Source organism: Dendrobates tinctorius, unplaced genomic scaffold (assembly GCF_039654945.1).
Source record: "Dendrobates tinctorius isolate UK_male_01 unplaced genomic scaffold, ASM3965494v1 ptg000028l, whole genome shotgun sequence".
In the NCBI taxonomy this organism is placed as follows: Eukaryota; Metazoa; Chordata; class Amphibia; order Anura; family Dendrobatidae; genus Dendrobates; species Dendrobates tinctorius.
In genome coordinates this window covers 60770555-60842643 of record NW_027361696.1, presented here as the reverse complement: position 1 = coordinate 60842643, position 72089 = coordinate 60770555, and the positions used below count along the sequence as shown (strand labels likewise).

Sequence of the window (72089 nt, the reverse complement as noted above, 5' to 3'; positions counted from 1 at the left end):
CTACAGAAAGTGGGGGAGGATCTTTGTCACTCTGCAGAAAGTGGGGGTGGATCTTTGTCACTGCAGAAAGTGGGGGGTGGATCATTGTCACTCTGCATAAAGTGAGGGTGGATATTTCTCACTCTACAGAAAGTGGGGGTGGACATTTGTCACTTTACAGAAAGTTGGGTGGATCTTTGTCACTCTGCAGAAAGTGGGGGTGGATCTTTGTCACTCTGCAGAAAGTGGGGGTGAATCTTTGTCACTGCAGAAAGTGGGGGTGGATCTTTGTCACTACCGAAAGTGGGGGTGGATCTTTGTCACTACAGAAAGTGGGGGGTGGATCTTTGTCACTCTGCAGAAAGTGAGGGTGGATCTTTGTCAATCTACAGAAAGTGGGGGTGGATCTTTGTCACTTTACAGAAAGTGGGGGTGGATCTTTGTCACTGCAGAAAGTGGGGGTGGATCTTTGTCACTCTGCAGAAAGTTGGGGAGGATCTTTGTCACTGCAGAAAGTGGGGGTGGATCTTTGTCACTCTACAGAAAGTGGGGCCAGATCTTTGTCACTTTGCAGAAAGTGGGGGTGGATCTTTGCCACTACAGAAAGTGGGGGAGGATCTTTGTCACTCTGCAGAAAGTGGGGGTGGATCTTTGTCATTACAGAAAGTGGGGGTGGATCTTAGTCACTACAGAAAGTGGGGGAGGATCTTTGTCACTCTGCAGAAAGTGGGGGTGGATCTTTGTCACTGCAGAAAGTGGGGGGTGGATCATTGTCACTCTGCATAAAGTGAGGGTGGATATTTCTCACTCTACAGAAAGTGGGGGTGGACATTTGTCACTTTACAGAAAGTGGGGTGGATCTTTGTCACTCTGCAGAAAGTGGGGGTGGATCTTTGTCACTCTGCAGAAAGTGGGGGTGAATCTTTGTCACTGCAGAAAGTGGGGGTGGATCTTTGTCACTACCGAAAGTGGGGGTGGATCTTTGTCACTACAGAAAGTGGGGGGTGGATCTTTGTCACTCTGCAGAAAGTGAGGGTGGATCTTTGTCAATCTACAGAAAGTGGGGGTGGATCTTTGTCACTTTACAGAAAGTGGGGGTGGATCTTTGTCACTGCAGAAAGTGGGGGTGGATTTTTGTCACTCTGCAGAAAGTTGGGGAGGATCTTTGTCACTGCAGAAAGTGGGGGTGGATCTTTGTCACTCTACAGAAAGTGGGGCCAGATCTTTGTCACTTTACAGAAAGTGGGGGTGGATCTTTGTCACTCTACAGAAAGTGGGGGTGAATCTTTGTCACTTTGCAGAAAGTTGGGGCAGATCTTTGTCACTCTGCAGAAAGTGCGGGTGGACCTTTGTCACTCTGCAGAAAGTGGAGGTGGACCTTTGTAACTTTACAGAAAGTGGGGGTGGATCTTTGTCACTTTACAGAAAGTGGGGGGTGGATCTTTGTCACTCTGCAGAAAGTGGGGGTGGATCTTTGTCTCTGCAGAAAGTAGGGGTGGATCTTTGTCACTATACAGAAATTGGGGGTGGATTTTTATCACTCTGCAGAATGTGGGAGGGATCTTTGTCACTCTACAGAAAATGGAGGTGGATCTTTGTCACTTTACAGAAAGTGGGCTCAGGTCTTTGTCTCTCTGCGGGATGTGGGGATGGGAATTGTTCTATCTACAGAAAGTGGGGGTGGATATTTGTCACTCTGCAGAACATGGGGGATCTTTGTCACTCTGCAGAAAGTGGGGGTGGATCTTTGTCACTTTACAGAAAGTGGGGGGTGTATCTTTGCCTCTCTGCAGAAAGTGGGGGTGGATCTTTGTCTCTGCAGAAAGTAGGGGTGGATCTTTGTCACTATACAGAAAGTGGGGGTCTTTATCACTCTACAGAAAGTGGAGGTGGATCTTTGTCACTGCAGAAAGTGGGGGATCTTTGTCATTCTGCAGAAAGTGTGGGTGGATCTTTATCACTCTGCAGAATGTAGGGGGGATCTTTGTCACTCTACAGAAAGTGGGGGTGGATCTTTGTCACTCTTAAGAAAGTGGGCTCAGGTCTTTGTCTCCATGCAGGAAGTGTGGATAGGTGTTCTGTCTACAGAAAATGGAGGCGGATCTTTGTCTCTCTACAGAAAATGCGGGTGGATCTTTGCCACTCTGCAGAAAGTGGGGGTGGATCTTTGTCACTCTGCAGAAAGTGGGGGTGGATCTTTGTCACTCTTCAGAAAGTGGGCTCAGGTCTTTATCACCGTGCAGAAAGTGTGGATGGGTGTTCTGTCTACAGAAAATGGAGGCGGATCTTTGTCTCTCTACAGAAAATGCGGGTGGATCTTTGCCACTGCAGAAAGTGGGGGTGGATCTTTGTCTCTCTACAGAAAGTCCGGGTGGATCTTTGCCACTGCAGAAAGTGGGGGTGGATCTTTGTCTCTTTACAGAAAGTGCGGGTGGATCTTTGCCACTCTGCAGAAAGTGGGGGTGGATTTTTGTCACTCTACAGAAAGTGAGGGTGGATCTTTGTCACATTACAGAAAGTGGGGGTTAGATCTGGATCTTTGTCACTCTGCAGAAACTGGGGGTGGATCTTTGTCTCTGCAGAAAGTAGGGGTGGATCTTTGTCACTCTGCAAATTGTGGGGGTGGATCTTTGTCACTATACAGAATGTGGGGGTGGATCTTTGTCACTGCAGAAAGTGGGGGTGGATCTTTGTCACTCTGCAAATTGTGGGGGTGGATCTTTGTCACTCTGCAGAAAGTGGGGGTGGATTTTTATCACTCTGCAGAATGTGGGCGGATCTTTGTCACTGCAGAAAGTGGGGGTGGATCTTTGTCACTCTGCAAATTGTGGGGGGATCTTTGTCACTCTGCAGAAAGTGGGGTGGATTTTTATCACTCTGCAGAATGTGGGAGGGATCTTTGTCACTCTGCAGAAAATGGAGGTGGATCTTTGTCACTTTACAGAAAGTGGGCTCAGGTCTTTGTCTCTCTGCGGGAAGTGGGGCTGGGAATTGTTCTATCTACAGAAAGTGGGGGTGGATCTTTGTCACTCTGCAGAAAGTGGGGGTGGATTTTTATCACTCTGCAGAATGTGGGGGGATCTTTGTCACTACAGAAAGTGGGGGTGGATCTTTGTCACTCTGCAAATTGTGGGGGGGGATCTTTGTCACTGCAGAAAGTGGGGGTGGATTTTTATCACTCTGCAGAATGTGGGGGGGATCTTTGTCACTCTGCAGAATATGGAGGTGGATCTTTGTCACTTTACAGAAAGTGGGCTCAGGTCTTTGTCTCTCTGCGGGAAGTGGGGGTGGGCATTGTTCTATCTACAGAAAGTGGGGGTGGATCTTTGACACTCTACAGAAAGTGGGGATGGATCTTTGTCACTCTGCAGAAAGTGGGGGCGGATCTTTGTCACTCTGCAGAACGTGGGGGATCTTTGTCACTCTGCAGAAAGTGGGGGTGGATCTTTATCACTCTGCAGAATGTGGGGGATCTTTGTCACTCTACAGAAAGTGGGGGCAGATCTTTATCACTCTGCAGAAAGTGGGTGTGGATCTTTGTCACTCATCAGAAAGTGGGCTCAGGTCTTTGTCTCTGCAGAATGAATGGGCGTTCTATCTACAGAAAATGGAGGCGGATCTTTATCTCTCTACAGAAAGTGCGGGTGGATCTTTGCCACTCTGCAGGAAGTGCGGGTGGATCTTTGTCTCTATACAGAAAGTGCAGGTGGATCTTTGCCACTCTGCAGAAAGTGGGGGTGGATTTTTGTCACTCTTCAGAAAGTGGGGGTGGATCTTTGTCACTCTGCAGAATGTGGGGGTGGATCTTTGTCACTTTACAGAAAGTGGGCTCAAGTCTTTTTGTCTCTGTGGGAAGTGGAGATGGATGTTGTTCTGTCTACAGAAAGTGTAGGTGGATCTTTGTCACTCTTCAGAAAGTGGGGGTGGATCTTTGTCACTCTGCAGAACATTGGGGATCTTTGTCACTCTGCAGAAAGTGGGGGTGGTTCTTTATCACTCTGCAGAATGTGGGGGGATCATTGTCACTCTACAGAAAGTGGGGCCAGATCTTTGTCACTTTACAGAAAGTGGGGGTGGATCTTTGTCACTCTACAGAAAGTGGGGGTGAATCTTTGTCACTTTGCAGAAAGTTGGGGCAGATCTTTGTCACTCTGCAGAAAGTGCGGGTGGACCTTTGTCACTCTGCAGAAAGTGGAGGTGGACCTTTGTAACTTTACAGAAAGTGGGGGTGGATCTTTGTCACTTTACAGAAAGTGGGGGGTGGATCTTTGTCACTCTGCAGAAAGTGGGGGTGGATCTTTGTCTCTGCAGAAAGTAGGGGTGGATCTTTGTCACTATACAGAAATTGGGGGTGGATTTTTATCACTCTGCAGAATGTGGGAGGGATCTTTGTCACTCTACAGAAAATGGAGGTGGATCTTTGTCACTTTACAGAAAGTGGGCTCAGGTCTTTGTCTCTCTGCGGGATGTGGGGATGGGAATTGTTCTATCTACAGAAAGTGGGGGTGGATATTTGTCACTCTGCAGAACATGGGGGATCTTTGTCACTCTGCAGAAAGTGGGGGTGGATCTTTGTCACTTTACAGAAAGTGGGGGGTGTATCTTTGCCTCTCTGCAGAAAGTGGGGGTGGATCTTTGTCTCTGCAGAAAGTAGGGGTGGATCTTTGTCACTATACAGAAAGTGGGGGTCTTTATCACTCTACAGAAAGTGGAGGTGGATCTTTGTCACTGCAGAAAGTGGGGGATCTTTGTCATTCTGCAGAAAGTGTGGGTGGATCTTTATCACTCTGCAGAATGTAGGGGGGATCTTTGTCACTCTACAGAAAGTGGGGGTGGATCTTTGTCACTCTTAAGAAAGTGGGCTCAGGTCTTTGTCTCCATGCAGGAAGTGTGGATAGGTGTTCTGTCTACAGAAAATGGAGGCGGATCTTTGTCTCTCTACAGAAAATGCGGGTGGATCTTTGCCACTCTGCAGAAAGTGGGGGTGGATCTTTGTCACTCTGCAGAAAGTGGGGGTGGATCTTTGTCACTCTTCAGAAAGTGGGCTCAGGTCTTTATCACCGTGCAGAAAGTGTGGATGGGTGTTCTGTCTACAGAAAATGGAGGCGGATCTTTGTCTCTCTACAGAAAATGCGGGTGGATCTTTGCCACTGCAGAAAGTGGGGGTGGATCTTTGTCTCTCTACAGAAAGTCCGGGTGGATCTTTGCCACTGCAGAAAGTGGGGGTGGATCTTTGTCTCTTTACAGAAAGTGCGGGTGGATCTTTGCCACTCTGCAGAAAGTGGGGGTGGATTTTTGTCACTCTACAGAAAGTGAGGGTGGATCTTTGTCACATTACAGAAAGTGGGGGTTAGATCTGGATCTTTGTCACTCTGCAGAAACTGGGGGTGGATCTTTGTCTCTGCAGAAAGTAGGGGTGGATCTTTGTCACTCTGCAAATTGTGGGGGTGGATCTTTGTCACTATACAGAATGTGGGGGTGGATCTTTGTCACTGCAGAAAGTGGGGGTGGATCTTTGTCACTCTGCAAATTGTGGGGGTGGATCTTTGTCACTCTGCAGAAAGTGGGGGTGGATTTTTATCACTCTGCAGAATGTGGGCGGATCTTTGTCACTGCAGAAAGTGGGGGTGGATCTTTGTCACTCTGCAAATTGTGGGGGGGATCTTTGTCACTCTGCAGAAAGTGGGGTGGATTTTTATCACTCTGCAGAATGTGGGAGGGATCTTTGTCACTCTGCAGAAAATGGAGGTGGATCTTTGTCACTTTACAGAAAGTGGGCTCAGGTCTTTGTCTCTCTGCGGGAAGTGGGGCTGGGAATTGTTCTATCTACAGAAAGTGGGGGTGGATCTTTGTCACTCTGCAGAAAGTGGGGGTGGATTTTTATCACTCTGCAGAATGTGGGGGGATCTTTGTCACTACAGAAAGTGGGGGTGGATCTTTGTCACTCTGCAAATTGTGGGGGGGGATCTTTGTCACTGCAGAAAGTGGGGGTGGATTTTTATCACTCTGCAGAATGTGGGGGGGATCTTTGTCACTCTGCAGAATATGGAGGTGGATCTTTGTCACTTTACAGAAAGTGGGCTCAGGTCTTTGTCTCTCTGCGGGAAGTGGGGGTGGGCATTGTTCTATCTACAGAAAGTGGGGGTGGATCTTTGACACTCTACAGAAAGTGGGGATGGATCTTTGTCACTCTGCAGAAAGTGGGGGCGGATCTTTGTCACTCTGCAGAACGTGGGGGATCTTTGTCACTCTGCAGAAAGTGGGGGTGGATCTTTATCACTCTGCAGAATGTGGGGGATCTTTGTCACTCTACAGAAAGTGGGGGCAGATCTTTATCACTCTGCAGAAAGTGGGTGTGGATCTTTGTCACTCATCAGAAAGTGGGCTCAGGTCTTTGTCTCTGCAGAATGAATGGGCGTTCTATCTACAGAAAATGGAGGCGGATCTTTATCTCTCTACAGAAAGTGCGGGTGGATCTTTGCCACTCTGCAGGAAGTGCGGGTGGATCTTTGTCTCTATACAGAAAGTGCAGGTGGATCTTTGCCACTCTGCAGAAAGTGGGGGTGGATTTTTGTCACTCTTCAGAAAGTGGGGGTGGATCTTTGTCACTCTGCAGAATGTGGGGGTGGATCTTTGTCACTTTACAGAAAGTGGGCTCAAGTCTTTTTGTCTCTGTGGGAAGTGGAGATGGATGTTGTTCTGTCTACAGAAAGCGTAGGTGGATCTTTGTCACTCTTCAGAAAGTGGGGGTGGATCTTTGTCACTCTGCAGAACATTGGGGATCTTTGTCACTCTGCAGAAAGTGGGGGTGGTTCTTTATCACTCTGCAGAATGTGGGGGGATCATTGTCACTCTACAGAAAGTGGGGGCAGATATTTGTCACTTTAAAGAAAGTGGGGCTGGATCTTTTTCACTCTACAGAAAGTGGGGGTGGATCTTTTTCACTCTACAGAAAGTGGGGGTGGATATTTGTCACTCTGCAGAAAGAGGGGGTAGATCTTTGTCACTATCCAGAAAGTGGGCTCAGGTCTTTTTCTCTGTGCAGGAAGTGTGGATGGGCGTTGTTCTGTCTACAGAAAATGGGGTTGGATCTTTGTCTATCTACAGAAAGTGGGGGCAGATCTTTGTCTCTTCAGGAAGTAGGGGTGGGCATTCGTCTCTCTACAGAAAAAAGGAGTAGGTCTTCGTCATTCTACAGAAAGTGGGGGCTGATCTTTGTCACTCTGCAGAAAGTAGACTCAGGTCTTTGTCTGTCTGCAGGAAGTGGAGATGGGTGTTGTTCTGTCTACAGAAAGTGCGGGGTGGATCTTTGTCACTCTGCAGCAAGTGGGGGTGGATCTTTGTCACTCTGCAGCAAGTGGGGGTGGATCTTTGTCACTCTGCAGCAAGTGGGGGTGGATCTTTGTCACTCTGCAGAAAGTGGGGGTGGATTTTTGTCACTGCAGAAAGTGGGCTCAGGTCTTTGTCTCTGTATAGGAAGGGGAGGCAGATCTTTGACTCTATATGGGAATTAAGGCAGGTTTTTGTCTCTGTATAGGGCAGGTCTTTGTCTCTTTATGGAAAGTGGGGACCGGTCTATGTTTCTTTGGGAGTGGTGGAAGGAGAGGGGTTTTAATTCTCTTCTTCATTGATATCTTGGCTGTCCATTATCAAATAGTCTGAGCAGCTCATGGATCGGCCTATGATAGTTCAGGACAGACATGCCCTTCTTTCTCAAAAACATTCAGTTCCCGGAAAACCATATAGCATTTTTAAGTCAATTCACAAGCCGCCAAGTCTCCTTGTTGTTGGCCCTAACAGTATGATCCCCAGGAATAGTCCATAAATGGAATTATATGTTGTTCCTAGGTACACGGTCTTTGACTTCAAATTCCAGAGCATCCAACCACTTCTGTACAAGACAGCAATCCCACAGTGCAGATGTTTCCCATACCTATCATGGAGAGGCACACCAGCCTTGCTCAATTTCTGAGGTCTGATCCCTTTGGAAACAAACTGGAGGTAAAAAGAGGAGTGCAAGTATTTTATGTACTTCATTTTTACCTATCTTCTTTATTACCGCTTTTTTGCTTGATTGGATAATGGTTTGAACTCAGAAGGGAACAATTAGCTCCTTTAGGAGAGACTGGATACTGCATTATGGTTAAATATATGCCCTTTCCTATTTATTTTCCCATTCTTTGGTTGAACTTGATGGACATGTGCCTGTTTTTCAAATGTATTAATTATGTAACTATGTGAGCAAAAAGCATGAAAAACAAATTGAGAACCTCACTAACCACTGAAGTGAAAAAAGCAGCACTTTATTGTGGTCATCACATAAGGAAAGGAGCCGTAAGGTGGTAAATAATCGACGGCTGTTTCGCCTAAACTACGCTGCTTCTGGCGCTCTTCTTCAAGCAGTTTGGGGCAATAGCCAATGGCCTTGACACAGGTTGGGAGAAACTAGATCTTCATACAGAGACAACCTCTGTAGGGAATTTTATGGCAATGCGCCATGGGAAAAGTATGCAAATTAGCTTTCTCACAGAAAGAAAGAAAACTGTTGCTGGTGACACCTATTGGAGCTAAATAACTTATCAGTGTTGAAAGAGGTCAGAAAATAATCTTGTGTTTGCTATTACTGTAATATTATAAATACCAATGAATACCAATATCTGGATAAAGGGGTTGTCCTAAATTAAAAAAAGGCACATTTTTCTTCTAGAAATAGTTTTGTCCAGAGACTATTATTAACTTTAATGGTTCTGGACTGCAATACCAAACACAGCCAAGGACGAGAGGTGGCGCTGTTTCTCTTTTAAAAAAAAGTTGCTTTTACCCATTAATAATAAGCAGATTAATTTATTTAAATGTCCTCCATTATGATAAATGAGGTCATTTCAGAAGTGGCTGATCGTCTGATATACAATCGGAGCAATATTGCCGGAAGCCGACAGTTTTTTTTTTTGCAACTCAGCGAGAATAGTCAGACAGTACAGTTATTTCATCCAGAGCAGTGTTCTCTTTTTTAATTAACTTTGATTGATTTACTCTCTAATTGAATGAGGGAATTACAAGATCAGAGTGTGTACTCAGGCCCGGGAGAGGAAGGGGGACTGTTCCTATTAACCGTGATTGATGTTTCTCCTAATTGAATTAAGCAGCTGAGATGTTTGATCTCAGTCACTTCTATGGAGAAGAACACATCTACTTGTTTTACTTTTATTTTCAGTAACGGATTGAGGAAAAGTTTGACCTCGTTCTTCGCTTTTAATAAGCGCTGTGAATAGAGAATGTACACTGTAAGGCTAGGGCCTCAATGAGACATGCCACAAGGATAAAATGATGGGACTGCCAGCACAGTATTTACAGTCCTATGTAAAAAAAAAACGGAGAAATCCAACAGATAGGAAAATGGTAAGTTTTAAGTAGGCAGTGTGATATAAAGAAGGAGAAGCTGAGCAGAATGATATATAGGTTTATGGGATAAGATTCAGTATAACTTGTATTTTATTTTTTTAAATCCCTTGTTTTTTTCATAAATGAGTCCATTTGGAAATTGTTTTCAGGTGAATCCAGTGGGCGGCCTATTGAGCAATTGACAGTCTTACCTGTATGGCTGTGCATGCAGAAGTAGCTGACAATCATTGAGTACGACCACCCACTGGACTCATATAAACAGGACTGCTCTCTGGATTCATATAAGTCAGACTGCCCACTGGACTCATATGAGAAGAACCACTCACATATGAGTCCTGTGGGCTGTTCTACTCATATGAGTCCACTGGGCGGGCCAACTTAATTGTTGACATCTGTCCCTGCTTGCACAGTCATACAAGAAAAACTGTCAATCGCTAAATAGGATCACCCACTGGAATCATATGAGTAGAACAGCCCACTGGACTCATGAGTAGAACCGTCCATTTTACTTATATGAGTAGAACAGCCCACTGAACTCATATGAGTAGAACCGTCCATTGGACCTATATGAGTAGAACGGCCCACTGGTCTCATATGAGTAGGACAATCCATTGGACTTATATAAGTAGGACAGCCCTCTGAACTCATATGAGTAGGACCGTCCATTGGACTTATGAGTAGGACAGTTCACTGGTCTCATATGAGTAGGACAATCCATTGGACTTATATAAGTAGGACAGCCCTCTGAACTCATATGAGTAGGACCGTCCATTGGACCTATATGAGTAGAACGGCCTACTGGTCTCATATGAGTAGGACAATCCATTGGACTTATATAAGTAGGACAGCCCTCTGAACTCATATGAGTAGGATCGTCCATTAGACTTATATTAGTAGGACTGCCAACTGGATTCATATGAGTAGAAGAAATCACATATGAGTCTAGTGGGCAGTCCTACTCAATGATTGACAGCTATCTCTTCATGCACAGTCATACCAGTAAGACTGTCAATCGCTGAATAGTCACTGGACTCATTTGAGTAGGACCTGCCCACTGGACTTATATGAGAAGAACCACCCACTGGACTCATATGAGTAGCAATGACTACTTGAGACATGTTTATCCACATACCAGAGATTTTAATAAATATAATGTACATGCTCACATGCCGTGCATGCACCATTGACTTGCTGGACACATTATGAAAATGCACTACTCAGACACTAGGCACTTGCCACAGATACAACACCCTGTCACACAACTATTAAGTCACTTTTGTGAATATTTACCAGACTCCTTTGACCAATGGTGAAACCCCAGCATTATAAATGAGTGCAGAAGAAACCCAGCATGAAGCTCCACCATTTACCAACATCACGGGCTAGTGAGCCGGAGTCTACTGAATGCGCTGTGCAGTTTGTCTTATATCGCCGGAAGAAATTTCCAAATCGGTTTACAAATAAATATTATACTTCACTCCTATTGATATTCTCATAAATGTGCAAAATATAAAGTCACTTTATTTGCTGTTATTATTTTTGTGGTTTTCTATGAACTGCTGACGCTCTGACTTCTCAGTGTTTGGATATTATCATTCAGATCTGCATGTTACAACCACAAAACTCTAACAACAGATATAGCATAAACAAATAAAATAATAAGCTACAAACAGGCACATAATAAAACAATGATTCTACTGTACAGACAGGATGACAATAGTCCACAAAAGTATAAGATTACTTAGTGGTAGATTTTCCCTCTTATAGTGGCATGCCTAACATAGGGGCAAGGACACCTAACTACTATGGGAACCATGGTAGGAAAAGGTACTAAACTGCTTGCAAGATGGTCAGGACACAGTCTTAGCAACTACATTATATGTAGAAAAGGACCTGGGACCCATGTCTTAACCATAGAATTCAGGTTTTTCTTTCAGTCTCTATGCAAGTGCAGACCCTGTGATGTTACAGAGTGGGGTCCTCGAGTGCTGTGGAGCAGAGGGCATAAAAGTCACTAACGCTCTGCTGACTCCATATCCGCAGAGTCCAGACCTCCTCTGGTAATAACATCAGCACAAACACTGTGCCCCCACCGGGAGCTTCATGGCCGCGCTGCTGCATGCAGCTGTACATCACCAAGCACAATGCTGAGCGTCGGATGGATTGATGTAATGCCACCACCACTGGACTCTGGAGGAAACGTGTTCTGTGCTGAGATGGATCACACTTTTCGATCTGGCATCTGATGGAGGAGTCTGGGTTTGGTGAAAGCCAGGAGATCAACACCCAACTGGCTGCATTGTGCCCAATGTACAGTTTAGTGGAGGAGGATAATACTATGAGCTGTTTTCAGGAATCAGTCTCAGCCTTAGTTCGAGAGAAAGTAAATCTTAATATTTCAACACAAGACATTGCGGACAACTGATGCTTAAAACTTTTTGGAACCAGTTTGTGGAAGGCTTATTTTGCTGCATCAGTGCAAAAAGCAAGTTCCATGTTTTGGGGGAACTTGGTATAGAAGAAGATGATCGGCAGCAAAGATCCCCAACCTCAACACCATCCAACATCTTCAGATGAACTACAATGGAGACTGTGAGCCCGGCTTCTCCTCAAAATCAAGGTCTGACCTTACAAATGATCTTCTGGATGAAGATGCAAAATTCCCACAGACACCTCCAAAATACTTTCCCAGGAGATTGGAAGATGTTATATCTGCAAATGACCATCTTCATATTAATGTCTACAGGTGTAGAACTGGATGTTCTAAAAGCTCTTGTAGGTGTGACGTGGAGGTGTCCCAATACCTTTAGCCAGACAGTCTACTTGCAACTGAGTAACTTTGCAAATTCATTTAGAAAATAGACAAACTGGGGCAGCACACGAGGTATCTTCTGACGTATAAATCAATTTTACTCACAGAGCTGGGAACAAGGCAGCTGTCAGGCACAGTCTCCTAAACACATTTCAGAAACCATCCATTAATTGGTCAAAATAATGTCATCTGCTCAGCGGATATCCTATGCATTATTCACTCAGGCTGTAGTTGGCTTCACTATCGTGGACAGGCTACCACCTCCACCTACCAATTTCCTCTGCACCCTTGCAGTACTATTTTCAGCTGTAACGGAAATCTGCTCCGTTTAGGACTTCAATCACAGTGTAAGCCATTGGCTCAATGTCGAATCTCTATATAGGCAGGCACTCACCAATTTTAATCGTCACAATCTCCTCCCATCAATGTCATGGCAAACTTAAAGCACCACATGGATCAAACAGGGTTGATTACTCACTGCCCTGTGGTCCACAGCTTCTAACAGCATGACACTAACAGTCACATTTCTCCACCACCAGGCTACATGTATTACCCATACCGGTGCCCACCAACTGATCAGGTAAAAACTAAACATACTTACATATTTGCAGCAATTTGAAAGCCCAGAAGTATAAGACCATTTTGAAAATAAAATTGAAGATACCGAGCATGTTAAGGGCTGAATTCACACATTATAACTTTCCAGAACATCTGCTAGGCTCTCCGAAAAGTGGAACACCTCACAGACTCCCAAGAGAATTGGCAAGTATGAACTGAGTCTGTACAATGTATTCAGAACCCTGTAACAGAAATTATGTAAATATCCTTTTTCCTAACGAATGGTTATTTCCTTGAGGCAGGATAGCACAAAGGGAGCAAAGCATGGAGCTGGAGCCATGACAGATGAGTAACAAATTTAGCCCAGGTGATAGGCGCCGGGATTTTTCCGATGCATGGGATAGATTCCAAGTCTTGTCTTGTGCTGTGGTCTCCCATTCAGGCTTGGCTGCTGGGATGACTGCTCAGCACAGACTCTGGTCCCAGTGCCTTGCCCAGGCTCGTGTTGCATGTGTAGTTGCTGCTGTCTCTCCAGTTAAGCCTATGGTGACTACTGGTATACACATGCAGCATTGTACTCTGGAGCCAGTCCAGATTTCACCCTACTGAGCATGTTCATAATGTGGCACCTTCTCACTGGTGCTCAGACGTCAACTACTCTGCTGATGTGGCAGCTTCGGATTGGTCCACAGGCAAGGTCCTGTCTGTCTGGACTTGAGCTTAAGGTATAAAAGGCTCTCAGTGGCGCACACCTATGTGCTAGTATCATTTGTGATTGTGAGTGGATACGTGGCCACTCTGTGATCACATGTGTGTGGGCCGCTCTTCTAGCGGTGAATGTGTGTCTAGGCAGGCAGTGTAGGGTGGGAACTCCCGTTTGGCTCAGCATCTGACTCCGGGTGTCCTAAGTCGCGTGTGCCATTAGCACAGCCAAGTGTCAGAGCGAGAACAGCCACCAGGATAATCTGGGGGTAGCTTTAGGGACCCTATCTAGCATCATATTTGCTGTATCCCTGTGACGGTTAACAGGGTATAGCACACAGTGTTCTGCTGTACGTTACCGCTCTGTGGAGTAACAGGACTTTGAACTTAGTTTTCTGTTCACACAGTGTGACGGTTAACACTGTGCGTTTTGATTGCTGCTTCGCTGCATTTAGTTTGCCATTGTTCACATTAACTGCAGTTTTACATCTCTGCATGGTGGACCCCGGGTTGTGAACGCACTTTATTATTATATTTTATTTAGTGCGTTTCGCCAACCCTAACACCAGGTCTGTGGAAACATTGGAAACAGTCACAAAGCTTCTTGTCAAATACAGTCTTAAGGCTGTATTCAAACATGCAGTTTTAGACACTGTTTTTTAGTTTTTTATAGAGTGGAAGTACGAGTATCTCCTTCACAGTTTTTCTGGGTTTTTTTTTACATATTTCTGGCTTTGGCTAAAAAAATTGCACCAAAAATTTGATTTCAACGTAACAGGCTATTTCCATTTACTTAAGGGATCAGTGGGGGTCCACTGAGGTTGAATGGGATGCAGAAAAAATGTAACCATACATCCTCTTTTTTATTTTCTCCTGCACACTGGTCTGGTTATCACTGTACACAGAAAAGTCAGAAGGGGATGCAATGCAACCCTCTTCATTCTCAGCATTAGTGGGAACCCAAAGACAGGACCCCCACCAATCCTAAAATTATCCTTTATTAGCTTAGGTTGGTTACTATATTACAATGAGTGGATACGATTTTGGTTCCTTTTTACATACTTTCTGCACTGTGCTCAGTCTATGCTTTTCACAACACAATACACGTGAATGATCTCTTGTGTCAACACTGGACTTGTTGGGAATTTCCAAAGCCTGCAGAATTATGAATGCGGCTCTGGAGCAAAATTCCTGCTGGATGGCAGTAAGTATTGTAATATATTTACAAAATAATGGAATGTGTTACCTACATTGTAAAGTGGTTAAACCCATTAAGCAATCCATACTGTGCTTGGACTTGAAAAAGCCTTATAACGCACAGAGACGACCAGATGTACGGTACAGATAAGTGAAATGCCATGTATGAAGTGTAAGAAGAAGAGAATGAACCACAAGATAATGGAGCGCAATTCCACAAAGAAATGTATCAACCATTTTCCTTCCTCATGAAAACATTCTTGTGCTATTTATGTAGCCCTGAAGAGCTGAGCAAAGTCATCTGCTTTGGTGGGAGTTTTTGGCTTCAAAATTTAAATACTTTTTCTTTATCTAATTAACCCTGTAACTTTGGCCGTAATTTTAACCCCAGTTACAGGGTAAATTCAGCAGAGCTATCTGAATCTCCTGGGTCTACTGTTCCCTCCCTAAACTCAGCAAACACATGACTCCTGGGTTCAAAGGAGGAAGTGCCATTAGCGCTTCTTATTACTGTATACACATCGCTTTTTCAAGTTTGTGTATACAGCAACAGAAAAGGCAGAGATGATATTAAAACATCTGTGCCTTCTCTATGGAGAGTCTGGATGTGTCTGAAAATCAATTTTCCACTGCAGGGATGTTTTAAATTGTCTCTGCAGACTGCCCAGAGTATAATCTGTAAAAGGCCCAGAAGTTGTTAAAATAATATCTACATGGTAGAAAGTGATCAAAATTGCTAACATTGCTCTGCTATACTATAGGACTCCGACAAAAAGTGTGGTATTTGTTCTCTGAAAAATATATACATTCTGTATGCGCTGACATTTCTAGACTGTTAATCTTTTTTTAATGTAGTCGGTTATCTTGTACCACCTATGTTTTTTAAAGCAAAGCAGTTCAGAGAATAATAAATATTCATTTACATGTTTTTATGAAATAGGGAAGTGGTAACTAACTACTATATATGAAACTTAAGATGAAAAGTCAAAGGGGAGGAAGATTTTGAGATGCATCCCATAGAGAAAAATATTGGGACCAACACATACTACACCTCCAGGAGCTTTTATGACCACCACCTATTATATATCCATAGACATTAATATGGAGTCGGTCCCTCTGCAGATAGAACAGCTCTTACTCTTTTGGAAAGGAATTCTACAAGATTTTGGAGGCATCTGTGGGAATTTTTGATCTTCAACCAAAGAGCATTTTTGAGGTCAGATCCTGATGTTGGGGAGAAGCTCTTAATAGATTATATGGATAAAAGTATTTGGGCACCACCACCTCAGACCTACAGGACCTTTTAGAACATCCAGTTCTACTCTCATAGATATTAATATGAAGTTGGTCCTTTTTATTTATTTCATTTATTTATTTTACTTATTTATATAGCGCCATTAATTCCACAGCGCTTTATTAACATTATTGGCATTGTCCCCGATGGGGCTCACAATCTAAATTCCTTATCAGTATGTCTTTGGAATGTGGGAGGAAACCGGAGTACCCGGAGGAAACCCAAGCAAACACGGGGAGAGCGTACAAACTCCTTGAAGATTTTGTTCTTGGTGGGATTTGAACCCAAGTCCTTTTGCAGATATAACAGCCTCCACTCGCCTGGGAAAATATTTTGAAGGTGTCTGTGGGAATTCTTGCCTCTTCATCCAGAAGACCATTTGTGAGATCAGACCCTGATGTTGGGGAGGAGCCGGGCTTACAATCTCCATTATAGTTCATCTAAAGATATTGGATGGTGTTTGCAGCTGGTCATGTTCTTCTACACCAAACTCCCCCAAAACATGGAACTTGCTTTTTGCACTGATGGAACACATTAAGCCTTCTCCAAACTGTTTCCATAAAGTTGGGGAGAGGCTGGGTTTACAATCTCCATTCGTAAATGGTCCGGGCTCTGTGCGGCCTGTCATGTTCCTCCACCCTAAAAGTCCACAACCATGACTGGGCACAGTCATGTGGAGCATAGAAGGGCTTTCCCCAAACTGTAACCACAAAGCTGGAAACTACGATTGTCCACAATGTCTTGTAAGATTTCCCATCACTAGAACTAAGAAGCCTTGGCTGACCCCTGATAACAGCCCATAGCACTATCCTCCATCAAATTGTGAAGTGGGCACAATGCAGTCAGGCAGGCAACATTCTCCTGGCATTTGAGATGATTGCACAAAGTATTTTATGAAAAACTTTTAGATAGCCCATCCGAGAATGGTGACTGTAATATAAAATGCATCCACTTAAAGGCAAAGTTTGTGTCCCAGGACAATTGACTGTGTAACTCCAATGAATTTCCTCACAGAAATGCACGTAGGAGGAGGCCCAACAAGTTTTTTGGAGCCAAGGTTGTTGAGCATATAAATAACTCCGCCCATCTCATGGGACGCCTCCCCTCTCTTATATATGTCTTCCTTCACGACCTGCATGTCACATGACCTTGTTCAAAAGGAGGCCCTTATACTATACAGAAATAGTGCTGATATGTTGTTGTCACGGGGTCCTTCTCCGATACCACACAATCAACAGAGTGAGGGAAATGTGAACAATCCCAAGCCCTTTATTATAGGCAAAGCTAAAAGGTCCATAAACAATCCACCACACTGAGGATACAATAGTCCAGAACACGAATGCAGTTCAATAACAGGATGAATGTCCAAGGAGATGAGAGCCCAATAATCCAGCAGACAGATGATAAAATGGGTCCACATGCTTCCCCTTCTCTCTGACGTGCTATTTTCACCCGATCATCACCACACCGGGTCTGATTTGTGCCGCTCCTGTCCTCCCCAGTCCCCTCCTTATGTCCAGGGTTAGTCAGACAGGTTGGGGCGGTTTTCAGGCCTCCCAGACCTGACAAAGGTGCCTTGGGGATTAAAGCATTGTTAGGGCTGGCAGAACGCAACAAATAATAAAAGATGATAATGAATTGCGTTCGCAGCCCAGGGTCCACCGTGCAGAGATGGTAGACTGCTGTTCGGTAATGGCAGATAGAAACTGGTGGTATAGCAAACACACACGGGTTAACTTAACTTCACAGGGCCGCAATACCGCAGAGTGAACGCTAGTCTTTTGGTCACAGGACTCTGCCCCAAGAACTCGAGGTTAGAGTCCCTCTAGACCCACTAGCGTTCAGCGCCGCAACTGCGACGCCAAGGAGAGACCCTTACCTGAATGCTGTGCCCTGTTAACAGTCACAGTGTGCAGCTGATAGATAAATACCGCACGAAGTACACACAGCGCAGCTCTGGCGGACGCCACCAACCAGCCTAAGCTTTGGTCTGGAAAGCACATTAATGGCGCACGGCGCCGCTCTGAGTGTAGTTGCTAAACATGCGGTACCGTAGTGCCTAATGTAGCGTGGGGCACACTGGCACTAACATGTGATAGGAGCGGCCGTGTGATCCTTTTATAGGCGCAGCCTTCTGGGACCTTCCTGATGGCCAAATCAGAGCTGCTTGAGGACCTGAGCATGTGACCCCCAACCTCCAATGAGAGGTCGTCCCACGGGCATGCTCTGAAGGGTGCAAAAAGGACTTAGCCCCTGGAGCTGCTCGCTGCTGGCTAGTGCGGATTGCCAAAGCTGACCCAGAGGTGGCAGCAGCAACCAACCTGACAGCACTAGCCTGAGCAAGATGCTGGGAACGACATCTTTGCTGAGCAGGTTCCTCTGTGGCTGGGACTGAATGGGAGACCGCAGAAGGCAAGGCTTTAGATTCCTCCTGTGCAGAGGCAGGAATCTGATGCCTAACAGGCACTACAGGGGGTTCATCAAGAGGCATAGATACAGTCAGGCTGCAGACTGTAAGTGAGCTAATTCAATTGTCAGACTTTTGGAAGGTAATTGAGACTCTAGATAATATGGGGAATACACAGAATGATACAGGGCAACAAGAGAACACTATGGAATTCCGTAAAATATAAATAGACACAAAATGATACCCACATAACATATCACACCATCACAACCTCTCTCCCCTCATAATAAGTGAGCATGCCATGAGGTCTACACAGACCTCTGGCCTGCTCACTTTAGTCCACATTGCTCAATCGTTTATAGTTCCTTGTACAGTGGCAGGGGTTGGTCAGCCCGGGGAGCCTATGGTTCTTCTTGTCGAGACAGTCCATCGGCGTTCTGGTGTTGGCTTCCTCGCTTGTATTGGATGGAGAAGCTCTAGGGTTGTAAGGACAATCTCCACCGCATCTTCCATTGTCCCCCGATACGCGGTTCAGCCATGTGAGGGGGTTGTAGTCTGTAACAATTATAAAGTCTCTGCCATACAAGTATGGCTGCAATTTGTTTAGCGCCTATATGATTGCAAGGCACTCCTTTTCAATAGTGGCGTAGGCAACTTCCCAATCCACTAGTTTCCGACTGGCAAAATCAACAGGATGTTCTTCTCCGGAGGCGTTCACTTGGCTAAGTACTGCCCCAGTCCCAAAGGTGGGTGCATCTGTCTGTACGAGGAACCTGCGCTTATAATCAGGAGCAGCCAAGAAAGGAGCAGTGATGAGGGAGGTCTTTAACGCTGAAAAGGCATCCTCTCATGCAGTCATCCACGTCACATTCCTAGGCATGTTCTTGCAGGTCAGGTCGCTTAGGGGCTAGGCCAAGGTGCTGAAATTAGAGACGAATTTTCAATAGCAACCACCAGTTCCTAAAAATGCAATAACATGCTTTTTAGTCTGGGGTCTACAACAGTTGCTAATGGCTTCCACCTTGGCAGGCTCTGGCCTTAAGGTCTCACCCCCTACTCTATGCCCGAGGTACTGCACCTCAGCCATCCCTATTTGGCACTTATGGTCAGTCCTGCAGTAAGAGTCTAGCACTGTGCCCAAGTGTTTAAGATGTTCCTCCCAGGTTGTGCTAAAAATGGCAATGTCATCCAAGTAAGCACAGGCAAAGTCATGACATTGTTCTAACAGTCGATCTACCAGTCTCTGAAAAGTAGCGGGGGCAGTTTTCATCCCAAAGGGCATTCCCAGGAACTCAAAAAGACCAAATGGAGTAATGAAGGCCGAGCGCTCCAGAGCGTCATCCGTTAGGGGTATCTGCCAGTACCCCTTGCTCAAGACTAACGTGGTCACAAATTGGGCACTGGCCAGATGATCCAATAGATCATCAATCCTGGGCATGGGGTAAGAATCACTCTGGGTGGCATCATTTAATCGTCTGTAATCAACGCAGAATCGTGTTGTACCATCCTTCTTAGGGACCAGGATGATAGGAGAGGCCCAAGATCTGTGAGATTGCTGAACAACTCCCAGTCGTTTCATCTCCTCCAGTTCGTCCTTTTTCATGCCTTGAACAGCCTCTAGAACCTGGTAGGCAGCCTACTGGATGGGGCGTTGTCCGGGGGTTTCCACATGGTGGCTGGTGAGTAGTATTCCCCGGCTTTGCGGAGAAAGCAACAGCCCTCGTCCTTAGTACGGCAAAAATATCGTCCTTTTGTATATCCGATAAATGGGAGCCCAGGGGCACTTGTTCCAGGGATCCTCCCGCTTGGGCGACCTGGAGAAGATCGGGGAGACACTCGTCGTCTGCGGTATCACTAGGGGGTTGGCAGACAGCTAGAACAGGCAGAGATCGGTCGTGGTATTCTTTCAGCATGTTAATGTGGATGGTTTTCTGTCGTCGACCACTAGAGTCCAGGGCAATAATGAAATTAGTGTCATTAATGTTCTTGACAACCTGTTAAGGGCCTTCCCACACTGCTTGATGCTTGTTGGCAGGGGAAGCAGTAATCATGAGCACTTGTTGTCATTTAATAAATTCCCGGGTCCTGGCATTACGGTCGTACCAGGTTTTTTGTCTGGACTGGGCCATTCGCTGATGTTCTTTAGCCAAGGTAGCTAGCTGGGCGAGACGGTCTCTGAACTCTAGAACATAGGGAACGATGGGCATTCCGGTATCTGAGATGTCTCCCTCCAAATGTTCTTTCAGAAGAGTGAGAGGCCCATGGACCTTCCGGCTAAACAGTAGTTCGAAGGAAGAGAACCCTGTGGACTCTTGGGGAACCTCCCGATAGGCGAAGAGGAAATGTGGCAGGTATTTTTCCCAGTCTTTTTCAATGTCAGCAAAAGCCCTCAGCATACTTTTTAAGGTTCCATTAAAGCGTCCACATAGTCCGTTGGTCTGCGGGTGGTATGGGGTGGTGCGAATGGCTCAAACACCACAGGTATGCCATAGGGACTGGACCAGATCTGACATGAACTGAGTGCCTTGATCCATTAATATTTCACTAGGAAACCCTACCCGGGTAAAGATGGTAACAAGGGCCTCAGCTACCTTTACTGCTGTAATAATGGATACAGTCCAATTTCTGTACTCACTCTGTGGGTGGTTCTCCATTGTGTTGCACTCTGTTTATCCCACCGCTGCCACCAGTTGTAATGGGGTCCTTCTCCGATACCATACAATCAACAGAGCGAGGGAAGTGTGAACAATGCCAAGACCTTTATTATAGGCAAAACTAAAAGGTCCATAAACAATCCACCACACTGAGGATACAATAGTCCAGAACACTAATGCAGTTCAGTAACAGGATGAATGTCCAAGGAGATGAGAGTACAATAATCCAGCAGACAGATGATAAAATGGGTCCATATGCTTCCCCTTCGCTCTGACGTGCTGTCTTCACCCGGTCATCACCACACCGGGTCTGACTTGTACCGCTCCTGTCAACCCCAGCCCCCTCCTTATGTCCAGGGGTAGTCAGACAGGTTGGGGCAGTTTTCAGGCCTCCCAGACCTGTCAAAGGTGCTTTGGGGATTAAGGCACTACAGGGGGTTCATCAAGAGGCATACATACAGCCAGGCTGCAGGCTGTAAGTGAGCTAATTCAATTATCAGACTTTTGGAAGGTAATTGAGACTCTAGACAATATGAGGAATACACGGAATGATACAGGGCAACAAGAGAACACTATGGTAATCTATAAAATATAAATAGACACAAAATGATACCCACATAACATATCACACCATCACAGTTGTGTGCAAACCAAACAGTTGCCTGCCCTGACTTCATGCTGCAATAAAGTCATCGTAGCAGTAGCTGCTCTCTGCTGGTTCCGTACCGCCCACATCACATATTACATTTCTGTACTGCGCCTCAATGTGGCCACTGAGTCAAAGTGCAGTTCAGTGTTGCAGAATCTGCTCCAGCCACACTACTGAATGCAGTAGGATCTAGTAGGCACGACTTGATCTGAGAGATGAGCATCCTCTACCCCATAACCCAACCCCGAACACATCCTTGGGCAGCAGGAACTGCTTGTAACAGGGACCGCTAAGCATGGACCCCCTTTTGCTTGCTAGTGCCCTCATGAAGCTGTATATTCCTGTCCAGGGTTTTCATGTGGGGCCTGAATGCAGCAGGAACTAAAGGCCAGTAAGCACCGACCCTCCCACAACCACCAGCTTGGCATACATTTTTTGTGAACCTTGATGTGGGCGCCGACTGTGAGAGCAGGAGACGCTGTCCGCTACAGTGGTAAATGGGTGGTGCGGCATTGTTTTCTCTCAAGCACCACATCCCCAGCTAGTGAGTGTCATCTATAAAATAGGCAATTATGTGTCAAGTCTTCCTCTATTGACCCAATTATATAAATGCCTTAGTGTGTCATCCAATCACATTTTGGTAGTATTTACAAACCGACACAGGAGACACTAAAGGCATACCACTTTGATTGTTCGCTGAGCTGTAGTTTGTACTGGTACCATTTTAGGGTACCTGCCACATTATGATAGCCTTCTTTCTTTCTTTGCTTTTTTTTGGGGTCAATGCAGTGAATTACTGACATGTAGGTCATGAAGGTGATTCAAATTTTTATTTTTACCATTTTTTTAATTTTTAAATTATTTTTTTGCCAGTCTCCTTACTTTAGTATTGAAGTATAGAGTGAAATTTGTGATCTCCAATGAGAGGGATGCATTTCATAGGAGTACACAATTGGGGCCTTTAGTGGGCCCCTGACTGCCATGATAGACCCTAGGCACTCTTGGGGGGGTCGATGGGAGTCAAAACAGATGCCACAACTGATATCACGTGTGTAGTCCTCAAGATTTAGATTACATTAGTAATTAACATTGCTTTACTATAAAAGAGATTAGTTTCAAAATCACTGCTATAACGCGTCATCTTAAGAGTTAAAGGTCACAAACCTTTTTCTTTTCCGTAAATTTTTCACCGACCCGAGTATTTTTATCAGCATGCTTGAAGTCAAATAAGGCTACAAAACATTGGTGGAGTATGTTGGTTTCTGTGGCTTTCTACCAGTCAACAGATGTGAAGAAAGATATAACAGGTATTATCTATAAACCATCGGGAAATCATTATTAGGAAAGACATGGGGGGTTGGGGTTGTATTGCATTAAAAAAAATTATATAGCTTCATTTTTTTGCAGAAATAGCATCACAATTCTCCATTTGTAATGCCTGGTATTGCAGCTCATCTACATGAAAGTAAGTTTGTTGGGCCAGACTGTCAGTAAAAGCAGAGCACAAAGGGGTAAAACACTTAAACAATTCAACCTGTAGTACTGCAAAATTTGGTGTTTCCTCCATTCATATTGCATGCCCCATCTCCCTCGCTGTTGATTGACAGTGCTTAGTTGCCTGTGCTTTCCCTACAGACAGTACTAGCAAGACGCAAAACCGAACAGTACAACCATTGTTGTAAAGAATTACAGAAGGTGTATTTGTCTAAGAACAGTGCCAGTTTTGTCAGTAGGCTGTGTCTGGTATTGCAGTTGTCAGTTTCAATTGAACTTGTAATACTAGTGTGAGCAGGTCGTAAGATGAAGTAATGGACAGGAGGCGGAGAAATGGTTAAAGTGTGATTTACTTTAACACGGAATACTCCACGCAGGGAGAGAATAGAGTAAAACAGGATTGCAAGAGATTATGCAAAATGGGTTAACACAAGAGCGAGGACTTTAAAGCAGAAGTTCAGTAACGATAAACTTATCAGTCCGGCGACATCAGAATGTGGAATTCTAGTTTCCAATAGTGGCGCCAAGGCAGTGACACGTAAGGGGTCCAGCGTGTTCCTGAAGAAGACACCACAGCAGCGGTGGTTCCTCGTTGTTCTGATGGAGTTCCTAGGTCCAGGAACTTTGGTGCAAGAACGTACACAGTCTTTATCACTGCCAGAGCTCAACGTAGCTCAGTAGTTGAATGTGGATACAGTTCACAGCGGGTCGCCTGTGTTCTCTGTCTTAGCACATGCACGTCTATTCTCTGGCTGGAGATTTTGTCGCTCCCGGCCAACAGGCACTTTACAAGTCTCTGTCTGTTGGAGTCAGCCTGAATTTGGAAGCGGTCAAGCCAGGGAGGTCAGTGAGAGAGTCCATGTGGAAGTGACGACCAGAGTGTGGGAGCTGATCAAGTAGTTAAGTGGGCCACAAGGGAGAGTACACGTATAGGATTACCATTACCGTAAAGGGGTGAACAACCTAGTAGACAAGTACCTCCGTGGGCTGAAGTCGGTTGCAGGAAGAGAGGTCAAAGTGCCGTATTCACCGGGTTCCTGGTTCCATTGTCATTGTGTGGTCCACCCATGTGTAACTGAAGAAGTTGTGTGTTGCTGTCTTCTAAGATGTATCGTTGGTACCATGTTGAGAGCCCAAAAGGCATCATGGATGTGCTGTGTCCTGAGGAAAATAAAGTTGAACTGTTTAAGTTTATTCTGGCCTCTGACTACAATTCTTTGAATACCGGAAGAGTGAGCATCGTACCAGGAATGACGCAGCCTCCAGCACAGTGAGTAGTGGAGCGGCTGAGGAGGCTACCCCTAGCTCCCGTGTTATTACACGGTGTACTCAGTTGTTTTATACCCACACCAGCTCTGCTACGAATTCTGGCCACCGCACCTTTCGGTCTTCCTCTAGTGTCCTTAACATCTGGATAAGAGTACGATTGAACTGTTCGCAAGCTCCATTCCTTTGAGGATGATAAGGTGTCGTCCGGGATTTCTCAATTTGGTATAAGCAATGCAGTTCCTCCATTACTCGTCCCAGGAAACAGGTGCCTTGGTCAGAGTGGATTCTCTTCAGACACCCATACACTTGGATGAACTTCTTACTGATGGCATGTGCTGCTGATTCAGCTGTTTGGTCCCATGTCGGAGTCACGACGGCAAATTTGGTGAAATGATCAATCATTACCAAGCAATATTCATATCCTTGATGAGCTGGACCCATCGTTAAGTAATCGATCATCAACACTTCTAGAAGTGCCGAGGTCACAATAGTTTGTGTGGGGGCTCTCTGTTCTGGAGGTTTGGCTAATTCGCAGCTCCCACAGAGCCAGCATATTTCCTCTAACATGGACTTTAGCAAAGGATGGTAAACTAGTCTTTGTAGCCACTGAAAGGTCTTTTCCAGTCCGACGTGAACTCCTCTCTCATGTGCCTCTGTGGCCACTTTATGCAGCAGCGTTTCAGGGATCACCACTTGCCAAGTAACAGTCAGGGCCCATTGCAATTGGATCTTTCAATACAACAATCCGTACCTCAATTGGAGTCTCTCCCATTGCCGAAGGATTTGTAGAGCCCCAGAAGACAGGGCCTCCCTCTCACTCTGGTGGGGTAGTTGTTTGAGGGCTTCCTACTGTCTTATTTGTGCCAGCTTTACATCTTCCTGCTGGACCCGTGCCCGCTCATCACGAGGCTGCCCTAATACATTTTCCCGGGACACTGCGTGTACCTGTTACTGCGTAGCTGCCAACATCCTGGCAGAACCAAGGAACTCGGGAACTTTGGCCTCCAATTCTTCATCTCGCTTGGAACCAGGGTTCTCGTGTGTCACCCTAGATAGTGCATACAGTATGTATGAGTATTTTAGCCTCCCCTCCTGTAGGCAATTCTATACCAGTACTTGGCCATTCAAGCCTCCCAGAGCTGCTCCAGGGCCCCCAAGATTGCGTTCTCCAAGTGGGCCAGTGGGTTGTTATCGGTGCGTACCAGGACTCCAGAACCAGGCAAGTATTCCACAAACTTCTCCGTCATTGCCCACACTAATGCTATCAGCCCCAGCTTGAACGAACTGTAGTTGTCCGGGTTCCGTTCGGGGTTATGGAGAGAGCGACTCAAGTAGGCAATCACGCGCTCTTTTCCATCTTGAATCTGGGATAAAACCGCTCCGAGTCCATGCAGGCTCCCATCAGTATGGAGAATGAATTGTTGAAAGAAGTCAGTGTAGGCTAGGACCGGTGCTTCAGTCAAGGCCACTTTCAAAGTTTGGAATGCTTTCTCTTGACGTCTTCCCCACTGAATCATCCTGTTTTTTGCACCAGATGGCAGCCCCTTCAGTAATTCTAACAATGGATTCACGATGCAAGTGAAGTTCTTTACGAATCGCCGATAGTATCCAGTTAGTCCCAAAAAGGCCCGAACAACCTTCATGGTCTTCGGGATGGGCCAATCCTGAACCGCTGCACTTTTCTCCTGAGATGATCTTACTCCTTCAGTAGAGACCACATGTCCTAGGTACTCGATCTGCGTGAGAAGCAGATGACACTTGAGAGGTTTTACCTTCAAACCATGTTTCTGAAGCTGGCTGAATACTTGTTCTAGTCGTTGTAGATATTCTTCGAACGTGGCGGCATACACAATTATATCGTCCAGGTAGATGAAAGTGGCTTCAAAATTCAAATCTCCCAAACACCTTTCCATGAGACGCTGAAAAGTACCAGGAGCATTAGCAAGACCGAACGGCATCCTTTTGAACTCGTGCAAGCCCATAGGTAGTGTGAAGGCCGTCTTGGCTCTATCGTGTTCAGACATCAGCACTTGCCAATAGCCACAGGCCAGGTCTAATGTAGAAAAGTATTTCACGCTTCCCATTGTGGACAGTGACTCTTCGATTAGTGGCAGTGGATAGGAATCTCACACAGTGCAGGAATTTAGTTTGCGATAGTCGACACAGAAACACAGAGTGCCATCTTTTTTCCATACCAGCGCGATGGGAGCAGCCCACGGACTTTAACTCTCTCGGATAACACCGTTCTGTAGCATATGTGTCAGCATCCCTTTCACTTCCTGGTACATTTGCGGAGGTATTTGTCAATAGCGTTCTTTTATGGGCGCAGCATTACTGGTTGGGATCTCGTGTGTGATTGCTGTAGTGCAGCCAAAATCGTCCTCATGACGTACGAACACGTCCTGGTATAGTCCGAGTAAGGCTTCCACTTGTTGTACCTGTTGCGGTGTGAGTTCTGTTAATTCAGCCCACATTTGTTCCAAAATACGGCACCCTTTCTGCTGTTGTTGAGGTTCTGACACTGGAGTCGTCTCAACAGCTACTGTCCATGGGTCTTCCTTTTTTAAAGTCAACTGAACGGCCTTTGGCGGTATCAGCTCCTCCAGCATGCCTAGAATTTGTGCTACTTCACTTCTGGGTGGAAGTGTCAGATTGTCCTCTCTTAAGTTCACACACCACACGGGTACCACCCCATCATGTACGGTAGCTAGTGTCCATGCAACTAGGAGACCTGGAGGTAAGTGCTCCATGACAGCTGGTTCTATTTGTATTTCGACTCCCTCCAAGGGGGTGCAGGCCTGGACAGGTAAGGAAAGAACAGTTTGTCCCGGTGGTAGTGCAAGATTGTTTGCAGCCGGGGATGATCACTTTTCCTAGAACCTTTCCATTGCAGCATGTCCGTGTTCTGTATATCCCACGGTTAACACCATGCCTTTGCGGCCCAGATCTTTTGTCACAGTCCATGATTGACATCCATACCAACCCTGTGACTGGGATGGGTAAGTGATTGGCGGCCATCAGTTTTATCACCGGTCCCCACTTAGGTCTCATTACTTCAGGGACATGTCTTCTAAAGTATGTCTTGGGCATCGTAGTCACTTGTGAGCCGGTATCTACCTGACAGCGGACAGCCCAGCCATCCATCTCAGCCCAGACTAGAGGATACACAGACAGTAAATTGGTGGGACTTCTGGTTCTCCTTATTGGTTGTTCTGGCTCCGGGCGGCGTCCCCCAGCCACGGAGTCTCCTAGTTTAATGGATGGCGCTGAAGAGGCCACCCTCACCATGCGCAACCCCAAGCCTCATGTCCCAGTTCTCCACAGATATAGCATGAAGGGAGTTCCTCCCAACGAGATGTTCTCATACCCCGTCGCGGTCCTGGGACAATTCTGCCCCCGGGTGAGTTTAATGAGGTCATCACTTTCTTTTTAGTTTCCGTCAGGTCTTACCGCATAACTTGAATCTCCTTCTGCAGATCTTCTACCAATCCTGGTTCAGCGATCAGATTTACAGATACCTCTCCACTCCTGACCTTCGCCGTCGGGACTGTCACCCCCTGCTCTTGCTCACGCGCGCATGCCTCACTTCCGACCTCTGCAAAGGTCATGCACAGATTTACTCGCAAGTGCTCTTCCAGGGCCTGTTTCAGCAGTGCGTCTCTCAATCCAGTCACCAACTGGTCCTGTAACACTATGTCAGTAAACCTTGTGCCTACGCCGTCTTTTCTGATGATGACTGTGTCTCCTCCAAGATGCACAATACTTTGTCAAATGTGTCCCGCTCTCGTGGGGGGGTCGTAGCATAACAGAGTCTCTCGCCTTTCCGTCTAAATCCATCATGGCAACCTCCGCCTGCAAGGCGGGGATCATGGGATGCATCCTCATCATTCCCCTAATGCGCTCAGTCCAGCTCCATAGCATAGTGTTATTCCCATTACATCTCGAAATCATGCTGTCATTTTAATTACATCCAATCACACTTTGTTCCGACCTACCCATAAATATAGGCTTTACCAAGACATTAGCTAGGGGCAAGTGTCCACAAGAGGCAGTTAAGTCAGGGACCCATCCGATCCATGAGATTACTTAACGTTGGTGGATGGGCTCACAATTTTTGGCAAATTTTGTGCTAAGCATCTCATGTGTTTTTTCGTAAGTTTCAAAAGCCATTATGCTATTCACACTTCATGTATTTCACATCGACTTGTTTTAGTGCAATTTAGTGGAACCTTTTTCTTTATTTGCTATGTCTTCCTAATAATCATACTATAAAAACATGTCTACTGATGAAGAATTAACGAAACATGCGTTGGGGCGGTGGGAACACTGCAAACAGCTGGTGACAATTGCATGCATGTTTAAATATGGTTCTTTGAATCTCCTTTTTCCCTCCTGTTGCTTTTTTTACTTTTTTTCTTTTCTATGTATGTTTTATATTTTCAATAATAAAAATCTTTTTAATGGGCAATTATACTCTGTAGGTTTTCCTACTCTCCTTGTGTTACTAACATCAGCATTGTGACAACTTGTAAAGCATGCATCCATGCATTTAGCCATGAACTCCTTATGGGGGCTATAAGGTATAATATATTCTTTGAAGTTATGGAATTAAGCTGATAAAAAATATTAAAATATTTATCCCATACGATTAACACTGAAATGAAAAAAAAAATCAAAACAGATTTGATGTTTTTTGGACTATGCCCAGAAAATGGAACAAAAGAGCTCTAAATATCATATGTACCGCAAAGTTGTATAAATAAAGACTTCATATGGTTGCAGCTACAACTCATCCCGCTCCCTAAAAACAAAAAACATATGCCTCTGTGGATATAAAACTAGCAAAAAAGTTATGGCTTTTGGAAAAAGGGGAAGAAAAATCAAAACGGCAAAAATGAAAAATTGCCGATCCTTTAGGGGTTAGTAAGTAGAAATGGGACTCATGACATTTGCAATTTTCTGGCACTATTTCCATTATACATAGTATATTCTGATCTCATTATTTTTCTTTTTTTTGCATTTCCATTTAAAAAAAAATGAAATAAAATGTAAACAAAAATTAAATAAAATCTTAGCTAGAAAAAAACTAAAGATTACAAGCGAGGCTCAATGTAACAAAAGGCAGGACTGAGATTAAAAAAAAATTATCTATTTTCACAACAGATGATTACTGGCTGATTTATATTCTATGCATCTTTTTTTTCTGGCCACTTCCTTATTTTAGACTAGGCATCCCCTCTGTTTAGGTATCTCATCATCTTCTTCTCACAAGCAAAATCATCTGCATGTGAAGGGTTTTTTTATTCTCAGGAAAATTTAACAGTCATCAGTCATCACCATGATACTTTATGAAAATGATGAACCTACACCCAGCCCGGATTACGAATATGTGAGTATGAGTAAATATTGTATATTCAAGATCATTTCTAAGTGTAGAAGTTATCGCATGAAAAGTACAAGAAGCATGAAATATAACAAAAATTTCACAAATTTGTATTTAATTTTTCACTGGAAGATTTTTTTTTGTTCTTTATTGGTATATTTCCATATGACACAATGAAAAGATTTTGGAAGCTGTGTGTGCATGCAACTTTAGTGCCATCCAATATATCCGAACAGCTGTGGGGCTACCAAATCACTGTCCCTATTTACTGTGTATGAACAGATCTTTTTGTTTAATAATTTCTCTTTTTTTTATTTTTACAACATTTGATGAGAATTTTCATTATCACAGCTTTCTATTCCCTTAGCTAAAACTATTCTATCAAAGATGAGACTAATAGAACATTGACATTTTATTTTCACATCTTTTATTATGATTCCTTATACTTTCTTCTCGCTTTATTCATGTGGAATTTTTTAACTAAGTTATAAAAATGTTTTAAATACAGAATTTGACTTGTTTGTTAATTTATGTATGAATTAATTTAATTTATTCCTATTTTATTTGCTTCTTGCTGTTACATACATATACTTTTTATGTGAATTTTAGTTTCTTTACTTTTTTATAAATTAGATAACATTTTGGCCATTTTTATTTTGTAAGAGAGATACAGAGATGAAAGTGACAAAATTGAGTTAAATGACATTTGACATTCTGTACAATCCATGTATAAAGGAAAAATAGTCAAAGGTGAATTTTGTCCTTGACACTCTTCTACCAAGTGGAAAATCCTTTGGCTAGTAACAATATGGAGATAAGTTGCCCAAGAATTCCAACTTTTTTTTTGCTAAAAGTAGCTAGACAGTTCCAAAAATATCACAACATGTCTGAAATGTCCCAAGGCAGTGTGAAGTTGTGGCACACCTGTAATTTTGCAATGCCTGGGCAACTTTTTGCCACCATCTAGCTTAGATTTATTAGATGTACAACTTACAGTCGGATGAGGGGAAGATGATTTTAATCACTCAAGGCTATAAAGAGTCTATACTCAGAGAGCAGAGGACTGGAGATAAGTTGCCACTTTCAAAGTGAATGGCATGCCAATGGAGCCAATTTTGGGTCCTCAAATTTCAAAAAGATTTTGCCACCAAAATAGCCTGATTTCCAGACTGAATGAAGATATGATGCTAAGCTAAAACCTTACCCTTTCCTCAAATCTATGGATTTTTTTCTTGTACTCAAAGCTGTCTAGGTAAATCGGTGGCTGACTCAAACCAAGAGATCCATACAATGCTGAAACCATTGTGGTGAACATTTGTATAAAGAACTACAAATAAGACCTTTGAAAGAGAACCATGAAGCTGGTAGAGATACATCTGACCAGTAGTGATAGTTCACTAACATTATCTCTAGAGATTATTATTCATATGCCCTAATAATTCTGATGTCAGGACCCCGTGACTGATACACAGGTCAGTGCACGGGTCCTGATTCAGGTCGGACACTACGAGGTTGCGCAGAGCCCGGAGGGAGCTGTAGAGCAGATGAGAGCGCCGGCCAATGGGACCTGCGGCATGTGACTGCCGGAGACGGACCCGGGGTGGGGCCAACCACTGCACTCTTGGAGGGAGTCGCTGAGCGTGGCAGGGACCTGCTGGAAGGCAAGGTGATTAGGGAAGCCGATAAGCGATAAACAGAAGGGGAGTCAAAACTGGAAACTGGGCCAAGAGTCAAAACCGTGCGGGCAGACAAAGTACCAGGGAAGTATGCAGGAGATTAGTCAGGGACGTAGCTGAAGTCAAAAACTAGGAGAACACATACACAGTACCGAATCAGAAGACAAGAGCACAATGGTAAAAGGACTGGGTCAAAAGCAGGGGATCAGACAACAAAGCAGGCACAAGGCACAGGCACTCAGGGGTCAACTAACTCAGCCGAGGGCAGAAGTATAACTGACAAGGAGTGGAGCCGGACAGCAGTCATATAAAACCCTCCCTGAGCAAAGGAGAGGCTCCAAGTATTAACCCCTGGAGCACCGGCCTGCAGATTCCAAACAGATCATGACATCTGCTTTGAAAGGAAACAAAATAAGGCTACCATAGAGGTGATCGAGCCTTATCTGTCCACCTCTGATTTTATTGGGAGAGTTTTTTATGGAAGCATTATTTGTGAATCTCAAAATAAAACAAAGGCTTTCTCAGTTATATCCCTTTCACACCAAAATATTGCTCCCATGTTACTTTTAAGGTGTAGTTTTATCGCGTATTGGATGGGTAAGAATTCTTCTTCTCCATGCCATTCTATGCTAGGTACAGACATAAGAGGGGCAAATCAGGGCAAATATGAAAAATTGCAAAGTTACCAACATTGGTGTCATGTGGGGACATTTAGCACTCAGCCCTCATCTCTATTGCAAAAATTCTCAATCCAAAGCCCAAATCCTTCTCACCTTCAGAGCATCCACGAATTGCTTGCAATTTTTTTCTGAAATCTCTACACTGTTGGCAACAAAGGAGGTAGATGAGTTTGGGAACAAAGATTCAATACCGCCCTCAAGGTAGCATTGCACCATTTCCTTTCCAATCTTGGACAGGCTGGACCACACTGAGTAAGTGAAGCTTGCTGTAACCCTTTTCTTCTCCTGCTAATACATGAAGATCGTGAATAGGATGGGGGCTCTCTGGTTCTCAATTTACCCATAAAGGGGTTATCTGGTATAAAGGCCCCGTCACACTAAGCGAGATCGCTAGCGATATCGCTTAAGCGACACTGATTTTGTGATGCAGCAGCGATATTGCTAGCGATATCACTATGTGTGATACTTACCTCCGACCGGCTCCCCCGTTGGCTATCGCTGATCGCGCAAGAACGTCCTGGGCCGTTTCTCGGCGGCGGCTTCCTGCTGGCGCCGACGAGCGACGCGTGGACACGGGCAGGAGGACGTCTTCATCTCCACGTCTGACAGGTAATAAACGACCGCTGACCGCTGCTGCATCGCTGGTGAGATCTGCCTGTTTGGTAGCTCACTATCGACCATTTAGCGATGCACCAGCGATCCTGACAGGGTCGTATCGTTGTCGGGATCGCTGGTGCATCGCTAAATGTGACGGTACCCTAAGGCTTCAAGTCTGCAGTCACTCTATGTAACTTGTAAATCCTCTCGGTGGGTGCATGACCACAAATATGTGATTTGCATACATATTGTCACCTACCGACCAGATTATTACAGACTCACTCAATGCAGAAGTAATGAGCAAGGCCGAAGACAGTCTAGTCAGAATGTGGCTGGAAGTATGCAAATTGCATACTTCCAGTCACATGATTGTCCGCTCCCAGCCCCAACACTGGAAAACACTCACAGAGTGCAGAGCATGCGATGTGAGGATTCACAATTTTGTGGTCTAGTAGTGATTGCAGACTTGTAGTTTAATACCAGACAACCCCCTTTCCAATTTTTCTTTCCAAAGCTAGGACTACATACAACCTTCCACAGTTAAAATCTGCAAAAATATTAAGAAAGTCGTTGTTTTACTCAAGGTAAAATGATTTTGAGACACACAGAGGGCAAATTACTACTTGCACCAATTTATTTTCTATTTTTAAGCCTTGTTAGATAGAAGAGTGGCTTAGACAAGTCATCATATGTACTAGATTCAACCAAAATTGCACCAAAATCTTGGCAAAAAATAATAATCCAGAGTAAGCCAACCAAGAGGAAGTGTACAGAAGAGTCTAAAACACCTAGCAATTAGTGCCAAATATATCACCCCATGTGGGCCAATGTAATAACTATGGTGCATCTTCCGCCTTTCTGGTGTACTTTTAAGCTGTTTGTCTTCTATCCTGATCGGCAGGTTAGAGAGATGGTTGAGAAGCAACAGATGATTAGGTAAGGAAGTATCCCACATCTGCAGATTTTGCTGCAGATCAGCAAGTATTCTGTATCTAATTTCTCATCACTTGATTTGATTGTGTATTTCCCATTGAATCCAATTGCAAAGTTTGTTATAAAGAGAAAGTTTCAAAGAAAGTTTTAATAACTCATGCAATTATGTGTCTCCAGGATTATACACCCTCCAATTTGGACACCTTGCCTTGTGAGAAAACCGAGTCATTTTTAGGATATTTCGTTCCGGCAGCCTTGACGATTGTTTTTCTCATGGATCTAATAGGAAATGGATTAGTGTTAACCATACTGATCAGGAGGGAATCCTCATGGCATCTAGCAGATCACTATCTGTTCCAGTTGGCCTTGTCTGACCTTCTTCTAGGTCTTACTCTACCATTTTGGGCTGTCCAGTATGGCTACAGTTGGTTGTTTGGTCAAGTGTCTTGTAAGATTTTGGGAGCTTTATTTACCGTAAATATGTACAGTAGCATTTTACTCCTAGTTTCTATTAGTTTGAGTCGTTATTTCTCCATTGTCCATGCCGTGGATCTTCATAAAAAGCAACGACCAATCCACACAATCATGATTTGTCTTTTTGTCTGGGGTTTATCATGCATTTTGTCTTGGCAAGATTTATATTTTCGTGACATTGGAGAAAACATGCTGTCCCACACAACAATCTGCTATTACAAGTTTGACCCGGACAAATCAAACTCATTGAGGATTGCATTACAACTTACGAAAATTTTTATTGCTTTCATTATCCCATTGATATTTATGTTGTTTTTCTACTCTCGAATATTTTGTACTCTACAAGAGTCCAGGTTAAACCAATCCAGAAGGTCTCAGTTAGTAATTGTTGTTCTTCTACTTGTCTTCTTCTTCTGCTGGGCACCATATACATCTTTGCAACTCATCGATACTCTTCAAAGAATGGGCTTCTTCTCCCGGAGCTGCCGTTTCGAAGAGATGTTGGACATTGGCTTGGTGATTACTGAGACTTTGGGCCTTTCTCATGTTTGCATAAACCCAATAATTTATGCCTTTGTTGGGGTTAAATTTCGAAAAGAAATTTTTAGGATTTTCAAAAAGATATCTGACCAACTGATCAACTCCAGTGTGGTTCACTCCAGGGAAGGGACAGTCTTAAGTGATACTAATCGCTCATACTCCAAAATTATGTAATGGGGTAATGCATATAAAATCCCAATGGGTGTGCAGCTGTCTTGCCACTGTAGCTCACTGTCTGGTGCTCCGCTCACTCCTGTGCTAACTCCTAGGCCTCCGCATGGTCCACGATGTCTAGCAGAGCATCAATGACACATGGGAAACATAGTCAGTGTTGGATGTGCCAAAAGTCAAGGCGTTAGTGTCAGAAAACCGTAGGTAGCAAGCAGAGGCAGGGCACTGCAGTGGCAGGACAGGTGACAGGCGAATAATTTTTAATAATATAAAGCCCTATCATCAAAGTAATATAGCAATGTGGCGGCTCACCATTACAGCACAACAAATAGAAAAAGATTAGAATTCTTCAAAATCTGACTTTCATAGATGGTAAATTGGGTTTGCTTCATATTTCTTTGCTCATCTTTAATACAGGGTGGGCCATTTATATGGATACACCTAAATAAAATGGGAATGGTTGGTGATATTAACTTCCTGTTTGTAGCACATTAGTATATGGGAAGGAGGAAACTTTTCAAGATGGTTGGTGACCATGGTGACCATTTTTAAGTCAGCCATTTTGGATCCAACTTTATCTTTTTCAATGGGAAGAGGGTCATGTGACACATCAAACTTATTGAAAATTTCACAAGAAAAACAGTGGTGTGTTTGGTTTTAATTTAACTTTATTCTTTCATGAGTCATTTACAAGTTTATGATCACTTATAAAATGTGTTCAAAGTGCTGCCCATTGTGTTAGATTATCAATGCAACCCTCTTCTCCCACTCTTGACACACTGATAGCAGCAACATCTGTAGTGCCACCCCAGTTCAAATGAAGCATTACATAATTCAATGGAATGTCCATGTAATTTATAGAAATGCAATAGATGCTCATCAGCATTCAACTCGAGTAGTCAAGGGTAGTCAAGCATCCTAATCAGGGTATCCTCTTGTGTCTTGTCTATTAGCTCAGAGTTCCCTAATAGGACATTCAATAATAGGTTTTCTGGACCCGACTGCATATTTAATCCTATCTTTGTTGCCAATAATAAGAATTAATCCATTATTGTTTTTTATCTGCTACTATCATTTAAAGGAGAAACCGGGGTGACAATACGGACACAATAGTGTTTTATCCAACAATCTGGTATTTTATGAAAGGATACAGTAATTGCTCAGCTTGTGAGATTGTGTTGCTGCAACACCAAAAGGTTGGAAGGTCCAACATGATTTCAATAGTGGAAAAAAGTTGGTGACCTGCCCTGCTCGTTCTGTACCCACACTAAATATCCAATATATGGTATCAGAGTGTCTATGTGGTTTTATTCTCAACGTGTTTCGCAGTTAGCACATCCCTTCCTCAGGAGAGAACTCTTATGGTTCTCATGAAGAAGTTTGTTAAATGAAAAACAAGTTGAGAATGAAACCACATAGACACTCTGATACCACATATTAGATCTTTATTGAGATACAGAACCAGCAGGGCAGATCACCAACTTTTTTAAACTACTGATCATTTCAAGGAATATGTTTGGTGCAACAACTCCATTCCTGTCTATGACTGTTCAGTTGCTAGATTTGTATGCTGTTTATATAGTTAGAACAAAAAAAAACTCCCAGAGGCTCACACAGGGAGAGCATGTGACTGTATTTCCTGCTTTTCCTGTGTCTGTGTATGAGAAAAGCAGCCTGCTGTAGATGCTGCACAGATAGACACACAAATGATTTATTCCTGATTTATTAAGCTTATCATATATTGTTCCTGATTGTTCCTGAATAAAGAAGCTCTGCTGTCACACGCTTGGAGAGTATCCTGAATAATCCACTGCCAACACTTTTAGAGTTACGGTAATATAATATTGTCTTTTACGGTAAAATGATCGTAGAACATGGAGCTCAAAATCTGCAGCTCAAAGGCGTTGACATTGTTCATGCAAACCTTTTTAATATTGTTAATGTGTTATGTTGAGCAATGGTTAAGTAATATTTCTGCCAATTGTATTATATGTATATTTCTATTTGCATTTTCAGAAAATAAATACCGTAGATGTAAATGTAACAAAAAAAGCGCAAGTGTGAAAGAAAAGTCTAATGCATGATGTTTTAGAGGGACAGCACCTAAAAATTGTTTGATTTTTTGGAGCATATGAAGAATGGAATAAAATGGCATGTGCATTAAGTGGACATAGTTCTGGTTTTATCTTTGTCTCCAGTGATGGTCAGTCACTCCACCAACTGAAAAGTAAAATAAAGTCTTACAATCTTGCCTACAGATTTTAGATGAGGAAGATATGTATATGAACATAAGTACAATATATAGATTTGTATAGGTGGCATGAGTTTTCATGGCTAAGCAGCTGCATGCAGCCTTACATCACCATGCACAAAGCCAAGCATTGGATGGCGTGGTTTAAAGCTGGCACCTCTGGACTCTGGAGGAAACGTGTTCTGTGCAGTGATGGATCACACTTCTCTATCTGATGGAGGAGTCTGGGATTGGTGATTTGTTGATTCCAGGTGACCGTTACCCCCTGACTGCATTGTGGGCCCAGTACAGTTTGGTGGAGGAGGATAATGCTATGGGCTGTTATCAGGGATCAGCCGAGGCTCCTTAGTTCCAGTGATGGGCTAGTGTTGAGCATTCCGATACCGCAAGTATCGGGTATCGGCCGATACTTGCTGTATCGGAATTCCGATACCGACTTCCGATATTTTTTCAATATCGGAAGTCGGCATCGGAATCGGAAGTTCAAAGTTGATTGACAGCCTGACGTCATCATGATGCGCGGTGTGTGCGCATCATGATGCGCCGTCATTTCGGGCCTTCCGGGGGTCTCTGCCGGCCTGCCGGGGGGCTGTGTGGACTGCCCGGGGTCTGTGCCGGCCTGCCGGGGGGCTGTGCCGGCCTGCCGGGGGGCTGTGCACCCTGTGGGGGTCTGTACCGGCCTGCCGGGGGGCTGTGCCGGCCTGCCGGTGGTCTGTGCACCCTGTGGGGGTCTGTACCGGCCTGCCGGGGGGCTGTGCCGGCCTGCCGGGGGGCTGTGCTGATGTCCGGGGGTCTGTGCAAGCATCGTCCGATGGGACTACAAGTCCCATCTGGCGATGCCTGCTACCATGACAGTGATTGACACATTAGCCAATGATGGGACAGTAGTAGTCCCATCATCCGGCTAATGTGTTAAATGTTAAAAAAAAAAAAAAAAATACTACATGCATGCTACATACATACTACATGCTACATACATACTACATACATACCACATACATACTACATACATACTACATACATACTACATACATAACACATATATACTACATGCATGCTACATACATACTACATGCTACATATATACTACATACATACTACATACATACTACATATATACTACATGCATGCTACATACATACTACATGCTACATACATACTACATATATACTACATACATACTACATACATACTACATGCATGCTACATACATACTACATGCTACATACATACCACATACATACTACATACATACTACATGCTACATACATACTACATATATACTACATGCATGCTACATACATACTGCATGCTACATGCATGCTACATACATACTACATACATACTACATACATACTACATACATACTACATGCATGCTACATACATACTACATGCTACATACATACCACATATATACTACATACATACTACATACAATACATTCATACAATACATACATAGACATACAGTACATATAACATAGAGTAACATACTTACCAATACTTGTCACATTGTTCCCCGAAGCCATTGTCTTTTACGGAATAAATATTAACATAACAAACCACAAAAATACTCACCCACGATCCGAAGCAGTCCACGAGTGTGTCCCACGACGATCTTGGGTAGAGAACTGCAGCATCAGCTGTTGCTGCCGTTCTCTACGGGCTGCAGGAATCCAATGACGGAAGGTAGGTATCCTTCCGCACTGTATTCCTCCGCCACTTAAAAAAAAAAAAGTCCCTAGTCTCACTTTATGCCATTGCTGCGTGAGAATTTCCCACACAGCAATGGCATAAAGTGAGACTAGGGACTTTTTTTTTTTTAAGTGGCGGAGGAATACAGTGCGGAAGGATACCTACCTTCCGTCATTGGATTCCTGCAGCCCGTAGAGAACGGCAGCAACAGCTGATGCTGCAGTTCTCTACCCAAGATCGTCGTGGGACACACTCGTGGACTGCTTCGGATCGTGGGTGAGTATTTTTGTGGTTTGTTATGTTAATATTTATTCCGTAAAAGACAATGGCTTCGGGGAACAATGTGACAAGTATTGGTAAGTATGTTACTCTATGTTATATGTACTGTATGTCTATGTATGTATTGTATGAATGTATTGTATGTAGTATGTATGTAGTATATATGTGGTATGTATGTAGCATGTAGTATGTATGTAGTATGTATGTAGCATGCATGTAGCATGCAGTATGTATGTAGTATATATGTAGCATGTAGTATGTATGTAGTATGTATGTGGTATGTATGTAGCATGTAGTATGTATGTAGCATGCAGTATGTATGTAGTATATATGTGGTATGTATGTAGCATGTAGTATATATGTAGTATGCATGTTGCATGCATGTAGTATATATGTAGTATGTATGTTGCATGTAGTATATATGTAGTATGTATGTTGCATGTAGTATATATGTAGTATATATGTAGCATGTAGTATGTATGTAGTATGTATGTGGTATGTATGTAGCATGTAGTATGTATGTAGTATGTATGTGGTATGTATGTAGCATGTAGTATGTATGTAGCATGCAGTATGTATGTAGTATATATGTAGTGTGTATGTAGCATGTAGTATATATGTAGTATGCATGTTGCATGCATGTAGTATATATGTAGTATGTATGTTGCATGTAGTATATATGTAGTATGTATGTTGCATGTGGTATATATGTAGTATGCATGTTGCATGCATGTAGTATATATGTAGTATGTATGTTGCATGTAGTATATATGTAGTATGAATATAGCATGTATGTAGTATGTAGTATGAATGTAGCATGTATGTAGTATGCATGTTGTATGTATGTAGCATGTATGTAGCATGTAATTTTTTTTTTTTATTTTTTTTTTTACATTCAACACATTAGCCGGATGATGGGACTACTACTGTCCCATCATTGGCTAATGTGTCAATCACTGTCATGGTAGCAGGCATCGCCCGATGGGACTTGTAGTCCCATCGGACGATGCCTGCACAGACCCCCGAAGCCTGCACAGACCCCCGGCAGGCCGGCACAGCCCCCCGGAGCCTGCACAGCCCCCCGGCAGGCCGGCACAGCCCCCCGGCAGGCCGGCACAGCCCCCCGGAGCCTGCACAGCCCCCCGGCAGGCCGGCACAGCCCCCCTGCAGGCCGGCACAGCCCACCGGAGCCTGCACAGCCCCCCGGCAGGCCGGCACAGACCACCGGAGCCTGCACAGACCCCCTGGCAGGCCGGCACAGCCCCCCGAAAGGCCCGTACAGACCCCAGAGAGGCTGTACAAGGGAAAAACAGGATTTTTCTTATTCCGATACCGGAAGTCCCATAGACTTGAATGGGACTTCCGGTATCGGAATCGGCGATACCGATACTTTTTTTTAAGATCGGCCGATCCATTCCGATCCGATACTTTGAAATATCGGACGGTATCGCTCAACTCTAGTGATGGGAAATCTTAATACTTCAGACCTTATGGACAATTGTAGCATCCAACTTTAAGGGAACATTTTGGAGAAGGACCCTTTTGGGTCCCCATGACTGTGCCCAGTGCACAAGGTCCATACAAACATGGCTGGGGAAGTTTGATGGCAGAAGTTGACTGGCCGCACAAAGCACGGACCTCAACCCCATCCCAGAGCAGAGATTGTGAGCCCGGCCCCTCCCTAACATTAATGTCTGGCCTCACCAATTCTCAGAAAATAAAAGATTGCATTTGCTTCTACTCCCAAGAACAGGTGTTCCTATTTATTTCAGTTTTCTGTTCTATCACAGCTAAATAGTTTCTGGGTTGTGGTAAAAGTTGAATAAAATCCTTTGCTGAATGCACTTGTGGCCGAGAACGGCTCGGGTTTCAGTATTTGCTTAGAAGAGTCAATAACCACAATGAGAACAGTCACACATTGCGAAAACTTCTAATATCAGAGACTTTAATGCAGAGTAATATCTTGATCAACGCTCCTTGTTAATAGTTGTCAATAACATTCTTGATCCAGTCCAAATAGATGCAGACTTTGGTGTAGACCCCCGGATATCCAGTTTGTGCACAACCTTGCCCCCAGGATACCACTCCGTATATTTCTCCGTTGCAGACGAGAGGTCCACCGGAGTCGCCCTGCAAATCCATCAATGCGTCATAGTTAAATATAATAAATGTAATAAACACACAACTATATGTCCTCTAACTTGTCGCCCTAGGATCTTGAATATCTGCAACATCCATCTGTGACCATAATGCGGAATTGCAACAGAAGAAATACAGAAAGAAAGTTGTACCAGAAGATTTTATGTTAATCATGGAGTAGACACCTTAAAAGAGAGTCTGTCAGCAGAAAAAGACTGTTCAAACCAAGCTCAAGTGCTCAGTGCTTTCTGGGCATGGGTGAGAAGTTCAGTGCACCTTTCCACCTACTTGTTTTTCATCTATATCACCCTCTCCTGGCTGTCAATCATGGAACTAAAGGATGGAGATAGATGAAAAGCTTTAAACTCTTGGCTACACCAAGGGTGCATTGGGAATCTGTGCTTGGTTTGAACAGTCATTTTGTGCTGATCCGTTAATGGTAAGCCATATGGATGCTAGCGGATCTCTAGAAAGAGAGGTCACTTTCGCTATATTTTATAGATGATGGAAAGCTCCAAAATCACTAAAAGCAGGGGTGTCATAAAGATGGTCTTATGGGGGGGAGCAAAAAGGACCTGGGTCTAGGTCCGCACACATGGCAGAAGTGGTAGCACACATCTATAGTATGCTCAGACATCATGCCTGAGAGCAAAGAAGAACTGTTCACTTGGTAGGGGGAGATGAAGGTAATGCGACCACCACCATAAAATCCATCTCTGTAGTCTTCATCAGGATGGCCAAGCAGTCGTATTCATCACTGGGGACTGCCTGACTTTATGTTTTGGAGGGGGTAGATGACCAGATGCAGAGTTTGCTTATATGTTGCTGCCAACAAAAATAATGTAGTGAATTAAATCAAGTATCATAGTAAGAGGATCGGGGCAAATAGGAATCAAGCCCTAAAAGCTATGGTGGTTTGGAGTGCGTTGGTGTCAACACTTGAAGTAAGCATCATTTTGTTGTCCGTATGCATCTCTATGCATGTTTCCAAATTTAACGTTTCCGTTTATGTAATACTCTTGTAAACTAATTTTTAGTAATTTTCCTACATTTTCAGTCTTACAAATATTATTGTAATACCTTACATATCAATGATCATTATCCTTTTATTCATTATTGAGCTTTCCTTCACCATATTGTCCCTTCCCTTTCCCCAGTTATCCCTACCTTACTCCCCTTATAACTACCCTTCCCCCTTCCCACCTTTCTCGAATGTTTAAAAATGTTGATAAAAATTATTGGAAAGCCAAATGTAAAGTTTCCTGTAATTTGGCTAATTTCAGATCTCCTTAACATGTCTCGATATTTCACTTTAAAATCCCAACCTATTAAATAAAGACCCCCCAAATCTCCTCCTCCCTTAAACCCCAGTACAAACTCTGTATCATATAGGAATCACAATCACTTTTTATGTAAATTAGTGTTTTAATTCTTAGGAAAATCTGTAGAAAATGGGACTATAGCGTGATCTGCTATCTATGGCTATATAGGTTTTGTAAAGTGGAGCCAAGGGGATTCCAGTGCGGAAGCTTTAAAAAAATCTTGAAATACATTATTTCCTTACAAACTTCTGATATGAATTCCCAATTATTGTGATTGACAGGAGTCCCAGCAGTGAGAACAGGGCGGTCGTCAGTCATCATTCAGTGAACCCAAGCAAGTGCTTGAGCCTGTTGTACTTAAGGGAACCAAATGAGCCCAGATTTCCATTGGCAATATCTGTGGTACATGAATGTGCGCTTTGCATATATTGAGCTGAGTCAGCTCCGTGTACCGCAGGGTTGGTTATATTATACAGTTGGAAATGGTTTGGAGTAGCTGATTAATTCGCGAAACTCCGATCTAGCGTCTAGGTACCTGATGGCTAGACAGGAGCCTGAGAATCTCTTACTTTTTGGTGTCACCAGTACAGCTTTTAATTAGCCAATGCTGGCGTGATGCCATCTGTGCGTCATGTCTCACAGATGACGCGCACCAGACCTGTTAAGTTAAATGGGTCACATCATAGACTTCGGAAGGTAAGAGATTCGTAGGTCTCCTGGACTGGACTGGAGTTTTGCGAATCAATCCACTCATCTCTAGCTGGGAGGGGCTTTTACAGCGATATTGCTAGCGATATCGCTATGGGTAACGGGCCCTTTAGGAAGCAACACTGATTGTCAATCAATTTCACATGCTGTTGTGCAATTGGAATAGACAACAGATGGAAATTATTGGCAATTATCAAGACACCCTCAATAAAGGAGAGGTTCTGCAGGTGGGGACCACAGACCACTTCTTAGTATCAATGCTTTCTGGCTAATGTTTTAGTCACTTTTGAATGTTGGTTGTGCTTTCACACTCATGGTAGCATGAGACAGACTCTACAACCTACACAAGTGGCTCAGGTAGTGCAGCTCATCCAGCATGCCACAGCATGGCAATGCGAGCTGTGGCAAGAAGGTTTGCTGTGTCTGTCAGTGTAGTGTCCAGAGGCTGGAGGCGCTACCAGGAGACAGGCCAGTGCACCAGGAGGCATGGAGGGGGCCGTAGGAGGACAACAACCCAGCAGCAGGACCGCTACTTCCGCCTTTGTGCAAGGAGGAACAGGAGGAGCACTGCCAGAGCCCTGCAAAATGATCTCCAGCAGGCCACAATGTGCATGTGTCTGCACAAACGGTTAGAAACCGACTCCATGAGGATGGTCTGAGGGCCCGACGTCCACAGATTGGACATAAAAGTTTAAATCACTCCCCTTCTCCCAGTGGTTAAATAAAATCTAAAAAATACAAAAAATTAAACTAATAAAATATAATAATATCTATTACATATAGTGAATACTGAAACTGGAAAAAAAACTCCCAGAATCGATGTTTTTTAGTTAATTTGCCTCTCCGAAAATTGAATTGAATAAAAAGACAAGAGAAAGTTATATAGACCCCAAATTGGTAATGCTTAAAACTACAGCTCGTACTGCAAAATATAACTCTATCAATCGAAAAATAGGAAAAATTATAGTTCTTGGGAGGAAGGGTGGAAACATCAAAGCGAAGAGTCGTCCAGCGAGACTCTGTTACTCAAAGGTCCTGTTACCGGTCCTTAGTGAGACCCAAATGGTCAGACAATGAGCACGTTCTTTCCAATCCAGCACTGCATGATCTATTCCATATCGCTGGAATTAGTCAGTGTATATATTTTTGCACGTAGAGAATATCCTAATGCTAAAATTGAGCCTTTCATTATGACTCTGTCGGGTCGTGAACTCTGAACAGTAAAGTAACGTGACCACAGAACTTTACATATTAATGCAATGAGAAAAAGTTACAAAAGAAAATTCTCACGGCATGACCCAACTGATGATTGATATCATGTTGTGTTTAGGTGGTGGATGTGTCAGACGGTGTCATCGTAGCCCTGCATGGGAGAACAGCTTCTACATTACAGAAATGTTACTGCCCGCATCAGTTATTATTCCTGGTTCAAAACTACAAGTCACAACATGCCCTCATGGCCAAGTGCTAATTTTGCAACTTTTTGGTGACCAGTATTAATACTAATTCATGTTTGATCAACACTGTGTTGTTTCTTTTATTCCTCTCGGCGTTGTATGAAAATTTGACAATTGGGTAATCCATAGCATTAGCATGTATCTCCAGGGGCATAACTTTGATAGGTGGAAGGGTTGCAATCAACCCGAGCCCTGGAGCATAGTTGCCCCAAAAGGCCCGTTTGGCCCATGTGAAAATAACATTACTGTTAAAGACTATTACGGGCCCTGTTGTAGCTTTTGCATTGGAGCCCACAAGACTCAAGTTACCCACATTGTGACACTGCAGACATTGGTTGGGCAGTGTCGGACTGGGCAAGGAGAAGAATAGTACCACCCAGTTGAAGAGATGAGCAATTGACTTTACACTGTATCCAGTCCTCTATGGCAGTCAGTCTCCACTTCCAGAACCTGGGAACCTCGAACTGGTACATGTAGCGCTTAGTAGTCACCATGACGCATGTCATGATTGTGCGTGACACCCAGGTACAGACTGGGGCTGATATTCAGCCCTGGCATTTGAAATCACACAGTCCCATGCTGTCCCCATCCCCAAGCACCAGATGGGATATATTACTAATACTAGCTGAAGAGCCCGGTGCTGCCCGGGCATAGTAACTAACTGTGGTTAGTTTTAGCAAATTATAATTATCCTCCATCCCATAGTCCCGTGCCCATATACCCATCATACATAGCCACGATCCCATAGGCCCGTGCCCATATACCCATCATACATATCCTCCATCCCATAGTCGAATGCCCATATACCCATCACATATCCCCCATCTCATAGTCCCATGCCCATATACCCATCACACATCCTCCATCCCATAGTCCCATGCCCATATACCCATCACATATCCTCCTTCCCATAGTCCCATGCCCATATACCTATCATACATATCCTCCATCCCATAGTCCCGTGCCCATATACCCATCATACATATCCGCCATCCCATAGTCCCGTGCCCATATACCCGTCATACATATCCTCCATCCCATAGTCCAGTGCCCATATACCCATCACACATCCTCCATCCCATAGTCAACCATTATGACATCATAATGAACGGCGGGGCTTGCAACTTATGATGACATCAGGGTCGCCATGGCAACCATTATGACATCATAATGAGGGGCGGGGCTTGATACACACACACTTTTTCCCCATTATGTAGATAGGGGCAAAATTGTTTGGTGGATTGGAACGCGCGGGGTTAAAATTTCGCCTCACAACATAGCCTAGAACACTCTCGGGGTCCAGACGTGTGACTGTGCCAAATTTTGTGGCTGTAGCTGCGACGGTGCGAATGCGAATCCTGGACATACACACATACATACATACATACATACACACACACACTTGAGCTTTATATATTAGACTAGCTGAAGAGCCCGGCGCTGCCCGGGCATAGTAACTAACTGTGGTTAGCTATAGCAAATTATAATTATCCTCCATCCCATAGTCGAGTGCCCATATACCCATCACACATCCTCCATCCCAAAGTCCCATGCCCATATACCCATCATACATATTCGCCATCCCATAATCGAGTGCCCATATACCCATCACACATCCTTCATCTCATAGTCCCATGCCCATATACCCATCATACATATCCTCCATCCCATAGTCCCGTGCCCATATACCCATCATACATATCCGCCATCCCATAGTCCCATGCCCATATACCGGTCATATATATCCTCCATCCCATAGTCCAGTGCCCATATACCCATCACATATCCTCCATCCCATAGTCCCGTGCCCATATACCCGTCATACATATCCTCCATCCCATAGTCCAGTGCCCATATACCCATCACACATCCTCCATCCCATAGTCAACCATTATGACATCATAATGAGCGGCGGGGCTTGCAACCTATGATGACATCAGCGTCGCCATGGCAACCATTATGACATCATAATGAGGGGCGGGGCTTGATACGCACACACTTTTTCCCCATTATGTAGATAGGGCCAGAATTGTATTGTGAATTGGAACGCACAGGGTTAAAATTTTGCCTCACAACATAGCCTAGGACACTCTTGGGGTCCAGACGTGTGACTGTGCCAAATTTTGTGGCTGTAGCTGCGACGGTGCGGATGCCAATCCCGGACATACACACATACATACATACACACACACACACTTGAGCTTTATATATTAGATTACCCTGGATGGAGGAAAGCAAGATTTACTACAAGACCAATATTTCTAATGATACCTGTGGCCTATTGTGGTAAGTGACGGAGTCAGCAACTTTGAGTTCTGTCACAACTCTTAACAATATGGGTGTCTTGAGAACACCAATTCTGTTAACAATGTAGTAGACAAGGTGGCCACAATCAGACAGGCCCTTCTGGCATTTGCCAGAATTGCCAGATGGACAGTCTGGCCCTGGTGATACCTAATGACTAGTAAGTGGCAGAGGAACCAAGGATTCAGGCCCAAGGAAGCCAAGCACAGAAGCAATAGCCGGCCGTCAAATGGGAACCCAACTAGGCAGCCTAAATTGAGTTGCTCATCAGTAGTACCCAGTTGCCAATGTATCCATTTCCCAGGGTAATAACAGAGGAACATAAAGTTTAGAAAAAGGTGATTGTTATTTTATGGGAAACAATCACACTTAAGAGTTGGCTTCTTTTTATGTTTCAAGTTTTTTATGGCAGATAAGACTAGTTATTAATAAAACATATATATATACAGTATATATTGTACGATTTGTAAAACATCTAAGAGAAAAGTTAATTCCTCCAACTTCCCACGTAAAAAACATTGATAGCTGCAGAGGAATGTGCATCTAATGAGAAATATATGAGCAGGGAGATGCAGCTGCAGTTTTTACTCTGTGCCAAAGATTGGGAATAGCAAGGAAATAACATCTGATTGGCCCAGTTTAGGGTATGTTTCCACGGTCAGGAAACGCTGCGGATTGGATGCTACATACAGCCACAGTGTCCAATCCGCAGTGGCCAGATGATACAGCATAGTGGAGGGGATTTTATGAAATCCCATCTCCACTCTGCGTGCAGGGCCACCTCCGGCTTCCTTGCGTAACCCGACATTCGGTGCGTCTATATAGATCGCAGCATGTCTATTTATCTTGTGGAGACGCTCAGTCTCTGCAAGATAAATTTCACAGTCCAATGTATAGGATGTGGTGATTCCGCATGGTTCAATGAACACATCCGGAATCACCGCACGTACAAAAGCCGTCAGCGCTTTGGACGGAGCTGTGTCCAAAGTGCTGTCAATGCTGATCGTGGAAACATACCCTTAGCCATTACACCAGGAATTGTCCTTACAGCGAGAAAGCATAAAAAGAAGCTGTCATAAGTCCCCCCTTACTTTCCCTTCCCATAAGACTAGTCCCAATGAATGTAATGAGACACATCTTTCTGTCCATACTTACCTGACACGAGTCCTTTCCTCCCTCTAAGTAACCGGCGCAGAACATATTATTGGTGATTTTGTTTGGATAAGAAGATTTACAGCTTGAGGTGGAAAGAACAGGAACATCCAAACATTGTAAGCTATCTGGATACTGAACTGCAAAAAAAAAGAAAAATAAATAATTGTCAGAGTTAAAAATATTGTCATACATATTGATTTCTGCCTTTTTAATGTATTCCAAAATAGCTGGAGTTAAAAAATTAAAATTCATCACTTCTAAAAATTAGAAGAGGTGAAGGGGGCTGGCTGACTGGTTCATTTAAATAACTAAGCCATCCCTCCCTAGCAGAGAGAGAGAGAAGGGGGCTGGCTTAGCTACGGCATTGAGCCCGTCAGCCAGCCCACTTCTCTCTCTTTGCTAGCCTTGATAAAAAGAGGGATGACTTAGTTATTTAAATGGACCAGTCAGCAAGCCCCTTTACCTCATTTAATTTTTAGGCATGATATAATTTGGAGTTCCAGCAATTTTGGAACACATTAAACACCTAAAAAGTAGGAGATCAGAGATGTCCTTATGTTTCATCACTCTGCACCGTGTTTTCTCTCTGTTTCATGCAATGTGAATAAGTTCTTCAAATAGCTACAGTGGGGAAAAGTATTTAGTCTGCCGCCAATTGTGCAAGTTCTTCCACTTAAAAAGAGGAGAGAGGCCTGTTATTGACATCATAGCTAGACTACAACTATGAGAGTCAAAATGAGAAAACAAATCCAGAAAATCACCTTGTCTGATTTGGTAAGATTTATTTTTCAAACTATGGTGGAAAATAAGTATTTGGTCACCTAAAATCATGCAAGATTTCTGGCTCTCACAAACCTGTAACTTCTTCTTTAAGAGGCTCCTCTGTCCTCCACTCATTACCTGTAGTAATGGCACCTGTTTGAACTTGTTATCAGTATAAAAGACATCTGTCCACAACCTCAAACAGTCACACTCCAAACTCCACTATGGTAAAGACCAAAGAGCTGTCGAAGGACACCAGAAACAAAATTGTACCCTGCACCAGGCTGGGAAGACTGAATCTGCAATAGACAAGCCGCTTGGTGTGATGAAATCAACTGTGGGAGCAATAATAAGAAAATGGAAGACATACAAGACCACTGATAATCTCCCTTGATCTGGGGCTCCACGCAAGATCTCACCCCGTGGGGTCAAAATGATCACAAGAACATTGAGCAAAAATCCCAGAACCAGATGGGGGACCTAGTGAATGACCTGCATAGAGCTGGGAACACCGTAACAAAGGCTACCATCCGCCAGGGACTCAGATCCTACAGTGCCAAATGTGTCCCCCTGTTTAAGCTAGTACATGTCCAAGCACATCTGAAGTTTGCTAGAGAGCATTTGGATTATCCAGAAGAGTATTGGGAGAATGTCATATGGTCTGATGAAATCAAAGTAGAACTATTTGGTAGGAACAAAACTCATCATGTTTGGAGGAGACAGAATGCTGAGTTGCATCTATAGAACACCATACCTACTGTGAAGCATGGGCTGGCAACATCATGCTTTGGGGCTGTTTCTCTGCAAAGGGATCAGGACGATTGATCCGTGTACATGAAAGAATGAATGGGGCCATGTATCGTGAGATTTTGAGTGCAAACCTCCTTCCATCAGCAAGATCGATGAAGATGAAACTTGGATGGGTCTTTCAGCATGATATTGCTCCCAAGCACACCACCAGGGCAATGAAGGAGTGGCTTCGTAAGAAGCATATGAAGGTCTTGGAGTGGCCTAGTCAGTCTCCAGATCTCAACCCCATAGAAAACCTTTGGAGGTATTTGATAATCCATGTTGTCCAGTAACAGGCCCAAAACATCACTGCTCTAGAAGAGATCTGCATGGTGGAATGGGCCAACATACCACCAACAGTGTGTGCCAATCTTGTGAGACTTACAGAAAACGTTTGACCTCTGTCATTGCCAACACGGGATATATAACAAAATATTGAGATGAACTTTTGTTAATGGCCAAATACTTATTTTCCACCGTTATTTGCAAAATAAATCTTGCCAAATCAGACAAGGTGATTTTCTGGATTTGTTTTCTCATTTTGACTCTCATAGTTGTGGTCTACCTATGGTGTCAATTACAGGCCTCTGTCATCTTTTTAAGTGGGAGAACTTGCACAATTGGTGGCTGACTAAGGGTACCGTTACACTTAGCGATGCACCAGCGTTCCCGACAATGATATGACGCGGTCAGGATCGCTGGTGCATCGCTAAGTGGTCGCTAGTGAGCTGCCAAACAGGCAGATCTCACCAGCGACATAGCAGCGGTCGGCGGTCGCTACTTACCTGTCAGACGAGGCGATGAAGACGTTCTCCCGCCCGAGTCCACGCGTCGCTCATCGCCACAGCAGGAAGCCCAGCAGGAAGCTGACGACGAGAAACGGCCCAGGCCGTTCTCGCGCGATCAGTGATAACCAGCGGGGGAGCCGGTCAGAGGTAAGTATCACATGTAGCGATATCGCTAACAATATCGCTATAACGTCACAAAGCCAGTGACGTTATAGCAATATTGCTAGCGATATCGCTATGTGTAACGGGCCCTTAAATACTTTTTTCCCCACTGTACCAAAAGACTCACAAACTTTTCATAGAAATGCAAAACACAGCCCATCTTCTATATCAGTGGTACCTCCTTAAAGAATAAACAATATGTTTATTTTTTCATCCTCCTGATTTCCTGACTGCTGGGATGATACTCCTGATTGATTGACATATCTCGCGCTGTGTATGAGTCAGCCTTGCCTCTGCGGAATCAGATGCACAGCCTGGGTGGGACTGAAACTAAATAATATCAAATAGAAAAGTAAAGATTTGAGGCGAACGTGGCCAATTTTTAATAATAAGCACTGTAAATTGCAAAGTTGGCTGTTTTTTACAAATTCTTTGGAAATCTAACCATCTTTAAAACCTTTAAAATCGGTGAACAAACTAAGGCAGCAAAAAGCTTCAGAAGTTAGTATAAAATTAAATATTTCAGCTAATTACCTGAGGGACATCTCCATTTGTGACTATAGCTGTAACCAAAGATTTGGCATAAAGGGATTGTATGTTTGGAGACAGCCCCTTCCAAAATGCTGACAAAAGCATCTGGTCATCCCAGGTGCTGCTCTGGGAACTTTGGCCAAACAACTGATTTTGCTAAATCAGTGGGCAGTTAAAGGGAATCTGTCAGCACTTGTTTGCTGCATGATGTAGGGGCAGAGAGCCTGATTCCAGTGATGTATCACTTACTAGGCTGCTTGGTGAAGTTTTGATAGAATCCCTGATTTCTCTGCTGCAGATCCAGCAGTGTTCAGAATTCTGAGATGTGTATAACCCTGCCCACACCACAGATTGGCAACTTTCTGTGTACACTTTCAGCAAGCTGCAAATCAGTGGTGGGGACATGGTTACCCAGACTAGCTGGAATGCCTATCGCACAACACCTAGTCCTGCAGTGATAATCTTCTGCTGATAAAACACAGATTTTATTGAAACTACAACCAGCTGCTGAGCTAGGGGCACATACCTGGAATCAGGTGCTCTCCCCCTACATTATGCTTCTCTGACAAATTCCCTTTAATAATCTGCCCCTGCTTTAGACTTAAATCTAGTCTAGTGACCCAGTCCAGAGTGTGTCCGTTCCTTTAAGTAATCCTGGACTGTGAGTAGCTTCTGCACACTACAGCTCACTCTCTAACTACCCCTCTATGTGAGCTGTAATTCTCCATTTCTAGGCACCTCCATGTTAGATGCAATGCAGTTCTGATTTGCTGTGTTCTTTCGCCATCTAATGGTGAAAGTGTACAATGACTCATAATTATTGTTTTGTAATGATCTGAGATGTGAATTCAGTGTCCTATTGGCCAGCTCCTAGTCACATGGTCAATAGGAGGAGCTGTTTTCCAGGCAAGTCTAGAATGTTCTTTAGTCTGAGGTATGCCTTCAGGGAGAACAGAACACATGTGGAGACTGGATTCACCACAGTTTTTACATTCACCTATAAGTACTTGTGCACGTGCCGTGACACACTGTCGAGCTAACCCCGAGTACAGGTCTGTAACCTCTAATTGCTGCATCTACCTCCTTCTGCAAACTACCAAAAGACACTGTCCAGTGCTCTTAAAGCTCCAGACCCCAATCACATCTCAGCATCTAAGGGTCCCGTTGTACGGAAGGTGACCTGACGGACAGACTGACTGGTCTGATTTCAAAAGGGAAAACAGTTAGGAAAGTGTAGGTGACGTGCAGTACCTTGAACTGACATTAGAGGGCAGGGAGGAGTGTGAGCATAGGACTTGACATCAGCTTAGGGCTAAGAAACCGTTGGTCATGGGGGGCGGAGTTATAGGGAACTGGGAAAGCTATAAATTTGACAGGAGAGTTCCAGAAAGTTCTAGTCCCCAGGGGGAGCTCAAGTGACGAAGAGACTGTGACAGTTGCTGCACTGTGAGGAAAACCCAACCAGGGGGACTTAGGAGAGAGAAAGTCAGGAGAGTGGTCCTGACACGAAGTACCGCAGTATAGACGAGGCTCTGGGTGTGAGACACCGTATTGGACCGATGCTTGACCAGTAACATTACTGTTGGTGTATAGGCCTAAGGCAGCCACAGTGACGGAGCTGTCAGTGTGTCACTGAGTGTAAAAGGGGACGGTACCTAAAGATACGTCCCTGGAGAAAGTGTGTCACCCTGTGTTCTGTAACCAGAGAATTGTGAAGGAAAGTGCGGTGTGCTGTGAGGCCGTCTGGCGGACGGCAAAGGAAAGAATAAACTTGGACCTCTTGCACCCGAAACTTGCCTCCAGCTTGTGTCTGTACGTCTCTGCGCGGTATCCAGAGGGACCACTCCCCAGCCCGGCCCACCGACCCTACACCGTCACACCAAACGATGCACCAGCGATCCCGACAACGATACGACCTGGTCAGGATCGCTGGTGCATCGCTACATGATCGCTGGTGAGCTGCCAAACAGGCAGATCTCACCAGTGATCAGGACCAGCAAGGATGCTGGTATCCAAGGTAAATATTGGGTAACTAAGCATGGGTGTCACTTAGTTACCCGCTATATACCTTGGATACCAGCGTGCTCGCGCTGGGAGCTGGTATCCAAGGTAAATATCAGGTAACTAAGCGTGCGGCACTTAGTTACCCACTGTTTACCTTGGATACCAGCTCCCAGCGCGAGCACGCTGGTATCCAAGGTACACAGTGGGTAACTAAGAGACGTACGCGCTTTGTTATCCAATATTTACCTTGGATACCAGTTCCCAGCGTCTGCTTACAGCGCTGGGAGTTCGCTGATCATTGGTCTCCCACTGCCACACGCAGCGATGCGTCCTGGCCAGCAGGAGACCAACGATCAAAAAATGGCCCAGGACATTAGAGCACGATCAGCGATACCCGGCGGGGGGGGGGCGGTCACTGATAGGTGTCACACACAGCGAGATCGCTAGCGAGATCGCTGATGCGTCACAAAATCAGCAATCTCGCTAGCGATCTCACTACGTGTGACAGGCCCCTAAGTGTGAACTGTAATTGCTGTGGACTACCCATGAGAGACTGTTCCTTATTTGTTCCAAGTTATAATTCCCGTTCCTGCTGAAGTAAATGCAACTGTTATCCCCGAGACCGGTGTGTGTCATAATTCCTTCGGCTGCGGACACAGTGTGGGGGTGGATAGCAGGGAACGTTTGGCCTGGTCATTACAATAGTATTACATGACATCCATTCGAGTGACTGGTCATCCATGTATATGAGCATGGATCAAGTTCACCAGAACATTGTCCAAGCACCAAAGGCAGTTGTTAGAGATCCCCCCTATACATACAATGCTTACAGGACATATGAACAGGGGATAGTTTCACAATTCAACGTCTTTTAGAGATATTGATAGGTTTCAAAGGGAAATCCTTATTACAATATTCAGGTTATTATGATTCTATTCTTACTGGTGGAACATTTTTGGTTTGTCTTGAAGTTTAAAAAGATGTCCTCTGTAAACTAAGAACGAATGTACTGCATCACCACCACAGGAGTAATGTAGCATTACACAATAATGAATAATGGGTTGTCCATATTAGACCAGTCTGGACCTTCAGAATAAGAGATGTACCTAAATAAGAGAACTGATGGACTGATCCCCTTCCAATCACTCAAAGTGGAAAGCCATATTAAAATGTCCTCCTAGACTACATACTATAGATCTGTAGAACTTTGCTTTTTTTAGGGATCAAACTTACGGTAGTTTTGAAGCCATAAATAGTCAATTATGAGGAACCCCTATAAGGTAAGCACAATACACCCATAGAACGAAAAATGATTGGCTAAAGCTATGACAACCTCATAAATGAACCAAGGGCATCATCTACTCTAGCTTTTCCATAGCTGATGGTCGCACCAAGTCTTGTGGCCTTGTCAAACAAACCCCATGTCTACTATTTTTCAAGAACGTGAATAAAAGTAAATCTACATCTCCTGCCTGAAATTCTAATGTCAAACCAGTTTCTTTATGAGCAATGAAATCAACAACACTCAAAAATTGTGACTCGTCAGCTCGAGTTGGGTTAAACTACCATGTGTGTGTTTTTCTTGTGGTTGACAAAACCTACAGATTTTGGGAAGCCTATTGAATGTACAGTACATACTCATTAATCTTAGAGGTGTTCGAGCACCACAAAACATTTGTAGTAGACATTTTAAAACCATGTTGACTAATGCTTACAACCCTCACAAATAAAACACACCCTGCCTCCAATTGCAAACTAAGTTTGTTAGCAAAAAGTACAAAGCTTCTGTTGAAGAAGAACAATTTATATATCTCAACAATTAATATATCAAGTGGTTTCTCCAAATTCTACACAAATCACTACTTTTCCTGAATACTGCAGTCTCAGAATTATTCACCTCTTCATGACAAATCTCTTTAGTACATCTTCTCTGGCTGTTATGACCCACTGAAAAAATGATGCATCACCAGACACCAGCTTCTGCAAGCATTCCTGAGGAATCTTACCCCAAAATCTCATGAGCCTTCAAGTCACTCATATTCTTGGGTTAGCGTTTACTGCAACATCTTTATTCGAATCCCACCAATTTCATATTGGGTTTGAATCAGGCGACTGTGACAGCCAAGTCAGAATCTTCCAGAAATTTTTTTAAACCAAGCCTTGCTAGACTTTGAGGTAAGCTTGAAATCATTGTCATGTTGAATGGTCCAACGATGTCCAAGCTTCAGCTTCTTCTTAGAAGGAATGACATTTTGTCCTGAGATTTCCTGACACTTGTTGAATTCATCGTGTTCTCCATGTGCTGCATGCTTCCAGTGCCAGAGTAAGCAAAGCAGACCCAGAGCTTGACCAGCCACTGCGGTGCTTCACTGTAGGCATCACAGAGTCTCCACCATGCTTCACTAAAGGCATCACCAAGCCCATATCTGCATTACTAGAGCTCCCACCCTGACATTTCTTGTTTTTTGAGCCAGCAGAGGTGATGTGTTGGAGACATGACATGGAGTCCTCCAGCATTTATTATGCACCTTACTGTGCAAACTGAAACCTCAGTGCCTGTTGCCATAAAATCTTGCTGCAAGTCTTTTACAGTTACTTGGGTTTTGTTTCACTACCGGCAACCTCAGGAAGCTGGTGGCTGTCTGTGACAGCTTCTGACACATCCAGATAATTTTGTCAATGTTCCTGTGACTTTGAACTTGTGAACGCTGCATTCATCTGTTTCTCTAGAAACATGTCTTGTACTTTTTTGCATCCTTTTCCTAGTTTGTACAAGGCAATGATCATTTCTCTTAACTTTTTGGCCCTCTCTCTTGACTTAGCCGTATGTCTAACATGCAGTCAAATGTCAAATCAACAAACACCCCTCTTGCTAGTCCAAGGATTTAATTTGTTTTATTATAAGCAAACCTGATGCCACTTAAATGAAACCATTGATAAGTTGCATCCGGTGACCTTGACATAACACATGATTTGCAAATTAGTAATCGTATGAAGGATTCTATCATAAGGCTGAATAATTTTTAAAAATTACATTTTGTGAATTTGGAGAAAAAATGTAATATATTTGTTACACTGAGCTATTTAAGCTGTTTTTGTTTGTTTTTTGCTTGTTTTTTTATTTTTGCTTTCAGCAGAAAACTTGCACATTTTTCTAAAAAGTCTAATTTGCAGTAGGCAGTGAATACTTTTGATAGCAACTGTAGAGAACTACAGTTTAAACATTATACTTCATTGCCCCAGTAGGACAACCTCTTTTCTAGAGGAAGCCATCTTAACAATCATCTGATAATCGTAGAGTAAACTTAAGGGGGCTTTACACATAGCGATATCGCTAGCAATATCGTTAAAGCTTCACCGATTTTGTGACGCAGCCGCGATATTGCTAGTGATATCGCTATGTGTGATACTTACCTCCGACCGGCTCCCCCCGCTGTCTGTTGCTGATCGCGCGAGATCAGCCGGGTCCATTTCTCGTCGGGCGCTTCCTGCTGGGCTTCCTGCTGTGGCGACGAGCGACGCGTGGACGCGGGCGGGAGGACATCTTGATCGGCACGTCTGAAAGGTGAATACGACCACCGAGCATCGCTACATCGCTAGTGAGATCTGCCTGTTTGGCAGCTCACTAGCGACCATTTAGCGATGCACCAGTGATCCTGACCGGGTCGTATCGTGGTTGGGATCGCTGGTGCATCGCTAAATGTAAATGGGCCTTTAGTGAGCAAGTGTTATTGACAAAAAAGATTAACACATCTCTTCTGTCTTGGCCATTACATGGCACCCATTAAATATTGAATGGACCAACCTAAGTTTGCTAGAATCTAGAAGACATAAGTTCCGAAGGATGATCTACCCTCTGGTAGACATATATCCCGAAGGATGATTTTTCCTCTAGTAGACGTAATTCCCAAAGAATGATTCACCCTCTAGTAGAAGTAAGTTCCAAAGGATGAATCTTCTTCTAGTAGACGTTATTCCCGAAGACTGATTCACCATCTAGTAGAAGTAAGTCCCAAAGGATGATTCAGCCTCTAGTAGAAGAAACTCCCGAAGGATGATTCACCCTCTAGTAAACACAAATTCTGAAGGATGATCCACCCTCTAGTAGACGTAATTCTCAAAGGATGATTAGCCCTGTAGAAGAAGTAAGTCCTGAAGAATGATTCAACCTCTAGTAGAAGTAAGTCCCGAAGGATATTTCATCTTCTAGTAAACGTAAGTTCCAAAAGATGATCTACCCTCTTGAAGACGTAATTTCCAAAGGATGATTCACCCTGTAGTAGAAGTAAATCCCAAAGGCTGATTCACCCTCTAGTAGACGTAAGTCCCGAAGGATGATCTACCCTCTAGTAGACGTAAGTCCTGAAGGATGATTGACCTTCTATCACATTTAATTACCAAAGTAGGTTGCATATAGACAGGTTGTCCAGATTGTAATTGTGCAACCTTGTCTTGTAAAAAAAAAAAGGCAACTTAATTCTTAACAATAAGATACAATCCTAAAAAGAGATGGACATTATAGAAAACTCACCACCAGATGTCTTCAGATTTCCCCAGCCGGACACCAGGCACCAGCTTCCCTCAGTGGGACAACTACTGGCAATGGGGATAGGTTGGACATATTGGTTAAACTGTGCCGGCTCAGCTAGTTTGACCATCATGAAATCATGATCTATGTAATACTCATTGTAGTGGAAGTACTGATAAGCCTTCTCCACCTGGATGTGCTGCTCACTACGCTCTTCCTTTGTTGTATCGTGTTCTCCAAGATGAGCAATTAAAGTCTTGGGTCTACAGAAACAGTAAAACATCAAGTAACATCAAGGTTTTACTTTTGTAAGAAATATTGCATTTTCCTGCAAAAATCACTTTTTTATGACTAAAAAAAGAGATGGTAAAAACAAATGGGATAGAAACCCATTGGTAAAAATCTGAGGTATAAAGATCACCATAAATAAAACAATGCCAGGATTGATGTTTTTTATTTATCCAACTACCCAAGAAAAACAGAAGGAAGCCATATGTAGCTTAAAATCGTGCAAAAAAAAGTTGCATCTCGTCCTGCAAAACACGAGACCTCAAACAGCTTTGTCGACAGAAAAATAAAAACGTTTTGGATCTTGGAAAGGCTCAAAATAATAGATAAAAGTTACTCAATTCATTATATGTAACCCAAAATGGGGATATAAAAATACAATTTGCTCTCATTCGGCAGGGCCAAGGGAAAAATAGAAAGGTTGAAAAACAAAATTGTTGCGATCAACGCAAAAACTGATTGTTTTTGTAAGGAGTAAAGAATGGAAAAGAACTTAAGTAAAGAGGGATGCTTTAACTTTATATTCTATATCTCCATTGCTTACTGCTTGTAGCAATGAGCTGCTGAGATGATCCATCGTGCGGTGATTAGGGATCCTCCACACCAGCGGTTTCCATTGTAGGTGAAATAAACTTGCCATGGCTGAGAATGGCGAGGACATTCATATCCATTAATGATCTTATCATCATCATCCAGAGGAGCAGCCACTGAAAAAAAAATTGTTTTATGGTAAATTCATATTTAGAGCTCTTATACATGGCCATATTATCGCTTAATTGTGTACAGAGCCAAATTTGGGCACTTTGACATGGATTTAAATAGTAAGTCAAGAACCCTCATCAGGTCTAAAGCCTCATAATTCACTTTCCTTCTAGGTCAAAGCAAGACAATCTGCCAACTCACTGTGAGTTCAGATTACAGCTGCCTATTGAAGTCTATGTAGAGGGGAGAAAGAGATCAGAGTGAGGGAGAGAGGCGCACACGCACAGACACAGGTTTTTTTGTGTTTATCTCACCTAAGAGTTGGCATCACAGCTACACCGCTCAGTACTGCTGTGTAATATCTTCCTTTCTGTTACTGCTGTTTCTAAAGATGTGCTACATACAGACAAGGGAGCAGTCTATGAAGAGGAGAAGAAAGTGAGAGGCATAGCCACAATGTTGTGCTGCAGCTTTCTTGTGTTTTTTGTCACCCTGGATTCACAGCAATAATGCTCAATAATGCTGTATACTTTCCTCTATACTGCTGCTGCCTTTGAACATATGCTAAATAAAGACAGGATAGCAGGAAATCCTCCTGTCTGTATGTGCTGTGTATGGGAAACATAGCAGCTATTCGACACCCACTAGCTCACAGTCATTTGAAAATTAGAGATTGAACCTGTAGAGAGGAAAACTGATGAAAAATGAGGTTATATAGTAGTTAGAAATAGTGCTATTCCTCATATGCACTCAGGACCGCTAAATCTAAAATGATAGGTATGCTTTAAGAAAGGCATTCAGATATCTATGGTTGTTACCTGCTACCCCCAGGAACATCAACACCCAGAGAGAACGCATATTGAGCTGATCTTAGCTCTGCCTTGATGTGATGATAAAGTATTGAGGTCAGATGTGTGAATCCTTTATAGGATCGTTAGAACTCAACATCTTGTAACTTCACATGGCTCATCTCCAGACACCTGCAAATTCCCATATTAACTCCCAACACCACGCAGGGAGCAATCACTAGGACCCATATCTTTAACCATGAAAATTGTTTGTACTTGTATTTGGCTCAATGAATCATAATTACTATATTTAGGCTTAGAAGAGCCTTAAAGTAAAAAACATACTGAAAATATAATAAACACTCATACAATAATAATTGTAAAGTTCAAAAATAGACCATAGAAAAATGTACAAAATCTTAAGTTTCTAAGCAGCGCTATACGTATTTTAAAACGAAGACATCAAGATACTGGATACATTTTCATAAAAGCTTTGTCCTCCTTTGTGAACATTTATTCTTTTTTATTTAGTTGCATGGATTTGAAGCTAAACATTATTTTTGCATTTGGGCTTCACAACAAATTTTGCACTATTTTGCTTTTACAGGCTCGTTGTTTCCCTGCACATTTAACTTTTATGTGATCTGTGGTCATTAATCAGATGAGAGTAGATAAAAAAAATGGGTAAATCATTTACAAACTCTCCCATCATTTAATCTGACTGAGCTCGCTGACGGATTGTCAGTTGAAGGGTACCTGTCAGCAAGTTTTTGCTATATCATCTGATAGCCACATAATGTAAGGGCAGAATGTCTGATTCCAGCAATGTGTCACTTGCTCAGCAGATTTCTGTAGTTTCAATGCAATAAGTGTTTTATCAGCAGGAGATTATCTCTGTAGGACTAGCGTCACGTGCAGGCCAGTCCAGCTAATCTGTGTGACCCAACCCCCACCACTGATTGGCAGCTTGCTGACAATGTACACAGGAAGCTGGCACTCAGGGTGTGGGCGGGGTTATATATGACTCCACATTCTGACTACTGCTATGTCTACAGCAGAGAAAACAGTAATCTTATCACAACTGCAGCAATCAGTTCAGTAAGTGATACTATTGTGCACCTGTTTCAGATCCAGGTTATTCTCTCCTCACTCTGGTCTGCTAAATTTTCTGGTCACTTGGCCTTTGCAGATGGCCTAATATGCTCCCATGTGATTGTCTACTTAGACCCATGTAAGGTCTACAAAGTCACACATCTGTTTCTTGGGATTAAGACTTTAAGTGTTCCTGAGTCTTAGGCATCTGCAGCTTCCAGTACCTGTGTTTCCTATCCACGGTCTCCAGGATGTCTCCTGTATAACTACAGCTCCCAGTACCTCTGCTACCTGCTTCCCTGACTTCTGTTTGCACGCAATCTATGTGTGGTCTGCAGGATGTATCCTGTCTGACTTCGGCTTACAGTTCCATCTCCATGACATCTCCTGTCTGACTGTGGTTTCCAGTATCTCTGCTGCCTACTTCTCGGTATTCTGTCTTCCTACGGTTTCCAGGACCTCTGCTACCTATCCATGGTCTCGAGGATGTCTCATATCTGACTGTGGCTTAAAATATCTCTGCTAGCTACTTCCAAGACATCTGACTGCCTGCGACTCCCAGTACCTCTACCATCTATCCATGGTCTCCAGGATGTATCCTGTCTGACCGCTGCTTTCAGTCCCTTTGCTAGCTGCTTCCTGGTTTTCTGTCTGCTTGTGGCTTCCAGTATCTTTGCTTTCTGTCTTCCATCCCCAAGACATCTCCTGTCTGACTGCAGTTTCCAAGTACCTTTGCTGTCTGCTGTCTCCAGGACCTCTGTTACCTGTCTGTGGTCACCAGGACCTTTGCTACTACTTTGTAGTCTCCATGACCTCTGCTACCTGTCTCCTTGCGTGCCTCGACTGCCTTCTGCACGAACGTCCATGGCTTGTGTGCCAATCCACACCTTAGGCTTCGAGGATTCATCTCATCTAGTGAGCCTAACAGACACATCCCTGAAATCAAGGTATCTCCCCCTCTACATCCTGTTACTCTCTGATTCCATAGCAAAACCTACTGACAAATTCCCTTTGAATCATTCCGCAGCCAGCAATAGACAGTGTTTATAGAAGGCAAATGATGACTCATTTTTAATGAAGCCCAACAACATAAATATTTAATTGCCCCAAATGCATGAATTTAAGTAAAAATAAAGTCAATAAAAAGACAACTCCCTAATGTTGTTGACTGTGGTTTGTAGAAGATACCAAAAAGCATTTTTGCACAGCTATGGGCACGATAACTATAGTGTGCACCACCTTGGTCTTACTTATATAATTCTAGAGGTCACCAAAACTTTTTAGGCTTTCTGTATAAGGATATGACTGCATAAACAAGATGGTAGGTGTGCAGACTTCTTGTTTAGACGTTCTCCTTGCAATGTGAGTGATTGTGATAAGTGCATAATCGTTACCATCATTAAAGATTCTCCAGAACTGGAAACAACTCTTGGGAAATGATAATATAACTGGAATCTGTATGGATGGAGGTGATGGTCAAAGTGTAGATCGTGACAATACTTTCAATGTTGTCCATACCGTTGCAATCAAAATTTTTAAACCCCCATAGCAAATTCGGGTTATTAATAAGAAGTACACAATTTTTCCTGTTTACAATAAATCAAACAAAGTAATTTGCTAACTATTAAAACAAAATATTTTTACTGACTACGGCAATCATTCCGCTCCCTGAATATGACGCGCCCACCAGGGCCGTGGGGTACCCGGAATCGGACCAGACAGTTCTATAGGGGACGTCACGAGGACGTGATCCGCTTCCGTGGCCCTGGCCATGTCATAAAATAGAGGATAGTTATATAGTGTTTAATCGTGATGCCACCCATGGTGTTCGGCAATGGGTGGCCGACGCTGCGGTTTTGGTCCACTGGGGCTGATGGTGACGCAGCAAAGATGGCTCAGCTCCTCGCGGGTAGAGCGGGGCCCCAGGGCTAATATATTTGATTGTTCAGATGGTGGTGAACGTTGGGGTGCAGAGAATAAATGAAGGACACAGAGAGGTGCAGTTTTCTTTACCTTTTACTTGAAAGTAGATGCAATCTGGGGTACCAATTACAGATGACGGATTGAGTCCGGCTCGCCTGGAGGCATCCAGGGGATCCACCCTGCCCTGGGCTCTTGGACTGCTTCCATGCCTTCAGGTGTTCAGTGTGGCCAGGGAGTTTGCAGTGCCCTGCCCTCCAGATTCAGCTGTCAGGGCATACAGCACCCGCCCAGCCAAGGACTCTGGCATCCCTTTTTATCAGCGCACTGCTCTGGGGTCAGCTATATGCAATTTTAGTTCCCCAGAGCCCTTGTCTCTGCTCCTGTCCCATCCCTCTCCACAGACCAACTGACAACTCTCCTCCCTCACTGTCCTGTCACGAGCTTCAGCTGGCTCCCGTTTCCATGACAACTCTCCTGTTTACTCTCTCAGCTGGCTTCTTCCTGACTCACTAACCCCACCTGCTGTCTAGAATTTATAAGGAAGCTCCCCTTTCTGGCCTGGAGCAGGAATTGACATGTACACTGTGTTACCTGCTCTTCACCCATAACCCTCTCAATGAGGTATGGGCCACGCATCAAGGTGCTTTCCTTAAAGACTTACTCCAGTGCTTCGTGACTTTCTATTCAAACTTTGTGCCCCCAAAGCTCCCGTTCACAGTTAGCTACGATGGCTGCAGCACTTCCCAAACTACAGCTTTATCGTTTTTTATTTCTGGAGATATGCCACATATTTGTGCTTTTAAACGTATGGGGGAGTTAGGAGAGATAGCAGAACAATTGTTTATCTGCCTAATTGTCAGGGACTAGAGACGAGCAAATATAGTCTGGAGGAAATTAATTCTTCTTGAATTTTGCAAAAATCTGTATTCTATGGAATACAGATTTTTTGCAATTTGCCCCATGCAAATTCAGAAAAATGTCGGCCCTCTGCTGTCACTATTTTGCTGAACCATATAGATCCATAAAAACTATTAAAAAAATAAAATACGGTAGTACTCTCATCACCGCTCACCTGTATCGGCATCATTGCAGCCTGTAATCTTTTCCACTGTATTACGCCCCCTGGTGGTGCACGTGGATTTGTGCACCCACTGTGCTACAGAACTGGGCCTGCCTAGAAAGGGGTGTAGCTAAGCTGCTACCAGGTGTTCACTGGAGCTCCTGATGGTGGAGACAGACTGGGCTGCAGGTAGTCAACATGTACCACTCCTGGGCAGATCCTGGTACTGCAGCTGCTGAGGTTCGCTGACACAGGTTTGGGCTATGTTCAGACACACTGGTCTAGGATAATGGAACAGGACTGGCCACTCCAGGACCATGGGATAACGTTCAGGCCATGACCGCACTGGGACCAGGGGATGAGGTTCAGGCCACTGGCCACACCGGGAACAGTGATGATTCGGGTACAGGACACTGGCCACATCGGGACTACAGGACCTCACAACTGCACTGGTAGAACATTAATTCCATTAGTTCCACTATTACTCCCCAGCAACATGCCCGCTGTCTTGGGGTCATACTTGATTCCGAGCTTTCCTTTGCCCCCCACATTCGATCACTGGCTCGCTCTTGTCATCTGCACCTCAAAAACATTTCTAGAATTCGACCTTTTCTTACTTTTGACTCTGCAAAAACTCTTACTGTTTCTCTTATTCATTCTCGTCTCGACTATTGTAACTCTCTTCTAATTGGTCTCCCTCTTACCAAACTTTCCCCCCTCCAATCTGTCTTGAATACTGTAGCCAGGATCATATTCCTCACCAATCGTTACACCAATGCCTCTACCTTGTGCCAGTCATTACACTGGCTACCCATCCACTCCAGAATTCAGTATAAACTTATTACCCTCACCCACAAAGCCCTCCATGGCTCAGCACCACCCTACATCTCCTCCCTTGTTTCAGTATACCACCCTACCCGTGCCCTCCATTCTGCTGATGACCTGAAGTTAGCATCCTCAATAATCAGAACCTCCCACTCCCGTCTCCAAGATTTTACACGTGCTGCGCCAATTCTTTGGAATGCACTTCCCAGGTCAATACGATTAGTCCCCAATCCCCACAATTTTAAGCATGCCCTGAAAACGCATTTATTCAGACTGGCCTATCGCCTCAACACATTAACCTAATCTATCCCTGTGTGGCACAACCAAAAGTTTTACCATAACCAGATTTCCCGCATCATGTTCCCACATGCTTTATGCATCCATTAGCCCTCTGTGTCTGTACTGTTACACACATAACATTATGGTTGGTCCATGCAATCAGGGCAACTGTTACCACCCACCTTTCGTGTTTCCCCTTTTTTCCTCATAGATTGTAAGCTTGCGAGCAGGGCCCTCATTCCTCTTGGTATTTGTTATAATCTATGTGATTATTGTTATGCTGTAATGTCTATTGTCTGTACAAATCCCCTCTGAAATGTAAAGTGCTGCTCAATATGTCGGCGCTATAGAAATAAAATTTATTATTATTATTATTAATAATTACCTATTCACTGAACTTGTTGCTTGGAAACTTCCTAAGGGAGAGTCTTCTATACAGGATGATTCCTAGCCATTGGTTGTGAGCCATCTTGCAGGGGTACACATTATATTAAATGCCTCTCAGCTACAGGCTGAGAGCATTTAGCAAAATGAGTGTGCTGCCCCTTTAAGAGCAGGGGAGCATGCTCATGTGTGCACTAGGCACACCACCGGCAGCTGCGGCATGAACACTAACAGGAAGCAAGAAGCACTCCGGCAACCACACCAAGGGCAGGGGCGGTGAGCAAGTCGGCATCCCTGTATGGAGGGAGAAGGGGACACTATGCAGGGACGCCGTGAATAGCGCTACACTCTGCTCCACTTGTTTCACCCTTCCCCATCGTGCACATTCTCTTTGGCCTCTCTCCAGGCCCTGGTTTGCGGTACGACTTTGCCTTGGGCTTCACTGTGTGGCATGCCCTCATGGATCAAGTAATGACGTCAAATCATGATGACATGTCCCACCCAAGTGACTGCATGATGAGTAGGGAAGTCGGAGACCCAAAAGAGCCCGGAAAGAGAGAAAAAGGAGAGGAGGACCGGACGGCAGGCTTCGGAGACGGCAGGACAGGTGAGTATTACTTTTTTTTTTTTTTTAAACATTCTATGTTTATTATGGTCTGAGAGCTGGAAAGAGCCCAGAACATAATAAGTAGCATTCAGTTTTCATTTAATAACTTCTCTTTGAATTGAATTTCCCTGTAAAATCCATACAATTTTTCGATTTCAAATCTTGCCAGATTGGATCATCTCTATCCATGTACAGTGGGGAAAAAAAGTATTTAGTCAGTCAGCAATAGTGCAAGTTCCACCACTTAAAAAGATGAGAGGCGTCTGTAATTTACATCATAGGTAGACCTCAACTATGGGAGACAAACTGAGAAAAAAAAATCCAGAAAATCACATTGTCTGTTTTTTTTTCATTTTATTTGCATATTATGGTGGAAAATAAGTATTTGGTCAGAAACAAGCAATCAAGATTTCTGGCTCTCACAGACCTGTAACTTCTTCTTTGAGAGTCTCCTCTTTCCTCCACTCATTACCTGTAGTAATGGCACCTGTTTAAACTTGTTATCAGTATAAAAAGACACCTGTGCACACCCTCAAACAGTCTGACTCCAAACTCCACTATGGTGAAGACCAAAGAGCTGTCAAAGGACACCAGAAACAAAATTGTAGCCCTGCACCAGGCTGGGAAGACTGAATCTGCAATAGCCAACCAGCTTGGAGTGAAGAAATCAACTGTGGGAGCAATAATTAGAAAATGGAAGACATACAAGACCACTGATAATCTCCCTCGATCTGGTGCTCCACGCAAAATCCCACCCCGTGGGGTCAGAATGATCACAAGAACGGTGAGCAAAAATCCCAGAACCACGCGGGGGGACCTAGTGAATGAACTGCAGAGAGCTGGGACCAATGTAACAAGGCCTACCATAAGTAACACACTACGCCACCATGGACTCAGATCCTGCAGTGCCAGACGTGTCCCACTGCTTAAGCCTGTACATGTCCGTGCCCGTCTGAAGTTTGCTACAGAGCATTTGGATGATCCAGAGGAGTTTTGGGAGAATGTCCTATGGTCTGATGAAACCAAACTGGAACTGTTTGGTAGAAACACAACTTGTCGTGTTTGGAGGAAAAAGAATACTGAGTTGCATCCATCAAACACCATACCTACTGTAAAGCATGGTGGTGGAAACATCATGCTTTGGGGCTGTTTCTCTGCAAAGGGGCCAGGACGACTGATTCGGGTACATGAAAGAATGAATGGGGCCATGTATCGTGAGATTTTGAGTGCAAACCTCCTTCCATCAGCAAGGGCATTGAAGATGAAACGTGGCTGGGTCTTTCAACATGACAATGATCCAAAGCACACCGCCAGGGCAACGAAGGAGTGGCTTCGTAAGAAGCATTTCAAGGTCCTGGAGTGGCCAACCAGTCTCCAGATCTCAACCCTATAGAAAACCTTTGGAGGGAGTTGAAAGTCTGTGTTGCCAAGCGAAAAGCCAAAAACATCACTGCTCTAGAGGAGATCTGCATGGAGGAATGGGCCAACATACCAACAACAGTGTGTGGCAACCTTGTGAAGACTTACAGAAAACGTTTGACCTCTGTCATTGCCAACAAAGGATATATCACAAAGTATTGAGATGAAATTTTGTTTCTGACCAAATACTTATTTTCCACCATAATATGCAAATAAAATTAAAAAAAAACAGACAATGTGATTTTCTGGATTTTTTTTTCTCAGTTTGTCTCCCATAGTTGAGGTCTACCTATGATGTAAATTACAGACGCCTCTCATCTTTTTAAGTGGTGGAACTTGCACTATTGCTGACTGACTAAATATTTTTTTCCCCACTGTAGGTATAGTCTTATGTAACAGTGTGACAGTAATCTTCTGGAAACAGTAATGACTATGAAAGAGGCTGTGAGTAATGAAACACATAAAGTCTATTTTTCCAAAGCTTCTGAAAACAGGTACCAAATAGGATATTTAAAAGAACATAAATAGAAGCATCAATGTACATGACTGATCTAATCGTGCAGCTAAAAAGTCAGCCTTTAATTTCTGAATCGAGCTTGTGGCTTGATAAATAAAAAAACAAATCATTTGTTGTTTTTTTTTAACTTGCTATTCTTATTTTCTCTTGTAAACATTCGCCATTGTTTTTTACACCAAATTTTTCAAATTTGCCTCTCGAATTTTGCACGGAATCAAAAATGTGTTTTTATGTTTTTGAACCTTTTTTGCACTAAGTCATAGGTTTCCGTTAAAATGTTGCAAAATTTGTGGTAAAGTTTCAGGTGTACATAAAACGCTCCAGGAGGAGGACTGGAGGACATTTGAGCAAAAAATGTGCAAACTTTTTAAAAAAGTCTAAATTGATGAATCAGCTGAAAACATCTTTAACATTAAACCAAAAGAACAAGCCACAAATGAAAAACAAGTAGAAAACACCAAAAACTAAACAAAAAATGGTACAAATACAATAATGAATTTGGCCAAATGTTATGTATTGTTAAAGGATGCTACTGAACATTAAACCCATACCATGTAGAATCATATGCACATAGACTTCTAACAAAAAGAACAGACTGATGTGTGCAAACAAGTCTTTATTTTATCATGATTGACCAGAAGGTGTCACTTCATAACCAGAAAAGTGATAAAACACTGGAAAAAAAATGTGTTGGAATATTCCAGATGGCGTCTCCTTCAAGGCTCCATTCATTGAAGTCATATTTTAACATCTATCGTATGTCCAGATCTACGGCTGTAGGTGACTCAGTTTCCATACCACCAATGATAGACTTGGTCTCCCAGGATTCCCGTGTAGGTAGTGATTGCACCTGTACCTTTTTCATAATATTCCCTAAAGGAAAAAAAATGTATCCAATGAGTATAGACCAGACCTGGGTCCCCAGACTGGGACAGCCAAAGGGCTGGAAACAGTGGTGTCCAGTCCGTGAGTTGGGGGAGTTCAGTGCCAAGTGGCACCATACTTCCCTTGTCCAGAGTTTCAATTTCAACAATGGAAGAATAGGAAGCCCCTTTCACACTTTTCATCCTGTGTATCTGAGTCTCAGCACAGCCTCAGTCCACACTACAGCACAAATCAGAGCAGCACATTAGAGTAGCTATAGATAGTGTTGTTGAGCTATCATATTGTGTGGAAGACTGTAGGGGATCATGTTGTTTGGGGTGCCGTGGGGGGAATCATACTGTGTGAGCGAACTCAGTGATCATGACACTATTTGGGGGGCTGTGAGGACCACACACTGTGTGACGGCTGTGGGAGAATCATACCATTTGGGGGAATATAAGGGCCTTCATATTGTGCGAGGAGCTACAGGAGTCATTATACTGTATGGGAAGGCAGTGGGTGCCATCATACAATGTATGTGTTACAGAGCTGTAGGAGCCTCAAACTGTGTGGAGAATATCTTCCTGTAGGGGGGCTGTGGGGACATCACACTGATGGGGCCTATGGGAGATCATACTGTTTGGGGGGATTTAGGGGCCATCATCTTATGGGAGCTGCATGTACATCATATTGTGTGAGGGGTTGTGGTGACATCATACTATGTGAGGGGCTGTGGGGACATCATACTGTGTGAGTGGTTGTGTGGAACATTATACTGTACTTTGTGAGTGACTGTGGAGAAATCATAGTGTGTGAGTGACTGTGTGTAAATCATAATGATTGGATGGCTTTGGGAGCCATCTTACTGTGTGTATGGGAGAGCTTTGGGGCATCATACTGTATGGGGGGCTGTGGGAACAATATACAGTTTGGGGGCCTGTGGGACATCATACTGTTTGGAGGGCTGTGAGGGCCATCATACTGTGTATATGAGGACTGTGGAGACATAATTCCGTGTTGGGGAAGCTGTTAATAATTTGGCTGTCAAGGGCTCAATTTAAGAAGCAGTATGATTATAAACTTTGTAAAAAGCAGTAAATTATATGGTAGTACACATTACTTGCTACTGGTAATCCCTATGATAACATGTATTAGCAGGAGAAGCGAGTCACCAAACTTAATTCTGCTGAATATTAAATAAAATAATAATTTGTCTTCTGCTGGATGTTTATGGACCATTCTTGGATCAGAGCTTGGAACCATTGGTAGAGGAACATTGAAAGGGAGTGGACAACGCCTTTAGTCAAACAGCCCAGTGGCCTTCAAGGACAAAAATTAGTGGTATGATAGGTAATCACAGAAGTTTAGGACTTTTCATGTCCTTAGCATTTTCATCTGGTGCAAAAAAATGTTTGTTCTACTCGAAAAATGTCACCCAACCTTTCTACAAAGGCCAATCTGTCTAGAAATGGAGTGATCCAGCAAACTCGGCTGGAAAATAGTAGAACTTTTAATAATGTAACAGAAAAAGACAACTGGTCAAGTACTTGATTATTAAAATACTTACTTAACCTTCTCATCTACTCCTAAGGATATTGTCTTCTCATACAGTTCCTGAGCTTTCCCACTGACTTGCTCCCATGTAGAACTCAGTATGTCTTGTGCTTGGGACCAGTATGTTGGAGACTCTCGCTTCTTTATCCTGTAGCTCTCAATTCCTGCAAACAGAGACAGCATTTTGGATGAGGAAGAGGCGGAGATGTTCAATGATTTCATACAGCTACCTTACAGGACAAATGAGTAATTCTGATGAGCAAATTTATCTCCTCAAATTTTACCAAAAATTGTCTAGTATGCAGATTCTGGATTTAGCGGCCAGGTGATGCCTAAGGGTTTGTGCACATGACATTTTTCAAGGCAAGTCTGCTTTCAAGGGGTACAGTGGGTACGTAAAGTATTCAGACCCCTTTACAGTTTTCACTTTGTTTCATTGCAGCCATTTGGTAAATTCAAAAAAGCTCATTTTTTTCTCATTAATGTACACTCTGCACCCCATCTTGACTGAAAAAAACAGAGATGTAGAAATTTTTGCAAAAATTATTAAAAAAGAAAAAACAAAATATGACATGGTCATAAACTGTTACACCGTCCCTGCGTACTCACCCGGCCATCGCTTTCACGCCGCAGCCTCCCGCCGCCCGACATCCACGGGGGTCGCCTCCGGCAGGTGCGCGGTCGGCGGCGTCCCTGCATGCAATGCGCATGCGCCATAGGCCGCGGCCACGCCTCCCTCCTGCTTCTGTGCTCTGGCTATGCCCTGACCGGGAAGCACCTCCCTGACCAATGGCAGACCAGACAGGAGCATATCAGGCCGCTTCCCCCTGTGGGAGGTGCCTGATTGTTGTGTTTCCAAGCACACTGGCCTCGCTGCATCGTGTGCTCTCAGCTCCTGCAGTTCTGTTCTTGCCTGCTCTCCGCAGCAGCCTCTCGGTCCTGTCTCCAGTGTTCCTGTTCCATCCTACTCCAGTCCTGCCGTCCTACTCCAGTCCTGTCTCCAGTGTTCCTGTTCCATCCTGCTCCAGTCCTGCTGTCCTACTCTAGTCCTGCCTCCAGTGTTTCTGTTCCATCCTACTCCAGTCCTGCCGTCCTACTCCAGTCCTGCCTCCAGTGTTCCTGCTCCGTCATCTATACTTCTGTCCCACAGTCCTACTCCGGTCCATCCTGAGCCGCCCCTCTCGGTACCGGCTACCGTGGTACTCGAACCCCTGGGCCTGCTCCTAACGGTCCCTGTATAGGGGTCGGTTCCACCTGGCAGCTCGCCCGGGGCCCCTCGGTGCCACGGTCCAGAGGGTCCACTCCTGGAGTTTCCGGCTCCAGACTACCCACGCTAACATAAGCATTCAGACCCTTTGCTCAGACTCTCATATTTAAGTCACATGCTGTCCATTTCCTTGTGATCCTCCATGAGATGGTTCTACTCCCTCATTGGAGTCCAGCTGTGTTTAATTAAAATGATAGGACTTAATTTGTAAGGGCACACACCTGTCTATATAAGATCTCACAGCTCACAATGCATGTCAGACCAAATGAGAATGATGAGGTCAAAATGAACAGGCCAAGGAGCTCAGAAACAGAATTGTGGTGAGGCACAGATCTGGCCAAGGTTACAAAAGAATTTCTGCAGTACTCAAGGTTCCTAAGAGCACAGTGGCCTCCATAATCCTTACATGGAAGAAGTTTGGGGCCACCAGAAGTCTTCCTAAACCTGGCCGTCCAGCCAAACTGAGCTGGGAGAAGAGCCTTGAAGAGAGAGGTAACGAAAAACCTCAAGATCACTGTGGCTGAGCGCCACAGGTGCAGTAGGGAGATGAGAGAAAGTTCCACAAGTCAACTATCACTGCAACCCTCTACCAGTTGGGCCTTTATGGCAGAGTGGCTCGACGGAAGCCTCTCCTCAGTGCAAGGCATATGAAAGCCCGCAGAGAGTTTGCTAAAAAAACACATGAAGGACTCCCAGACTATGAGATATACTGTAAGATTCTCTTGTCTGATGAGATGAAGATAGAACATTTTGGTGATAATTTTAAGTGGTATA

General features: G+C 43.9%; 3 protein-coding genes across 3 annotated transcripts in view; 1 reads left to right on the top strand and 2 right to left on the bottom strand.

The window, feature by feature from the left end:
- Positions 1-33871: 33871 nt before the first annotated feature.
- Positions 33872-37108, top strand: LOC141084936 (C-X-C chemokine receptor type 3-2-like). The gene has a single exon (XM_073569881.1). The coding sequence runs from the start codon at positions 33960-33962 to the stop codon at positions 34872-34874; it is 915 nt and encodes a 304-aa protein (XP_073425982.1). The 5' UTR covers positions 33872-33959; the 3' UTR covers positions 34875-37108.
- A 3912-nt stretch (positions 37109-41020) lies between these two features.
- On the bottom strand, positions 41021-59623 carry LOC141085448 (trypsin-3-like). The gene is made up of 5 exons (XM_073570814.1): positions 59555-59623; positions 58579-58741; positions 57750-58009; positions 48183-48319; positions 41021-41227 (listed from the first exon to the last, which is right to left on the bottom strand). Exons 1-5 carry the CDS (start codon positions 59592-59594, stop codon positions 41078-41080), a joined length of 750 nt encoding a protein of 249 aa, XP_073426915.1. The 5' UTR covers positions 59595-59623; the 3' UTR covers positions 41021-41077.
- Positions 59624-68231: 8608 nt separating this feature from the next.
- The window catches only part of APOC2 (apolipoprotein C2), a 7188-nt gene continuing 3330 nt past the window's right edge, over positions 68232-72089 (bottom strand). Inside the window, exons 4-5 of the mRNA XM_073570813.1 lie at positions 70062-70212; positions 68232-68503 (exon numbers count right to left, since the gene is read on the bottom strand). Coding sequence (XP_073426914.1) covers positions 68416-68503; positions 70062-70212 — 239 coding nt within the window. The 3' untranslated portion in view covers positions 68232-68415. The remainder of the gene's footprint in view (positions 68504-70061; positions 70213-72089) is intronic.

What these genes read in the sequence shown, in the direction of transcription:
- LOC141084936 (XM_073569881.1), top strand. Translation starts at nt 33,960, where the DNA reads ATGGATCTAATAGGAAATGGATTAGTGTTAACCATACTGATCAGGAGG.
- LOC141085448 (XM_073570814.1), bottom strand. Translation starts at nt 59,594, where the DNA reads ATGCGTTCTCTCTGGGTGTTGATGTTCCTGGGGGTAGCAG. An exon ending in GATGTTCCTGGGGGTAGCAG is followed by an intron (nt 58,742 to 59,554) that starts GTAACAACCATA and finishes TTTTTTTTTCAG; the next exon opens with TGGCTGCTCCTCTGGATGAT. An exon ending in GAGGAAAGGACTCGTGTCAG is followed by an intron (nt 41,228 to 48,182) that starts GTAAGTATGGAC and finishes ATGGATTTGCAG; the next exon opens with GGCGACTCCGGTGGACCTCT.